The 72,089-nt window shown below is 45.4% G+C and overlaps 3 protein-coding genes across 3 annotated transcripts; 2 read left to right on the top strand and 1 right to left on the bottom strand.

Moving 5' to 3' along the window:
- The first annotated feature begins 16,198 nt into the window (after positions 1-16,198).
- ZRANB2 (zinc finger RANBP2-type containing 2) lies at positions 16,199-32,359 on the top strand. The gene is made up of 10 exons (XM_069981429.1): positions 16,199-16,493; positions 19,327-19,379; positions 19,473-19,581; positions 21,814-21,896; positions 22,334-22,410; positions 22,481-22,642; positions 22,987-23,138; positions 28,088-28,168; positions 29,624-29,785; positions 31,301-32,359. The coding sequence occupies exons 1-10, from the start codon at positions 16,438-16,440 to the stop codon at positions 31,365-31,367; spliced, it is 1,002 nt and encodes a 333-aa protein (XP_069837530.1). The 5' UTR covers positions 16,199-16,437; the 3' UTR covers positions 31,368-32,359.
- A 7,722-nt stretch (positions 32,360-40,081) lies between these two features.
- PTGER3 (prostaglandin E receptor 3) lies at positions 40,082-54,352 on the top strand. The gene is made up of 2 exons (XM_069979440.1): positions 40,082-41,158; positions 53,581-54,352. The coding sequence occupies exons 1-2, from the start codon at positions 40,298-40,300 to the stop codon at positions 53,866-53,868; spliced, it is 1,149 nt and encodes a 382-aa protein (XP_069835541.1). The 5' UTR covers positions 40,082-40,297; the 3' UTR covers positions 53,869-54,352.
- A 5,453-nt stretch (positions 54,353-59,805) lies between these two features.
- Positions 59,806-62,714, bottom strand: LOC138798828 (protein kinase C delta type-like). Its single transcript, XM_069979438.1, has 2 exons — positions 60,743-62,714; positions 59,806-60,195 (listed from the first exon to the last, which is right to left on the bottom strand). The coding sequence occupies exon 1, from the start codon at positions 61,961-61,963 to the stop codon at positions 60,866-60,868; it is 1,098 nt and encodes a 365-aa protein (XP_069835539.1). The 5' UTR covers positions 61,964-62,714; the 3' UTR covers positions 59,806-60,195; positions 60,743-60,865.
- Between the last annotated feature and the right edge of the window lie 9,375 nt (positions 62,715-72,089).

Raw genomic sequence — 72,089 nt, 5'->3', positions numbered from 1 at the left:
TTCATGGCCTTTATCTCCTTACCCTGAGCACTGCTGAATAACAAGTGCGGGTAAATACATGCTACTTCCATACATTATATTCCATGTATCACAGCTATAGTGATTGATCAGAGGGCACAACTTAAACTGTAACTATAATTTAAAATATGGTTCAGGGAAGAAAAAGAGCGCTGCACCTCACACCTATGGCTGATACTAGTGCCCCTAGGCTAAATAAATAACACATCAGAATTTTGTGTATGAATTGATCAAGCCACACTGCCCCATGTACCTCGTGCCGGTATCTGATACACATGGGTCCCTACACTAAGTCCACACCGTGCCAGTCAGTGGCCACCAACCCCGCAGGCATGCACAGTCAGGGAACGGGGGCCATGGGACGACCCTGCGACCCCCATGCCACAGGACCAGACCCAAAAACACCACACCAGAACCCGGCCAGCACCGCCGGCGGAGAAGGTCGCCCCCAAACAGCACAAGTCTGGATGAGGTATTGCGCTCACCATAGCTGCTGCAGACAGAATGGGAAAAGACAGGAGGGATTAAAACCATGTGCACTCAGGTGTCTCCTGCTAATTGCAGTCATGTGGGTCTCACCAGGAGGAGTGCAAAACACGGAGAAAAGAGAGAAACAAAATGCGGTTCAGGGAAGAAAAAGAGTGCTGCACCTCACACCTATGGCTGATACTAGTGCCCCTAGGCTAAATAAATAACACATCAGAATTTTGTGTATGAATTGATCAAGCCTGTGGCAGGGGTGTCCCATGGCCCCCGTTCCCTGACTGTGCACACCTGCGGGGTTGGTGGCCACTGACTGGCACGGTGTGGACTTAGTGTAGGGACCCATGTGTATCAGATACCGGCACGAGGTACATGGGGCAGTATGGCTTGATCAATTCATACACAAAATTCTGATGTGTTTTTTATTTAGCCAAGCGGCACTAGTATCAGCCATAGGTGTGAGGTGCAGCACTCTGTTTCTTCCCTGAACCGCATTTTGTTTCTCTCTTTTCTCCGTGTATTGCACTCCTCCTGGTGAGACCCACATGACCGCAATTAGCAGGAGACACCTGAGTGCACATGGTTTTAATCCCTCCTGTTTTTTCCCATTCTGTCTGCAGCAGCTATGGTGAGTGCAATACCTCATCCAGACTTGTGCTGCTTGGGGGCGACCTTCTCCGCCGGCGATGCTGGCCGGGTTCTGGTGTGGTGTTTTTGGGTCTGGTCCTGTGGCATGGGGGTCGCAGGGCCGTCCCATGGCCCCCGTTCCCTGACTGTGCACGCCTGCGGGGTTGGTGGCCACTGACTGGCACGGTGTGGACTTAGTGTAGGGACCCATGTGTATCAGATACCTGCACGAGGTACATGGGGCAGTATGGGTTGATCAATTCATACACAAAATTCTGATGTGTTTTTTATTTAGCCTAGCGGCACTAGTATCAGCCATAGGTGTGAGGTGCAGCGCTTTTTCTTCCCTGAACCACATAATTTAAAATATGTTTGCTCAAAAAGCTGTTTTGCAGCCACATCCCCCTCACGTCTTATCTGTGCATCATCAGTCAACATGCAACATGAACACAGGTTTGGTGTGTCCATTATAACCTATGGAGGGGGGACGGGCCAAGGGGGGATAAATGAGCTGGAAGAGGAGACAAGCAGCTGTACAGTTTGGAGACTGGGCACATAAAACACTGAATTCAATGGTCAGAAATCTCACTGCTTATCTGGAAACTTGATGAGAGAAGATTGCAGCATGATGCGCTGTGCAGGGATGCCTTTTCTCCTGTCCAAGCTCCCTCATCCCCCTCCCCCCCCCCCCCAGTCCCTTTCACCATCCATAGAGCATTATGGTGACAAAAATCCTGGTTGGAGGGGAGGCTGCAAAACTGTTTTTTGAGTTCAGAAGTAAACTCTTTTGCTTAATAAAATTAATTACAGAGTTTCTTATAAACGCTTGTACTATTGATACTTATTGATTCCTGAAAAGTGACATTGAAAGAGTCACTGTCATGTTTGTTTGTTTGCTTTTTTGTAAAAAAAAAAAAAAAAAAAAACAATAGTTCAGGTGATTTTAAGAAACTTTTCAATTGGGTTTATTAGGCAAATATTCCATTATCTGCATTCAAAAAGACTTTCCCCAGGTCCCTCCCCCCCCCCTCTCTCCTCTCTCTCATTCACTGCTCATTATCAGGAAATCATGTCTTGTTTACATTAGTAACCCTGTGTAACCTATGGAGAGGGGAGGGGAAAGGAGGGAGGAGGAAGATTAGTCACCAGCAGAGAGCAGAGAACAAGGGATTACACAGTGGGACCTGTGTGAAAGCCAGTATTCAGAGGTCAGAGAGGTCAGTGCCGACTTCAGAGGAGATAGCCCGGTGATGTCGCTGTTGTCCTGTTTTGGTGCCTGTACTATTGATTTCTGCAAAAAAACAACAACAACAACACAACAGTGACACTTTAAATGACCATTACGCTTTAATACCCGGGGCCCTGATCACGCTCTACCACATCATTGTCATCCTAACAACCAGACAATTCTATATCCCAGCCCATCGACTTTATTTCAATGTCCGTCCAATACTCATAGTCAGTCGCCACTTTAAGGGAGCCCCAGTGCATGCTGGGAAACATAAATCTATCTTCTCCTCTCCTGCAGAGCATTACCTTGCCCTCCTACCGAGCTCTGCGCTCCACTGTATAAGCATCTATAGGTATATTAAGCATGCCCACTGTGCTTAGAATAATGAGTCTTGTAATCTGAATATTGCCTTCTCTTTTTTATTTTTACAATCCCCCCCCCCTCTAAAAAAATAAAAATAAACTAGAAATAAGTCATTGTCTTCAGCGTGTGCTTGTGGCCTCTAGCTGTAGATGGGTCTCCTGCAATGCACGCTGACAGCTTGATTTATATCCTATAAAAACAAAAATCCAATCCGTCTTAACTGTATAAAGCTGCAAACTGATTTCCTACAGAAATCGGCATCACATTGGGGAAAGCTGAGGACGCGGCTCACCGAAAGCTTCATTTTCTCTCCTACTGTAAGGAAGCGACTTCACAACCACTAAAGATGGTCATGCATAAGTGCCAGGATTGGTTTTAATGTACAATAAACAGCTGATTTTTCATGGGGGGAAAGGAGGGGGGGGGGGGGTTAGTCAGACACCTAGGCCGCTTTAAAGGATGCATTTTGCGACAAAACCTCTAAATCCAGCTGTTTATGCTTTATCTCTTTTTTTTTATGTGCTTAAAATCATTTTGCTTTCAAAGTCTATAAATCTTGTGTTCGTGTAACTCAAAGGTAGCCCAGTCTGACAGAGATCAAAATCTCCCACTATAAAAGAAGCCTGGGCTGCTGCGTTACAACAGCGCCATCTAGTGTCTGAATTTGGTTACTGCGCCTCAACCCTGACGCTTTCAACTCTCAATTACCCCGAGCCATCAGCGACAAACGCCGTTTATTTTGAGTTCCATTTTCAGCTTTTTTTTCTCTCTCTCTTTTTTTTTTTCCTCCCTAAAATGATTTTCTAGAAAATTATTTTGTCAAGCATTGTGACACTTTGAGTTGATTTCTGTTCTTTTAGCGCTTGAAATACAATGTTCCCACTTAGCTGCGTTGGATTTTCGTAATTAACAGCTCCACTGGTTTGACTTGTTTCTGACTTTGCAGACAATTAGGCCATTAAATATTTCATTTGGCGCCATAATGACTGCACCGCGCCGGTTTAGGCTGTAAACAGAGAACATCGGCTTTCGGATATTTAACTTATTAGGATATTAGAGTAATTGCTGGGTGATTATCAAACTAGATTTCTGCAAAGAGTTTTTTAAAAAAAAATCTCCTTTCATCTTCTGTGTTACTATCAGGGTAGATAGGTAAGCGGTGAATATTATATGTATTGGTTATTATAATCTTCAATTCTCTGCTGCACTTAAAGGATATTGTGAGATTGATTTAATGGGATTTCCATGACTTAAAGGGGCTATCCAGTGCAACAAAAACATGGCCACTTTCTTCCAGAGGCAGAACCACTCATGTCTCCAGTTCAGGTGTGGTTTGCAATGAAGCTCTGTTCACTTCAATAAAATTAGGCCATGTTCACACAACGTAAGTTCTGCAGTAATCAGGGCCGTTGCTGCAACGACCATGATTAGTACAGAACCTATTTTGTGCTGCAGGCTAAGGGAATCCCAGCCAGAGTGTATACACATAGGAGGAGATTTATAAAACATGGTGTAAAGTGAAACTGGCCCAGTTGCCCCTAGCAACCAATCAGATTCCACCTTTCATTTTACAAAAAGCCTATGAGGAATTAAAGGTGGAATCTGATTGGTTGCTAGGGGCAACTGAGCCAGTTTCACTTTACACCATGTTTGATAAATGAGCCCCATATTATACACTCCGGCCGAGGTCCCTAGCGGCGCTGCGACAAACCTGAACTGTCAGTTTTCTGCAGCCGCCAGGGGCGGGCTGGGCCGGGGGGCAGGGTGGCATATGCCCCCCGGGCCGGTCCCCCCCAGGACACTTAAGGGCCGCAGAGGCCGGATATTAATTTGGCCGCTCTGCCTCTTTAAGGCTCCCGGAAGTAGCGGCCGCTGCACTGTGACGCTGTCTCTCTCTCTCTCACACTTCTCTTCACTTCATTGGTGGTGCAGGCAGCCTGCTGCATGAGGGAGTGCAGAGAAGGGCACTGCCCATGAAGGAGGGAGAGGAGGACACCGGCCCGGAGAGGAGCCGCCCACTGTGCTGACAGGTATCTGGGGAGGGGGTCTGGGGGGGTTACTGTATAGTACTGGGGTCTGTAAGCTGTAAGACACCAATACAATACAGTAGCCTAGGGCTGGCTGAAGCAGAGGACACTCACCTTCCTGTCCGGTCAGCCAGCTGATTCTGCAGTGTGATTAGCCGGGCCTGCTCCTCTCTGCTCTGGTCAGACCTGATTAGAAGAGGCCAGAACAGAAGAGAAGCATGGACCTGCTAGTGAGTATATTGGGGAGGTAGGGGGGCATTGTGCTTTGTTCTGTAACATGTGACTCTCCAGTTCTTGCATGACTACAACTCCCATTATACCCTGGTGACAGGACATGATGAGAGTTGTAGTTTGGTAACAGCTGAGGAGCCACTTGTTAGGAAGCAATCATTTAGGGGTACAGTTTATTTAGTAGTGTTCTCCAACATGTGACTCCTCAGTGCAAAACTATAACTCCCATCATGCCCTGGTGGCAGGAGATAATAGGGATGGTAGTTTAGGAACAGCAGGAGGGTCACATGTTGGAGAACACTTCACTAAATAAACTGTACCCCTAAATAATTGCTTCCTAACAGTAGCTCCTCAGCTGTTACCAAACTACAACTCCCACCATGCCCTGCTGGCCAGATATAATGGGGGTTCTAGTTTAGGAACAACAGGAGAGTCACATATTGGAAAACACCACACTAAATAAACAGTACCCATAAATCATTGCTTCCCAACCAGTGGCTCCTCAGCTGTTACTAAACTACAACTCTCATCATGCCTTGCCACCAGGGTACAATGGGAGGTGTAGTTTTGCCACTGGTAGGGAAACAATAATTTAGCGAGGGGGGGGGGGGGGGCAGTTTAATTAGTATAGTGTTCTCCAACATGTGACCCTCCAGCCGCTACAAGAATAGAACTCCCATCATGTCCTGCTGACATAATGGAGGTTGTAGTTTAGGAACAGCTGAGGGGCCACTGGTTGGAAAACAATGATTTAGGGGGGACAGTGGTACAGTACATTAGAGGGGACAATGGTACAGTACATTAGAGGGGACATTGGTACAGTACATTAGAGGGGGCAGTGGTACAGTACATTAGAGAGGACAGTGGTACAGTACATTAGAGGACAGTGGTACAGTACATTAGAGGGGACATTGGTACAGTACATTAGAGAGGATAGTGGTACAGTACATTAGAGAGGACATTGGTACAGTACATTAGAGAGGACAGTGGTACAGTACATTAGAGGACAGTGGTACAGTACATTAGAGGACAGTGGTACAGTACATTAGAGAGGACAGTGGTACAGTACATTAGAGGAGGCAGTGGTACAGTACATTAGAGGGGACAGTGGTACAGTACATTAGAGGGGACAGTGGTACAGTACATTAGAGAGGACATTGGTACAGTACATTAGAGAGCACATTGGTACAGTACATTAGAGGGGGCAGTGGCACAGTACATTAGAGAGGACAGTGGTACAGTACATTAGAGAGGACAGTGGTACAGTACATTAGAGGGGACAGTGGTACAGTACATTAGAGGGGTCAGTGGTACAGTACATTAGAGAGGACAGTGGTACAGTACATTAGAGGGGGCATTGGTACAGTACATTAGAGAGGATAGTGGTACAGTACATTAGAGAGGATAGTGGTACAGTACATTAGAGAGGACAGTGGTACAGTACATTAGAGAGGACAGTGGCACAGTACATTAGAGAGGACATTGGTACAGTACATTAGAGAGGATAGTGGTACAGTACATTAGAGAGGATAGTGGTACAGTACATTAGAGAGGACAGTGGTACGGTACATTAGAGAGAACAGTGGTACGGTACATTAGAGGGGACATTGGTACGGTACATTAGAGGGGGCAGTGGTACAGTACATTAGAGAGGACATTGGTACAGTACATTAGAGAGGACAGTGGTACAGTACATTAGAGGAGGCAGTGGTACAGTACATTAGAGGAGGCAGTGGTACAGTACATTAGAGGAGGCAGTGGTACAGTACATTAGAGGGGACAGTGGTACAGTACATTAGAGGGGACAGTGGTACAGTACATTAGAGAGGACATTGGTACAGTACATTAGAGAGCACATTGGTACAGTACATTAGAGGGGACAGTGGTACAGTACATTAGAGAGGATAGTGGTACAGTACATTAGAAAGGACAGTGGTACAGTACATTAGAGGGGACATTGGTACAGTACATTAGAGGGGGCAGTGGTACAGTACATTAGAGAGGACAGTGGTACAGTATATTAGAGAGGACAGTGGTATAGTACATTAGAGGGGACAGTGGTACAGTACATTAGAGAGGACATTGGTACAGTACATTAGAGGACATTGGTGCAGTACATTAGAGGACAGTGGTACAGTACATTAGGGAGGACAGTGGTACAGTACATTAGAGGGGACAGTGGTACAGTACATTAGAGAGGATAGTGGTACAGTACATTAGAGAGGACAGTGGTACAGTACATTAGAGGGGACAGTGGTACAGTACATTAGGGGGACAGTGGTACAGTACATTAGAGGACAGTGGTACAGTACATTAGAGGACAGTGGTACAGTACATTAGATAGGACAGTGGTACAGTACATTAGAGAGGGCAGTGGTACAGTGCATTAGAGAGGGCAGAGGCACAGTACATTAGAGGGGACAGTGGTACAGTACATTAGAGAGGACAGTGGTACAGTACATTAGAGAGGACATCGGTACAGTACATTAGAGAGGACAGCGGTACAGTACATTAGAGAGGACAGTGGTACAGTACATTAGAGAGGACAGTGGCACAGTACATTAGAGGGGACAGTGGAACAGTACATTGGAGGGCATAGGTTATATAGTTTATTAAGTAAGCAGTGGCAAACTACATTGTGGGCACAGTATAACACGGGGACAGTGGCACTATTTAATATAAACACAGTTAATAAGAGGCACAGTTTATCCAAGGGGGCGGTGGTACAGTTCATTAGGACAAAGGGGTACCATTTATTTAGCACAAAGGGGGGGCTAACTGCAGATGGAAGCACAAAGTGAGGGCAAAGAGAGGGAGCACAACTACAGATGGGGCACAAAGAGGGGGTCTCATTACAGATGAGGGCACAAAGAAGGGGTCTTACTACAGATGAGGACACAATGATGGATCCTAACTACAGATACAGGCATAAAGAAGGGATCTAAGTATAGAAAGAAGCACAGAAAAGGGAAACGACTACAGATTGGTCTTCAAAGAAGTCTCTTCTACTGTTTAAGGGCACTATGATAGAGAGTTTGTATAGAGGTGGTTAAAGGTGCTGTAAAAGTAAGGTCCTGAAGATGTTTGTCTGGCAGATGATGCTGTGATGATTTGTGGTTGGAAGAAGTCTTCATGATGGAAAAGAAAAGGAAACCTGACCGACTCTGATCAGAGAAGACGTCACCTGTGAGTCACTGGATGTGTCTGCACTGTACTTACACCTCTATTTGTTTGGGGGAATATTGGCCCCTGTGTGGTGAAGTGTAGTACCAGTATAGTAGTAATGCTTGTGGAGTGACGGTATTATTAAGGAACCATTTATAATGTAGTTACTGTGTGATTATAGTATGTGGTCATGGTGTGGGGGTATTATTGGTCCCTTTTATAGTAGTATTATTGGTTATATTAGTATACAGGGTTTGGTCAGTAATAGTATGATGTCCATGTCCATACCAGGTACAATCCAATCCAGAGCAGATTGAACTCTGGCCTTATATAAAAATCCTGGGCCAGGGGAACATAAAAAAGAATCTATACTTACTCAACCCCGTGCCCCTGCAGCACAGGGTCACCAGCTCTCTCACAGCTGCTGTTATCCTGTTCCTCACGTTCCTGCATTGTCATGTTCCGGCGGAAAGTACCCACTTGCCCCAGTGCGTGACATTGCAGAACCAGGAGCTGCAGGAGGCCGGTCTGTGAGCAGAGACGCTGTACTGCGGGGGCACAGGGACAGGTAAATATGGATTCTTTATTATGTTCCCCTCACCCCCTGCCTGCTTGGGATGTTTAGGTTCAGCAACAGTTCTCCTTTAAGTATATGTGCCCTGACGATTGTCCGCTACTCATGGGCCACTGCTGTGTGCTTGCCCCCCAGGCCAAAGTTTGCCAGCCAGCCCCTGGCAGCCGCTATTCAATGAATAGCAGCCGCAGAAAACCCTGTCAGTGCACACTATGGAGCGAGCGGCTCCGGCCGCTCCCTCCATTGTGTGCAGTGGAGAGTACAGATGCGCCCTCAGCGGTGCAAAAGATAAGGATGATCTTTTCTGAGATTTCACGGAGCGGCCGGTCTCATAAAATGTCTGAACATACCCAAACTGGAGACAAGAGCGGTGCTGTCTCTGGAAGAAAGTGGTCATGTTTTTGTAGCACTGTATACTCCGAAACAGCTGTCTGTGGATGGATACCTTGCTGAGGTGGTTTCCTTGACTGGAGACCACCCTTGGCTTGGTGGTTCCTTCCTTAGAGAAGGTCTGGATAGCTCACTGACGATGAAAAAACACGTGATGGTGTCTCCGCTGTGTTTTGGTTGATCTCCCTAAGGTCAACCATCATTCTCTTGAATGCACTTACTAGGCTTTGCTCCCACTAGCCAGAATCCTACTCCACACTGATGAGGGGCAAATACCCTGAAACAGCTGTCTGTGGTTAGATACCTTGCTTGGGTGGTTTCCTTTACTGGAGAACACATTGGCTTGGTTGTTCCTTCCCAGAGGAAGGTCTGGCTAGCTCACTGACGTTGAGGCAGTTAAGCAGTACTTTTGCATATTTGTAGCACTGGATAACCACTTTAACAAAGGAGGTCTCTGCTTTGGACAATTCCTACTACTTAGTAAGCAGACTCCAAACGTTTCCCATGCAATCTGATTAGTGCTTGTGGGATAACCTAGTATTAAGTGTTCAGTTTCCCTGCAGTGCCACCACAGGTGAAAAGAAGCATTACACAGTGTCCATGTAATGTCTTGTGATCACGTACACACAGATGGTGGCGTTGGCTCTATGGACCCTCCAGCAGCTGTTGATGGCTCCAGATACCTGTGACACCTACCAGGACTTTACAGAATCATCCCCAGGCCGTCTAGCTGCTGTCCGTGCTGCACACAATGGTGACTCGATATTAGTTGGTGGTCACAATAATGCTATGTGATTATCAGTAATAAATGTATGGATAATAGTATCACATATCAGAGAACAGACACAGTACACCAACATTTATTATTCCCCCAAAAAGCTGCTATGACTACTATAGATATGCCCATGCCTAGGAGACTCGCCATCTTTTATGGGACACAGGCTGAGTGGGCCTTATACATCACGTCCCCAAACGTGGAAGTGGCCGTACAAAGTTAACCATAGCAGCATAGTCCTGGTTGCAGTGCAGGAGCCAGAAAGGTAAGTACTACAGATGAGTGAACCTGGTGAAATTTCAGGTTCACACAAACCCGAACAATCAGCATTGGGCACAATGGATACAACCATCAGCTGTATCCATATTTTGTAGGCAGTCCTCGGGCTGCATCCATCTTCTCCAGGCAGCGGGATTCACCAATCTTTTGTTTAAGCAAAACCAAACTTTTGGCTGGCTTGCTCATCTCTAGTAAGTAGGTGTTATTTTTCAAGGTTCCAGTTCTCAAGATCCTGGTTGGGGCCCCAAAGGTTGAATCCCCTATGCTGTTATCCTGGGGATACTGTGAATAGTTGGATTCAGCCCTAAGGCTGCCTAAAAAACATGGATAACAGCCTATGGCATATAGGACTTCAACTTCTTTAGTTACCAGTAACAAATGGCACACACTCAGTCTCGGACGAATACAAGCATGCCTGAGATCTCTAGCTCCTGTACATCGTCAAAAAAAAAAACTTCTGCATTCCATACATTTGCAGACATTTTTCTATTGCTCCAATACATCTAAAAATAATATATTTTTTTAACATTTTCTGCTACTAATATGTGTAAACAGCTCCTATTCAGACTTATGTGTCTCCATGGTTACAGACTACAAGCTAACCCTGTGTGTAGTCTGATCTTCCAATTCTCGTCTTCTTTCCAGAAGAAAGAGAGTAACATGTTATCAAGGAGACACATAGGTCTTCTGCATAGAAGCTGAAACATGAAACAGATAAATTTTAAGGGATGCTTCACACGTACCGGATCTGCAGCGGATTTTATGCTGCGAGTTTTTCATTCCACTACGGATATGTGACCCGGCCCATTTAACCCCCCCGCAGCCCGCCGCCCACAGCCCGCAGTCCCTGTCCCAGAGCATACATTACCTGCTCGGCACTGCGGCTGTGTGAGGCTCCCATGGTCCCCATCAGCCAATCAGTGCACAGCACTGAAGGGAGGCGGGAGTTTCACACAGCTGCGGTGCCCAGCAGGTAATGTATGCTGCGGATGGTGGGATGTGGAGGGTTAAAGGGGCCGGGTATGTGACCCCATAGACCTTCACTATACCAGGATCCGCAGTGGATTTCACTGCAAACTCGCAGCTTGAAATCCGCTGTGGATCCTGTACATGTGAAGGCACCATTAAAGGGGTTTATCAGGATTACAAAACCATGGCTGCTTTCTACCAGATGGGTTATATCTGATATAGCAGCTCAGCTTCATTGACGTAAATGGATCTAAACTGCAAAACCACACATGACCTGTGAAGAGGGGTGGCGCTGTTCTTGGGGGGAAAAGAAACAATTTTTTTAAAACGTGAACAAACCCTTTAAGTCTGGCATTTATTTTGTATCACTTTCAGTAACAAATTTGCACAATAAGACAAGAAGCCCTCCTGCCTAGCGCCAGTGCAGCAACCACTAACAATATGAACGAGGAGGTGGCAGATTTTATCCCAATGGTCTCCTTGTATTACGCTGAAGAGGTGAATCCAAACAGCAAGACGCCCGAGCGATCAGTCTTTCCATATCACAATTCTCCTCGCCTCTCGGGATAAACAGAGACCAATATGTAAATTGAACGTCTTAAAGGGAGCATGGCCATTCAGTCACATCGTTTTCCAGTGAATACATTAAACTTTTTTTTTTTTAAGAAATCTGAGAAAATTTAACAATTCCGGAGAGACCCCAACTGTAAGTAAAGTTTTAGCGAAACCGCTAATTAAATGGAGAATAATTGGCGCTCAGGTTGTGAAAATTCTAATGAGATTTCACACAATGCATATTACTGTGAAGAGAGTCTAAAAATGAGAGCAGATTGGCTCAGCTGGTCATTGTAACGGCTCAGGATGCGCTCGCTGATACTGTAAGGTATTCTGCACCCCCCACCCCCACCCCGCCATAACAAACGGATCTGCTGTGTCTGCCCAGCCGCCTCTTATGCGGATTACAGGGACAACCTGGGATTAAATGTAGCAGGGGAACACAGGAGTCTGCAAATACAGCAATACAAAGACTGGATACCTGCGAAACATTGCATGCACTCATATAGAGGCAGATGGGAAGGGTGAACAAGGAGGAAGGAGTATACAGTATATATATGGGGCATGCAAAAGAGGATGTATACACTAAAGGGTCATATATGCATCTGAAGGGTGGTCACAATTATAGGACATTTTAGGTTGCATGTAAGGTCACATTTGCCAGGTTCATTATATCGGAGGACTATTATTCTTCATTATACATACACAATTTCTATTAATAATAATTCCCTTGATCAGCAAAGTAATGCCTGATCACTGAGCCCCGGCCATTTACATCTCAACATATGCAGAAATGCAGAGAGAGACTATTCTGAGAATATACAGTCTGCTGGTCTAAGATGAGGATTAATGAAGGTAAAGTCTGAACTGTATTCTCCTATACACATTTAAATCTGAAGAACAGTATATAGAAAATATGTGTATGTAAGAGTAACCTGAAATAAGCATGTATCATATACAAGAATATAACTACTATAATACTGCCCCTATATACAAGAATATAACTACTATAATACTGCTCCTATATACAAGAATATAACTACTATAATACTGCTCCTATATACAAGAATATAACTACTATAATACTGCTCCTATATACAAGAATATAACTACTATAATACTGCTCCCTATATACAAGAATATACCTACTATAATACCACTCCTATATACAAGAATATAACTACTATAATACTGCTCCTATATACAAGAATATAACTACTATAATACTGCTCCTATATACAAGAATATAACTACTATAATACTGCTCCTATATACAAGAATATTACTACTATAATACTGCTCCTATATACAAGAATATAACTACTATAATACTGCTCCTATTGGGACAAGGTGGGACTAGTGGGACAAGGCATTAGTAGTGAGGCAAGGTGCGAGTAGTGGGACAAGGTGTTAGTAGTGGGACAAGGTGGGAGTAGTGAGGCAAGGTGCGAGTAGTGGGACAAGGTGTTAGTGATAAGGTGAATTCTACCTTTTCATCCACCTTATTCCCAAGTGACTATCCCTGTCCAAATTGAATAAAGCTGAGTGCTAGCGACGAGGAGAAAACACCAGACACAAATAGTCGGTATTGCCTTCTCTCTCAGCGGAGATAGAAGTATACTACCCTCTATTTAGTTTCACATTGATTATATGTTTCTTCATTATAGGCGGAGTTTCAAGTCACAAAGAGCATACATATAATACTGTGATTGGTTATTCCATAAATGGTTAGCTATTTCCTGTTCGGCGCAGTGAGCTGGGTAGTGGTTAAGTGTTATCAGTTATTAGACATCATCTTCTTCTTTTGTGAGTTCAGGGTGGGATCCTCTCGGGGGGGGGGGGGGGGGGGGGGGGGGGGGGGCTGCCAACATTCCTTGTAGACCAGCTAGAAGCGGTTCCAAAGCTGGAGACACTTGAAAAATTACACTGTTTTTCCAAAAGTATTAGCCCTTCATGGTCACCTTCACATTAGTAGTGGGCCAAGGTAGGAGTAGTGGGACAAGGTGTTAGTAGTGGGACAAGGTGGGACTTGTGGGACAAGGTGTGAGTAGTGGGACAAGGTGGAAGAAGTGGGACAAGGTGGGAGTATTGGAAGGTGGGACAAGTGGGACAAGGAGTGAGAATTGGGACAAGGAGTGAGAATTGGGACAAGGAGTGAGAATTGGGACAAGGAGTGAGAATTGGGACAAGGTGGGAGTAGCGGGACACATGATTGATGGTAACTTGTAAAGGCACTGCAAGCGAGCACCAATATCGCCGATCAGCACTCGTTGGCTTCCCTATACGTCCACAGATTGGGTTGTGTAAAATGGCCCTAAGAACCATCTGTAATTTTGGAGGAATAGGTTCCACTCTTAAACTCAACTCCTAGAATTAGATATTAAATACAGTCTGCAAAATGGTTGTAAGGCCAAGCAGCCCCCCCCCCCCCCCCCACCCAGTTGGGTCCCATCAGGCCATGACTGGAAGATGCCTTATACTATCACATAACAGTGTGTCTCAGTTCTCTCTCCCAGGAACCCGTGGAAACTGTATACACTCTTTGGTTGGAAGTATATAGTAGTAGTGGGTTGTTGGCGATTACTAGCACTTTGTGGTGTTTTGGACCTATGTAAGCCCTAGTAATATTGGGCTGGGTAAGCTATAGTTTGTGGAGATAGCAGCAGCTTAATATGTATGAACCTGCTGTTAGTTTCCCTTTCCAGGGAACCTGTCATCTCTATATGATGCTCATGAACATGGGCAGATAGTGAATATGGGGATAAAACAAAGAATTCCTGTCTCTAGGCTGGTGGCTGTTTGCAAATTTGCAAAGTGTCATAGAGGTGGGGCTAAGCTGCAGCAATCACACCTCATCTCTCCCCCACCCCTCCCTGCCATGACTGATTTATATTCAGAGCTCAGTGCTGAACTCCAAGCAGAGAGGGGAGGGATGAGGCGTGCAGTTCAGCCCCGGCTCTATGACACTTAAGGGAAAACATTGATAAATTTGCAAACAGCCGTCAGCTCAGGCCTTACACGTCCCGTAAAATTGTCTGTTGTCACAGATCCGCGACCATGGGCATATTTAGGGCTCGTTAAATCCTATGTGTGCATTCATGCCATCCATGCCGTGATCCTTGCCGCCAAAAAATTGGACAGGTCATAGCGCGATGACGGCACAGATGCCTCTCCCTGCCATTGTCATTCACTCCCGTCTCTCCCACTCCTGTCTCAGCTCCCACCTCACCCCCGCTCCCACCTTTTACTTAGTCCCGTCTCCCCAGCTCTAGTCACCCGCTCCAGTCTCACCCCCCCCCCCCCGTCTCCCCCGCTCCCGTCACCCGCTCCAGTCTCACCCCAGCTCCTGTCACCCTTCCCGTCTCCCCAGCTCTAGTCACCCGCTCCAGTCTCACCGCTGCTCCGGTCACCCCTCCCATCTCCCCAGCTCTAGTCACCCGCTCCAGTCTCACCGCTGCTCCGGTCAACCCTCCCGTCTCCCCCGCTCCTGTCACCCGCCCCAGTCTCACCCCCGCTCCTGTCACCCCTCCCGTCTCCCCAGCTCTAGTCACCCGCTCCACTTCCCCCCCCCCGGCTCCAGTCTCACGCCCCCCCGTCTCCCCCGCTCCAGTCTCACCCCCGCTCCTGTCACCCCTCCCATCTCCCCAGCTATAGTCACCTGCTGCTGTCACCCCTCCCGTCTCTCCAGCTCCTGTCACCACACCTCTCTCCTCAGCTCCTGCCACTGCTCCCCAGACCCCCAACCCAGCACATCCACTTGGATGCAATCAATAGACTGTTTTTCATGGAGCGGACAAAATCACAGGACCCTAAACAAGCAGCAGAATGAAGGGGCCATGACGACCCCCTAACCCCAATTAAAGAGGTTTTTCAGCAAAAATCTTTTTCTTTCAAATCAACTGGTGTCGGAAAGTTATATAGATTTGTAATTTACTTCTGTTAAAAAATCTGTCTCAGTCTTCAATGAATCCCCATAGAAAACTTCTCCTGCTCTGGACAGTTCCTGTCTCGGCCAGAGATGTCAGCAGAGAGCGCTGTGTCAGAAGTAATAGAGGTAAATTACAAATCTATATAACGTTCTGACACCAGTTGAAAGAAAAAGATTTTCACTGGAAACCCCCTTTAACAAGCGCCACATAGCAGATGACTCCAGTGCTCCCCAATCTATGGGTTGTAGTTGTAGTTTAGCAATAGATGAAGATCCACAGGCTGGGAACAGCAGGAGAGTCAAAAGTTGGTGAATGCTGCATTAGATCATACAGCATGCTATCAGGGAATGATGGGAGTTGTAGTTTTGCAACATTATATTGCCTTGGTAACTGTATAGGTAGGATAACGTATTGCACATAACAGACTGATGGCAGCAGCGCCCATTTCTGAAAATGACCAGTATTGTAACGTTTAATAAAGCTGTTAAAAAAAAAAAAGCAATAAAGTACGCATGCGCATTCCCTAAAACCGCGCCTCGTTTTATGCGTTCCACACCTCATTTTAAGCTATCCACGTCATTGGGGCTTTGCGGCTATTATAGCTGTCCTCCGTGGCGCCTGTTCACACTCTATTATTATTATATTACCCCCAATACGAACATTTATGAATATCTATTATAGCTCAGAATCATAGAGACGCAGCTTGTGAGGTAGAGCGGAGCTCTCTGCTGGAGGCTAGCTTGTCTACGTAACACTACAGGCGCGGTGTGGTCGCGCTCGGCTGAGGGGCCTTCCGCACAGAGCAGACCGCGGTTGCCAAGATGTCGACCAAGAATTTTCGCGTTAGTGACGGAGACTGGATATGTCCGGATAAGAAGTGAGTCGGGGCGTCTCGGGAGTGCAGCAGGGAGACGGATGGGGGGCGGCATGGAGGAGGGAAAGCCTGGAAGGGATGGGGGAGGGGAGAGGCCTGTGTGTGGGGGGAGAAGCCTGGGGTGGAGGTGACCTCTCCTCATGGACTCCATCATACCCCTGGCTGCCCTATGGCTCTCCAGCAGCTGCACAACTACAACCCCCACCATTGTCTGAGGGGCCACATGTTTGGGGACACTTCTCATTGATTGGAGGGAGCTGCAGTACTCTATGTGGCCTGTGGACAAGTGGGGCGCTGTATAGGAGGAAATAAGCACAAAGCTCCATCCTGTCTACCCTTCCAGATGGGTCTTCTCCATTAGGGACTATAGTTACTACAGTTAGGGTCCTATTACCCCAACCAGTAAATGAGATCGGCCCTCGTTTACTGGACCTATTAGATGGCCCGATAATCAGGCAGTAAGGGCTGCATGGACATCGTTAGTGATGTCCATGCTGTCTTTGTCCAAACACCTGATACCTTACCTCTCCCTGCTCCCAGTCTTAGGGCCCTATTCCACCGGGCGATTATGGTTCAGATTATCGTTAAATCGTTCGAATCTAAACGATTATTGTTCGGTTGAAATGCAGTTAACGATTAAGGACCAAACGAGAAATCGTTGATCGCTTTATAAGAACTGAACCTATTTTTATCGTTGCTCGTTCGCAAATCGTTCGCATTGAATAAGACGTCGTTCGCAGTAGATACGAACGCAATAGCGAATAAAAAACTATCGCAATTACGATCATAAGTAACGATTATCGTTCCATGGAAATGAGTGAACGTTTTCAGGTCTTTCGCAATAGTGGTCGTTTGAGATCGTTAACGATTATGCAAACGATAATTGTCCGGTGGAATAGGGGCCTATTCCACGGAGCGATAATCGGGGCGATTATCGCTCCGTGGAATAGAGACAACGATCAGCCGATGATAGTGTCATCAGCGGATCGTTTATTTAGGTTCAAATACCTAAAATCATCGGGCACCGACCGCGCATCGCTACGTGGAATAGCGATGCGCTGTGGGCGACCGACGATTTCATAAGCACCATACGTTAGGGCCCTATTCCACCGGACGATTATCGTTCGCATGATCGTTAACAATTAACAATCTCAAACGACCGCTATTGCGAAAGACCTGAAAACGTTCACTCATTTCCATGGAACGATAATCGTTACTTATGATCGTAATAATTGCGATTGTTTTTTCTTCGCTGTTCGCTATTGCGTTCATATTTATTGTGAACGACCGAACGATGTCTTATTCAATGCAAACGATTTGAGAACGTTTTGCAAATGAGCAACGATAAAAATAGGTCCAGGTCTTATAAAGCGATCAACGATTTCTCGTTCGGTCGTTAATCGTTAACTGCATTTCAACTGAACGATTATCGTTTAGATTTTAATGGTTTAACGATAATCTGAACGATAATCGTCCAGTGGAATAGGGCCCTTACCTAAGTATGTTGCAGGGCTTCTCCAGCGCTCCTTCTTCCTCCATTGGCCAGGACTGCCACGGCCAGTGATTGGCTGAGCGGTCTGTCAGCTGAGACAGGCCGCACCAAAGCTGCTGCTGAGCGGGACCGGAGGGAGAAGAAGCGCAGGAGAAGACCTGCAACATGTGTAGGTAATGTATGGTGTTTAAACAAGGGCTGCAAGGACATCGGTAACGATGTCCCTGCAGCCCTCGCTAAACGATTATCAGGCTGTGTTATAGGCCCAGTAAACGAGCGCCGATCTAGCAGATGGGCGCTTGTTTACATTATTGATCGGGCCCCCATCGGCCCGTGGAATAGGACCCTTATCTCCTGTGCGGAGGAGCACAGGAGAGAAGAGCGGGTAGAGGTAAGGTATCAGGTGTTTGGGCAATCGTCAGTCGCACATGAATAAGGACCTGGCGATTTTAGGTCCAATCCTAAACTAACGTTCAACTGATGATCGTTTCATCGGCTGATCGTTGTGTCTATTACATGGAACAATAAACGGCCGGTTCGGCCAATTATCGCTACATTTAATAGGGCCCTAACTGTATCTAAAGCTGAGTGAAAGGCTGTTCAGGCCATGCCCCTCCCCCGCTCTGCCTCCAACCCAGTACAGGGAGCTCTTAAACCAAAGCAATGCTCTTAAACCAAGTCACAATTTTGAAAAACCGTGAGCTCCTAAACCAAGTTACCACTGTGTGTGTGTGTGTGTGTGTATATATATATATATATATATATATATATATATAATATATATACACACACACCCCAACAACATGGCGCATCATTGCCAGAGGCCCAGTGTACAGAGGCGACTGTCTGAGCAGTTTCCCTATGATGATGGCGGCCTAGCACTCTATGGTCATTGGGGTCTGACCAAAATGAAAGGGCCACGTTGCTAATTTTACTTTGCAGCCCTGCCCAAGTGAATAGGACCAGCTGTAGAGACAGGTGTCCGGGCTCCACTATATAGGGAACCAGTGAAGTTGCCACAGTGCTAAATCGTCGCCGTGACCCTTTCTTTATTAGGATCAGAGGTCGTCCTAGAGGTCAGACACCATTTGTTTGAGCATCATTTTGAGGTGTAAACATTATTTTTATTATGGGACAAACCTGGTGTTCTGGTCTTTTCACACTTTGTTGTTTTGTTGGTGAGGCCGCTGGAGTGTTCAGGCACAAATCTCAGAGATTACGCAGTCCTAGTACCTAGTATTATGGGCTAGAACTGATGGTTTATCTGCTGTTCTATATATAAAGTTTACACTCAGCACATATGTTACTCTAGAGATTCTTATCGGCTTTCTTTCCTATTTTTAGATGTGGGAATGTAAACTTTGCCAGAAGGACGAGCTGCAACCGCTGTGGGCGAGGTGAGATTGTATACTCATGTCACATGATAATATTCTGTAAATATCTCGTTACTTGAACATTTTTTTAATTGCATTTCATTTTAATAATTTAAGAAAAAACAACAGACGCTAAAATGATGAAGGCCGGAGGGACGGAGATTGGGAAAACTTTGGCAGAGAAGAGCCGAGGATTGTTCAGTGCCAATGACTGGCAATGCAAAACGTAAGTAGCCTTCACCTTAGTATTAGTATTTGGGCGGACCGCTTCTTTAAAGGAGAAGTCTGGTGAAAATTTTTATGAAAGTATTGTATTGCCCCCTAAAAGTTATACAAATTGCCAATATGCACTTGGTAAATTGGAAATGCTTATAAAGTGCTTTTTTTTCTGCACTTACTACTGCATCAAGGCTTTACTTCCTGGATAACATGGTGATGTCACTTCCTGGATAAAACGATGATGTCACGACCCGACTCCCAGAGCTGTGCGGGCTGTGGCTGCTGGAGAGGATGATGGCAGGGGGACACTGAGGGAAACAGGGCACTGGAGGGACACTGAGCATTCCTCTGCCATCATCCTCTCCAGCAGCCACAGTCCGCACAGCTCTGGGAGTCGGGTTGTGACATCACCATGTTATCCAGGAAGTGACATCACCATTTTATCCAGAAAGTGAAGCCTTGATGCAGTAGAAGGTGCAGGGAAAAAAAACAATTTATAAGCATTTCCTGTAATAAGTGTATATTGGTGATTTGTATAACTTGGGGGCAGGGCTCCAGACTAAAAAATTTACCTGGGAGCCATTGGCTCCTAACCTGAAAAATTTAGGCGCCAAATAGAATATTTGGTCGCCAACATTTTAAACCATGTAAAATTAATGTTATGTTAAATGGGACTTACTGTGTGCAGAGGCCACGGCAGCATCCTCCTCCTTTAGATCCTTTCTTTTCTTAGTTTTCAACATGGAAACTTACAACTTGACAACCATATACAGTCTGACAACCATATACAGCCTTTTAATGAGGCTTACTCTTCTGAACTTGAACTTAAAGGGAACCTGTCGACCCCCGTGTCGGGGTGACAGGCTCCCAACCCCCCGTTAGAGCCCCCTATACTCACCTCATCGCGCCGGGTCCCGCTTCTGAAGATGGTCGGGTCATGGAGATCTCCGCCGCTGTAGCCCGGCGTGCGCTGAGAGATGAGTCCAACGCTCATAGAGAATGACGGGGGAGTCCAGCGCTCCGTCATTCTCTATGAGGGTTGGACTCATCTCTCAGTGTGCGCGCCGGGCTGCAGCGGCTGATATCTCCGTGACCCGACCATCTTCAGAAGCGGGACCCAGCGCGATGAGGTGAGTATAGAGGGTTCTAACGGGGGTTGGGAGCCTGTCACCCCGTCTCCGGGGGTGACAGGTTCCCTTTAAAAGCTTGCAACAGTCTATACATACTGAGCTAGACTTATGACTGCAGCCATAGTGACCCCCCACAAGATGTGTATATAGATAGATATATCTCTCACCTAGTGACTAATGCAAGTGACCCCCTACAATACAGACACCTGAGGGGCCCTGATAATAATAATTGTGCATATATCTATCTCCCAGTGTCTGCAGCCAGTTTGCCCTACACTTATAGATGGCCCCCTCCCCTTTTAGATGACCCCCTCTACCCTAATTATAGATGCCCCCTCCTCCCCCCATTATAGATGCCCCCTCCTCCCCCCCATTATAGATGCCCCCTCCTCCCCCCCATTATAGATGCCCCCTCCTCCCCCCCATTATAGATGCCCCCTCCTCCCCCCCATTATAGATGCCCCCTCCTCCCCCCCATTATAGATGCCCCCTCCTCCCCCCCATTATAGATGCCCCCTCTCCCCCACCCATTATAGATGTCCCCTCTTCTCCCCCCCTTATAGATACCCCCTCCCCTTATAGATGGCCCCCTCTCCCCCCATTATAGATGCCCCCCCTTCTCTTCCCCCCATTATAGATGCCCCCCCCTTTCCTCTATGGTAAGCAGTATTTAAAAAAAACAAACACACAAACTCACCTGACAACCCGCTCCCCCGGCGATCCTCTTCTTCTTCTTCAGGCGCTGTCCCCGGCTGATGCGCGGCTGCCGGGGGTGTCCCGTCCTATTCCCAGCAGCGCGGCGCGTCAATGAGCTCCCTGTACGCCGGGGCTGTGACTTCTGACACAGGAAGCGTCTCTGACGTGCGCTTCCTGTGCCGGAAGTCAGGGCCCTAGGCAGCTCACTGATGCGCCGCGCTGCCGGGGATAGGACAGAGACAGCGTGCCTTTTGCAAAATGTCAGTCGCATTGGCGACCATTTTGGTCGCCATCTGGAGCCCTGCTTGGGGGCAATACAATACTTTAATAAAAATTTTCACCGGACTTCTCTGTGGTTACCATGTCTTCCATTGCGGGTTTCTGACCTTGTACTTTTTGGTTCTCTTTTATAGTTGTGGAAATGTGAACTGGGCAAGAAGATCAGAGTGTAACATGTGCAATACACCGAAGTATGCCAAACTTGAGGAGAGAACAGGTGCGTCTCTTCTTGTTTCTCTCTCTCCCCCCCCCCCGCCCTTTTTTTTTAAATTAGTAAAGAATTAAAGAATAGAGTTGAGTGAACTTTGTGCACGCTCAGGTTCGTCTGGACTCAAGCGTACAGCACGCTCAACTCTAGTAAAGAACCTTTAGCTTTTCGTGTACACGCACACTGAGTAAATATGTCGCCGCTCGCCCCTCTGCGCTACCACTTTGCTCTCTGTCCTAACCATAGACTTAATTCTATGGTCAGGCTGATTCCGCCATCTGGCCAAAAAACTGACATGTCAATTTTTTGGGTGGACGGCGGAATCCGCCTGGCCGTAGAATGTAGTCTATGGGATGGGCGGAGAGCTGTAATATATATATTATATTATACTTCTTCAGTATTTGTATTCCCGGTATGACTTTGCCTTGTCCTACATCTGTATACAGGTTATGGTGGAGGATTTAATGAACGTGAAAATGTCGAATACATAGAGCGGGAGGAATCTGATGGAGAGTATGATGAGGTAAATGAAACCACTGTCTGTTTATATTCGCTTGTGGACAGACTGTTATAGCTTATTTTTTATTTAATAGTTTGGACGCAAGAAGAAGCAATACCGCGGTAAGCCGCCCAAAGCACAACCCATAGCAAAAGTGGAAGAAAAGGTCTCCGGAGGTGAGGAAGAGGAGGAGGAAGAAGGCGATGAAGAGGAGGATGAAGAGGATGCAGATCTGTCAAAATATAAGTTGGATGATGTAAGTTTCAATGTCAGCATATGTTGGTAAGAACATAATAGGACTCAGATGACTTAACGTGTTCCTGTCATAATAAAAAAAACTTTTGACATGTCCTAGGGCAGGGTAAGCCAAACAGCGGCATGATGGCAATTGTAGTTTTGCAACAGTTGTAGGGGAAAGGTTTACCATCCCGGCCCTAGGTTTCTATCAGTCGTGTTTGGTGTTTATAGACCCTGAGCAATTGTTAGAATGAGCCGGGAGACAAGCGAACAGCCACTTTTTTCCCCATAATAAACAGTAAATCTTTATTTTATTTGAATATATATATATTTTTTTAACCATTGTTTTTACTTATGTTTCAGGATGATGAAGAGGATGATGATGGTGACCTTTCAAAATATAATCTCGCCAGCGATGATGAAGAATCTAGTAAAAATAAGAAATCCGCACGCAGCAGATCTAAATCCCAATCTTCCCACTCCTCCTCCCATACAAGCTCAAGGTCTAGGTCCAGGTAAACGGGTACAGGTCAAGGGTAAAGCCGGGCAAAATGTCAGTATCTATTTTAACTTTTTTTCCTTTTTTACATATATTACTTAAATGTTCTAGATCTGACTTGAGTTACCTTGTACGTTGAAATGTCTTAGATATTTCTTATTGTCATGTTAGACTGTAAGCTGTTTGTACACTTTCAAAGGCAACTAGTTGAGTTCATTCACACTGTCTATGTATGATCCATATATATATATATATATATATATATATATATATATATATATATATATATATATATATATATATATTTGCTACAGACCGGACTTCGGAAACACCCCTGGAATTATCATTCATAATGATGCTGGGAGCTCTGAAACAGTTTAAATCTGTGCTCTACTGTACTAACATGGCACCATCCCTGAGCAGATAGGAATATTAACCCTTTCACAACCTGGGGTCATTGATTCCTCAATGCACAGGTCATTTTTGGCCATCAGCTTAGGGCATCATAATGGTCCTATAAGCTGATGTCCTTATGTCTGCCCCCTCTCCTCTGTCCCCTGCTGCTGTCACAATTTTGTGACAGCAGGGGAGAGAGAGGAGGGGGCAGAGCTTACAGCCACGCCCTCCCTTCCCCCCGCCGGCCTCCGTAGCCAGGAAACCAGATGCCTGAGGCTTCCGGTTTCCATGGATACCAATGGACACCGGACAGAAAAGTCTCCCTCTGTAGAGGGAGAATTCTCTGTCAGGAGCCCTATAGAAGCTGCGGTTGTGCTGACCGCAGTATCTATAGGGTTAACTCTCAGCACCACAGCACGGCTCCAGTGCTGAGAGTTGCGGCGGGTCCCCAGCTATCACTGATAGCTGGGACCCGCCGTGGATGACACAGGCGCAGCTTCTGCAGCTGCAGCGACTGTAATTTACTGTGCAGTGGCGGGAGGGGGTTAAACTAGAATAAGGTTATAATGATATATGCAATTGAGAACTATGTATTTTTCTTAGAGGATAGTTCACCGAAACTGCTTGTTACCCCTATCTATTGTATAGCGCTCCGGAATTAAGGGCGCTTTATAAATAAATAATACAATTTTTTTTTTCAAATCAACTGTTGCCATAAAGTGCCAGAGATTTGTAATTCTATTTATTTATTTATTTTTTTTTTTTTAAATCTCGTCTTCCAGTACTTATCATATGCTGTATGTCCTGCAGGAAGTGGTGTATTCTCTCCAGTCTGACACAGTGTTCTCTGCTGCCACCTCTGTCCATGTCAGGAACTGTCCAGAGCAGCAGCAAATCCCCATAAAAAACATCTCCTGGTCTCCAGACTGCAAAAAATACACTACTTTTTTGCAGGACATACAGCAGCTGATATGTATTGGAAGACTTCAGATTTAGAATAGAAGTAAATTACAAATTTCTGGCACCAGTTGATTTGGAAGAAAACATTTTATGGTGAACAACTCCCTAATATTTAGCTATTTACAGCAACCATACAGAATCAAGTATAAAGAGTCCATAGTCATATCCACTGAGATCAGTATAAGCAGATTTGACCTTATGCCTATGTATATTCTGTGCTTGCTGCATGTGTAAAGCTTCCAGCAGGAAAGTGTTCAGATGTGTTCACATGAACAGCAAGGGGTGGTTTTTGATGTAGACACGTGCTGATTTCTGTGTCAGAAACCATGGGGTATCACTACAGTATATTAAAGCGCTCCAATTGACTTCAGTGCAGACAGGGAACCTTGCGAAAGAGGAGTTTCGTGTTACTACTATCTGTGTGGTTTCACTCTGAAGCTGGCATTAAAATCAGAGCGCTTTAGGACCTGTCCCCCGGGCGGATTGTGGATCCGGGAAAGCGACAGCACAGTGTGAACATACCCTTAGGGTACTATTACACGGAACCTGAATCGGCCCTATCCGGCCGTTTATCGTTTTGTGTAATAAACTCAACGATCATTGGCTGATGGTTGATATAGGTTTGGACCTATAATTGTCGGACACATAGCGATGCGCGGCAGGCGACCGACGATTCCACAAGCACCATACTTTACCTAACCATGTTGCAGGTCCTCTCCTGCGCTCCTTCTTCCTCCCGGTCCTGCGTGCAGCAGCAGCATCGGAGCGCCTGTCTAAGCTGACAGATGGCTCAGCCAATCACTGGCAAGGACCGCTGCGGGCAGTGATTGGCTGAGCTCAGACAGGCCGCTCCGAAGCTGCTGCTGCGCGCGGGACTGAGAGAAAGAAGGAGCCCAGGAGAAGACCTGCAACATGGTTATGTGAAGTATGGTGTTTAAACAAGGTAACAATGTCCCTGCAGCCCTCGATAAACGATTATCGGGCCGTGTAATAGGCCCAGTAAACGAGCACTGATCTAGCAGATCGGCGCTCGTTTACATTATTGATCGGGCCCCCATTGGCCCATGTAATAGGACCCTTACACTGTTGTATTGTCTGTACAGTTCATGACCAAATTAACCCATAGCTGCACCAGGACGTTACTGAACGTCCTCGTGCCGCTATGGGAGTTTAGAGGGGGGTCGTGCGGCGACCCCCCTCTGAACTGCCGCGATCCCGGGTGCCGCATGTAGCCCGGGATCGCAAAGTTGACAGCTGCTTCTAAATACTTGCTAATCTCCATACCTGGTGGTCTAGTGGGGGGATCGCCCCCCTGCGGCGCGATTGCGGGGGGGCGATCCCCGCATCCATCCCGGGCCGGGGTCTGCGCCGTAATGGTGCTGATCCCGGCTCGGCATTCTATTGCTTTTGGCTGCAGCAGCCAAAAGCAATAGAACACCGATCTCATGGATTCATGCAGTATAACTATACTGCATGGATCTCTATGAGAGATCAGAGTGCATATACTAGAAGTCCCCCAGGGGGAATAACCCTAACCCCAGGGGGGCTTCTAGTATATGTGTAAAGTAAAAGAAAAATGTATTTTTAATAACACAAAATCCCCTCAATAAAAGTCTGAATCACCCCCCTTTCCCCATTTTATAAATAAATAAATTAATAAACAAACATGTTTGCTATCGCCACGTGCGTAATCGCCCGAACTATTAATTAATCACATTCCTGATCTCACACGGTAAACGACGTCAGCGCAAAAAAATCCCAAAGTGCAAAATTGCGCATTTTTGGTTGCATCAAATCCAGAATAATTGTAATAAAAAGCGATCAAAAAGTCATATATGCGCAATCAAGGTACCGATAGAAAGATCACATCATGGCGCAAAAAATGACACCTCACACAGACCCATAGACCAAAGGATAAAAGCGCTATAAGCCTGGGAATGGAGCGATTTTAAGGAACATATATTTTCTTTAAAAGGTTTTAATTTTTTACAAGCCATCAAATCAAATAAAAGTTATACATGTTACATATCGTTGTAATCGTAACAACTTAAGGAACATATATAACGAGTCAGTTTTACCCCAGGGCGAACGGAGTAAAAACAACCGCCCCCCCCCCCCCCCCCCCCCCCAAATAAAAAAAAAAAAAATTTTTTTTTTCAATTTCACCACACATATAATTTTTTTCTGGTTTCCCGGCACATTTTAGGCAAAAATTACATCTGCCATAGCAAAGTACAATTAGTTGCGCAAAAAATAAGGGCTCATTTGGGTCTCTAGGTGGAAAAATGCAGGCGCTATGGCCTTATATACACGAGGAGGGAAAAGCGAAAACGCAAAAATGAAAACTGGCTGTGTCCCCTAAGGGTTAACAGGTGATAAAAGTAAAATAGATGGGTGTCTGACCTCCCATCTATTACATGTGTGCAGGCATGCTCTATAGAGATGTTACTCCATCTTACTGTACATTACTATGGAGACTTTCAGGTTAGAATTAGAGATGAGCCGACTTTTCGGATTTCTGGTTCGTGAGAACCAGAAAGATCGGCGTCTGATTCCCCCTGTCTGCTCGCTCCCAAATGCCTGGAAAATTGGGATACAGCCAATGCCAATGGCTGTATCCTAGTTTTCCAGACGTTCCTTATGAGGTATCCACCCGCTGCACTGAGCGAGCAGACAGCGGGAATCCGACGCCGATCTTTCTGGTTCTCACGAACCAGAAATCCGAAAAGTTGGCTCATCTCTAGTTAGAACCCCACCTTTGACAGGTCATAAAAGGGATGCATTTTAAAGGGGTTATCCAGCCTTCAAAAAACATGGACACCTACTTCAAGAAACAGCACTACACTCGTCCTCAGTTTGGTGATTTTTAAGAAACTTTTGTTATTGTGTTTATATGCATTTTTATCATGAAAAAGCAGTTTGAAGCTCTCCCCCCTGTCTTCATGGTTGTCTATGGAGAGGGGAGGGTGGAAGGAGATGAGGCAACAAAACAGGACAACAAAGAGGTAATTTATAGCTACATCACCAGGCTATCTCCTCTGAAGTCAGCACTGACCTCTCTGACCACTGATTACCGGCTTTCACACAGGTCCTTACTGTGTAATCCTTTGTTCTCTCCTCTCTACCGCCGACTAATCTCCCCCTTATGAGCAGTAAATGAGAGAGGGAGGGGGGACCTGGACCTGAAAGTCTTTGTGAATGCAGACAATGGCATATTTGCCTAATAAACCCAATTACAAAGTTTCTTAAAATCACCTGGACTATTGATTTCTAAAAAAAAAAAACTAAAAAACACGACAGTGACTCTTTAAAGTGAATGTAGCTGGATTATAATAACACACAAAACCTGAGGACAGAGGTGATGCTGTTTTTGCAAGAAAGTAGCTCTGCTTCTTCTAATCCTGAATAACCCCTTTTAAGATTTGTCGTAGATACCTATACATACTACTGCTGTTAAATTGTTAGGTCTTCTATGCTTGTTGTTTTTTGTCTCGTTTATCCGTAGTGTGATTCTATGCACTGAATGTTTGTTTGTTTTATTTCCTCTCATGCAGTCATTTTGCGCATTGATAATAAGAACTGGATTAAATATGCACCATATTGTTTCAGATCCCGTTCAAGAAGCTCTTCCAGTTCCAGATCAAGATCTCGCTCCAGCTCAAGAGACCGTTCTCGGGGTTCAAAATCAAGGTGAATAGGGGGTACCATGCTGTGTGGCACAGCAGGAGTTAAGTGGTTCATGCTGAATTGTTCACCCCAGATATAAAGTAATATCCTGTCTTAGCTTGTGTAATATTTTTATCACCTTAGGATGCATATACACCTAAAAAAAAGCAAGCATTACTCTTCTACAGCTTCAATTTACCTCTAATTGTATAATTGAAAATGGGGCCTGACCTCTTGGTATCCCACTGTTCATAGGGGAGAAGCAATCACAGTGCTGCGTTAGTACTACATCCCCCTCACTATTTTTCCATACACAGTGGCGGCTCAAACAGCAGCTGTGTGGGGAGCTACAGTATAGACCTATACAAGTGCTAGAGCCAATTTACAGCACAACCGAAGTAATGCCGGCTCCATTTAAAGTCCGTGCTGCTTCCCTTTAAGTGCCTGGAAAAGCTGGATCCAGTCCTGGGAAACCTCTCCCAGGACTGAATCCAGCTTTTCCAGGCACCCGGAGAGGAGCGGGACAGACTCTAAATGCAGCCGGCTGATTAGGGCTGTACTTTTTGCTGTAAATTCGCTCATCTCTAGTGCTAAGTCCAACTGCAGCTTCCTATACGGCTAGGAGCACCACTGTGCAGGACCAGATTTGAGATGCAGCTGTAGCCCTCTCATTGTAACGAATAGTGGGGATCCTAAAGACAACCCCTTTAAGGGCCCTATTACACAGACTTTTTATCGTGCGAAAAATTGTTATATTCGAATTTAAACGATAATCGTTCTGTGTAATTGCAGGCAACGATCGAAAAATCGTTAGTATGTCCTTGATCGATTTAGATCTGAACCTATAATTATCGTTAATCGTTTGCTGTAATTCCACATCCGTTCGCTGTAGTTCCGCATTTGTTTACTAATCTTTCAGTGTAATTGCACATTGTTCATTGTTTGCTGGGATCAAAAGGAATAAACGATTACAGTAACAATCTCAATAACGATCATAACTAACGACAATTGTTCTGTGTAATATGGTGAACAATTTCAGGTGAACGATAAACAATCTTGTTTACAATCGTTTATTGTTAATCGTTAAAAATCTCTCCGTGTAATAGGACCCTAAGGGGTTATCCAAATTTAAAGGGAAAAAAGCTGCCTTTCTTCCAAAAATAGCACCACACTTCGCTCTTTGTGTGATATTGCACATCACTTCCATTGAACAGAATGCAGCTGAGTTGTGATACAGATATGATATGAATACAGATATGGTGCTTTTTTTTTTTTTTTTTTTTTTTTTAAAGGCAGCTATTTTTTTCCCTGTATTAATTTAAAGATTCATTTATGAAATTATTTTGAAAAGGGTAAGTCGTGTTGGTTGTTGGAGTCTGCAGCCATTGTTTCAACATTCTGGAAATTTTCTTTTGTATTTAGGTGTGTTTTTTTTTTGCATTCTGGCATTAAATTCTTTCCCATTTTTAATCAATAAAGATCCAGCTCCAGGTCCCATCGTGGTTCTTCTTCCCCCAGAAAAAGATCTTACGCAAGTTCCCATTCATCATCCTCTTCAGAAAGGGGAAAGAAAAGAAGCCGCTCCAGATCTTCATCTGGTGACCGCAAAAAAAGACGATCAAGATCACGGTCAACAGAAAGGTTTGGGTTACTGTAGAACTAGAGGGGAAATTACTATGAAAGAAAAAAGGGGAAATGGAAAGAATGCTTGTGATATTTTATGTAAAAAGTGACTTATTTGTTTGTTTTTTGTGTTTTGTATAACGAAATATTCACTGACAGCAACTGTGGATGTGTAATGGGTAATCTCAGTCAACATTTGTATAGTAGACATTATATAGTCATTGCTTCCCTTACTGCCTCTCACTGGGTAAAATGTTATATGTACAATTGGGCACAGTGGAGGAGATGTATCAAAACCTGTCTAAAAGGACAAAGGAAGTGGTTCCCAACAATAACTATCCAACGCAGCCAAATGTTATTGTTTACACTAATTACTATAATACTGCTCCTGTATAAAAGAATATAACTACTATAATACTGCTCCTTTATACAAGAATATAACTACTATAATACTGCTCCTATATACAAGAATATAACTACTATAATGCTGCTCCTATGTACAGGAATATAACTGCTATAATACTGCTCCTTTATACAAGAATATAACTACTATAATACAGCTCCTATATACAAGAATATAACTACTATAATGCTGCTCCTATGTACAGGAATATAACTGCTATAATACTGCTCCTATATACAAGAATATAACTACTATATTACTGCCCCCTATATACAAGAATATAACTACTATAATACTGCTCCCTATATACAGGAATATAACTACTATAATACTGCTCCTATATACTGGAATATAACTACTATAATACTGCTCCTGTATAAAAGAATATAACTGCTATAATACTGCCCCTATATACAGGAATATAACTACTATATTACTGCTCCTATATACAAGAATATAACTACTATATTACTGCCCCCTATATACAAGAATATAACTACTATAATACTGCTGCTATATACAAGAATATAACTACTATAATACTGCTCCCTATATACAGGAATATAACTACTATAATACTGCTCCTTTATACAAGAATATAACTACTATAATACTGCTCCTGTATAAAAGAATATAACTACTATAATACTGCTCCTTTATACAAGAATATAACTACTATAATACTGCTCCTGTATAAAAGAATATAACTGCTATAATACTGCCCCTATATACAGGAATATAACTACTATATTACTGCTCCTATATACAAGAATATAACTACTATATTACTGCTCCTATATGCAAGAATATAACTACTATATTACTGCCCCCTATATACAAGAATATAACTACTATAATACTGCTGCTATATACAAGAATATAACTACTATAATACTGCCTCTATATACAAGAATATAACTACTATAATACTGCTCCTATATACAGGAATATAACTACTATAATATAAGATACATGAAACTGAAATTATTTAACACTTGACTGGAATTTTTCTTTCACATGCCACATAATAACTCGTATGTGTTTATTTTTTTTTTTGTAGTCTGTTTATAAACTTTACAGAACACGCCGCATGCATTAACAAGAAACTACTTTTAATTTCTGTGTTGCAGGCGCAGACACTCACCCGCCGGCTCGTCTCATTCTGGCTCCCGATCGTCGAGTTCCAAAAAGAAATAGATGATTTAGCAATAACCCTCATGAGGCGAAAAGCAAAAAAAAAAAAAAAAACCCACAAAAAGGAGCAAATGAGAGGCCTCATGAACCACACTGAGCTGAGCATCCGTAGTAGAGGCGCATGCTCCTGTGCTTTCGCTACAGCCTCACACAACCTGATCCAACTGTAGCATTTTAAGCCATAAGTTCAGAACCGTGTTCCCTCTACCTCTCTCAATAGGAAGCGGGACACCCTAGATGGCAATAATATGGCTTAGACTTTGTTTTCATACATTGTGGCGCTTCCTCTGATTGGATTTATTTTTTTCGTTGTGCGTGTTCATGTACTTACATCCTCCCCCACATCAGGATAATGTGAAGTTCTTTACTCCATTTCAACCCTTATGGCTTAAAATGCAAAAAGTGCAAAACAGAATCTGAATGACAGCCTATAGCTAAAACCCTAATATTTCAGTGGTGTTACAAGGTAAGTATTTGTATTACTCAATCTTGGCGTGACGCTGGACACCAGAGCTTTTACTCTTCTAATACACAGGTCACCCCTAGGGGTTGCGACATTCATTAAATCGCACATCCCCCAAATACCTCTACTCTGTCCCATCTACCCCCAAGACCCCTTTAAGAGTCAGTGTCCCTGTTTCTTGATGCCTGGCAGGCAAATCGTATTACTTTGTGTTCCATCTACTCTTGAATGTAACTTGTCACTCAGAGTATAGCTGTATCTTTGTGCCTATCGCTGCCTATGAGGCTACTATTATGTACAAAAACCTCTCTGAGGTAATAAATGTCCATCCATGTACTAAAAGGGTGAGAGGATCGTGCCATTCTATACGAGACGCCTCAACAAAAATTTAAATGAGATTATGAATATTGTCAGATTTGGCTATATAAAGTGTAGTTCTTTTTAGGATGGTGAAATTTTTTTCCCCCCCCATTTTTTTTCTTTTTTTTTTTTTTTTTTTTTTTTCTGTAGACATGTGACAATAAATTACTGACTCCTGCACTTTGTTCCTGTTTGTGTTTTATTGAAAGATTGTAGAATTACCCGGCTTAACGTGGGTCTATTTTATTTAACTGCTCTTTGTGTGGTTGAAAACTTTTTTTGCTACTAGTGATGAGTGGATTTGCCAAACAGTTGGGGTTCAACGTACTACAAACACTTAACGCTTGATGTGTGACTCGCCGCATCTGGAAAAGTTGGATGCTTCCATAGGGATTCCTGGAAAACATGGGTGTTTTCCTGGGGGCATCAAACTTCTCCATATGGGGGAAGTCAAATACAAGGCGTGGGGGAGTTTGGGTTGCTGGTCTTCCTGCTGGGTCAGCTGGTATTGTGGTGAGGTAGCTATTTGGGTCTAGGGTCACTTGGGCACTTATCCCTGTAGCCTGGAGTGATATAGGACCTACCACGGACGGTTTGACGCCTCACCAACACCTAAAAGAATTTAACCCAGGTGTGTGGGGGTGCACAAAGAATAGGCCATCGTCCAAGGCTTTAGCAGAATAGAACAGAATGTAGTGCAATACAAGGAAGAACTTTGGTAGAAACACAGTCCAGTGATATACAAGAGAAAATACAGTCTTGCAAGGTGCTTGTAGTTGAGGTAAAGGTAAGGTGCTTTGGAGAAAAAAAAGAGCTTTGCAGTAGAAAGAGGAGAGGGGTTGCCTGAGGGGCCTTGTCCAATGTAGTAATGTACTCTGCCTGGAACAGTTGCAGGTGTGTAGAAGAAATACATATAGAGAACACTCGTGTATAGGCTCTAGTCTGACAACCTTTTGGCCCCTAGTTGCGGTCTTCCCGTCCTAGGTGGGTAGTACGAGCCCCAAGCCTTGTTATCTGGGCTAAGCAGACTTCCAAAACTTCCCAATTGTGCGCAGTGGGATATGTAGACATTCCGTACCTTTGTTCTAATGGGGTCAGTTCCTATGACTCCTGAGGTAACTGCCCTGCACTTTGTAGAGAGTTTCCTGGCGTGGACAAGCAGTTCCCTATGTAGCTTCTCTCTCTCTCTGTAGAGTTTTAGCACTGCATAGTGGTTCTGTTGCTCATAAGGAAAGGAACTTTAGTTGTGTGTGAAAGACAACATGTGACACACAATAGTTAACCATTGGAAGACTTCAGCTGTGCATAGAATGAGCTACATACAAACACAATAGTGACACCTAGTGGGGGAAAAACAGTGCAGCGGATACCTGAGCCCACTTGTGTGAACGTGAGGGAGTTACCTTACTCAGGCGCAAAAAAGACCTAGGGGCCAGCATCGGGTCACTACACACTTGACACTATTTGCTACTAATATGAAAAGAACATATCCAAGTAAGCTGAGGAGTCTTCGCTGCTCATGTGTCTTGCTGAGGTGGCAGTCACGCGTCATATGCTGGGGAGGTTTGGAATCTCGCTGTTAGCTGTGTAGTATTAGGGCAGCCTGAAAATGGACAGGGATCTATTGAGAAGACTTGGCAGCCAGAGTACAGCTTCCATCTTTGGAGACATGACTGATCTGAAAGGGTTTCAATCTCTAAGTCTGGGTTAACATTGCATTTTTGCAGTCCCTTTAATGGATCCGTTTTTAAACCGTTAATTTTAATGTACAGAAAAACGTGGACAACCATGCTTTTGTGTATGCTTAAAAAGTAAATGGAAAAATAGTTTCAAATAGATGGCATACAACTGTTTCCCCCTGCCCCCAAAACGGATATGTTATACGGACTTTAGTCGACAATGAGAACCCAGCCTAAGCATGCTCAAATACAATACAGAAAAATATCCGTGATTATGTGCAGAAATGTGATGTCTCTGAAGACAGTTTAATCTATAGTGTTTGCAGGGAAATATCTTGAACTGTAGGTCATAGAGAGCTGAAATCTCCTCTTACACCTTCCGACCCACCTGATATACCTAAGTGCCAAATTGATCTGGTTGTTGGGCTGTGCATAAAGAACAAACCAAAGCTAAGTCCATATAGAAACATTTAAAAAATCTATTGGTTGGCATGTGGATATAAGAGAGGTCATAGAAGCTGGGGTCATCAAGTGACTATTCATAGAGGTGATATATGCAGACATTAGTCTGGATTTACTAGCCTTGTGTTTGCAGTTTGGATTAGCTATTCTGGTTTCTAGCAGATTTTCTTCTTGCCACCAGGGGGCATCTGTGTAGAAAGAATGCGGACGATATGCACTACATTCAGTCTGTGATGATTACAACATAATGAAATTTCTGCTGCTATCCCATTCAACAGGATGGAAGTTTGCAGGAAAGAGTGTTACAGATCAATGGTACTGATATATTGTGTGAACATACGCTAAAGGGGTACCCCAGTAATAAGGGGGTGGTGAAGCATGTGCACCTCTGCCCCTCAGACAAGCAACCTCTGTATTCATCATTGGGTTCAACCTCCATTGATCAAATATACTTATCACCTATTCTGCCTCTCCTGGGATATTTAATCATAGGATTTGTAAAGACTAGGTTATAAGCCTGCAGTACAGGCACTCCGAAGAGTTACATGACCTGGTTATATATAGGTAGGTAGAAGTTCAGGAGGCTCCACCGTAATGCGGTCAGCTGGGTGTGAAAGAGAATGGCCACTTGTTAGAGACCCCCAGCTAGGGATGAATCCTCTCTTTTGGCCTTTAAAATGCAACAATTCATCGCGGCAGACATCCAAATAGGTGATGAAATTGTTCTGCAGGAATATCGGCCAAGGCAGTCAGGATCTCTTTTTGAAGGGGTATTCCACACAAACATAACTTTTTTTCATATGCTGCTGCCCATGGTGAGACTAACAATTCCTTCCATACTAATTATTATCTTTACAGTCTCCTTCCCCCACTTCTGAGCTGCTGCTTTCTGCTGAAGACAGAAATATCTGTGTGTGAGCTTTTCTCACAGTGAGCTCTCCATATGAGGGAAGTCAAATACAAGGCACTGGTGTATTTGTGTTGAGGCGCGGGGGAGGATTTATCACAGTGAGTTCATTAGCATTACAATGTTGTAGATACAGCCTGCCAGGGACTGGTTTATGTCAACTGTCTCAGAAGAGAGGTGGAAACAGAGAGAACAGCTCAAAAACAGTTTTATGTGTTTTCAGCAGAAAGCAGCAGCTCAGAACTAGGAGAAGGAGCCTGAATACATAACAGGTATGGAAGGAATTGTTAGTCTTACCATGGGCAGCAACTAGAAATGAGTGAATTTACATTTGAAGCGAAATGCTTCATTTGTTCAGCAGGCGGCTTATATGCCAGCTGCCTTTGATCTCCGTGCCGCTCCATCCCGGGGTGCCTGGAACAGCTTGGTCCGGTTCTGAGAAACTGAGAAGTTTTCCAGAACTGAATTCAGCTTTTCCAGGCAATTTTTTTTTAAACGTTAGTTCACCACCCCTGGGCTCTTACCCAAATTTGAAGCTTATACTGCTCAGCACTGCTCTGTAATGTCCTCCATGCTGCTTCTGAGCATATACTATAGAGATAGGGGGCATGACATCACCTTTGTGTGTAGTGTATAGGAGACTTACTGAAAATTAAAGACCAAACCTGCATAGGGGAAAACTGATGAAAAATGTCATATACATTTTGCGGCTGTAATACATTCAGCTGACTTTAGCAAAAGACTCAAGTGATGTAATGTAAAGGTTTTAAGGACACTTGTCTAGGCCTCAGCCCCTTATGTCAGCCTAATGCTGATACTATAACACATCATCCACCTCCCCTGTATCTCCCAGGCCATCTGCACCACAGACACTTGCTTCCCCTCTCACTGTGCTTATCTTCCGTCCCCTCCGCTGGTGATCCCTCCCTGGTACCGGGGTGATTCTGAGAAACGGGAGGGAGACGTGTGACAGGTCATTCATGTAAACAATGAGTCTTCTTGAGGTCATAGTATTTGTAACATAACTAAAGCTTTGGCTGTTCATGCATGATGGGAATTGTAGTTCTGCTAGAGGAGGAGTGGGGAACCTTCGGCCCTCCAGCTGTTACAAAACTACAACTCCCATCATGCCTGGACAGTCAAAGCTAAAGCTTTGGCTATCCAGGCATGATGGGAGTTGTAGTTTTGTAACAGCTGGAGAGCCGAGGTTCCCTTACCCCTGAGCTAAAGGGCCGTGAGACCACTCTTCCCCAACCTGAAGCTGTTGCCGGCCATGATAGGAAGTGTTGTTTTTTGCAAAAGATGATGCAGAACACCGGCCTAGACAATATATGGAAGAGATGTATTAGGGATGAGTGAACCTCGAGCATGCTTGGGGCCATCCGAACCCGAGCGTGCAGCATTTGATTACCGGTGGCTAAAGAAGTTAGATGGTGTCCTGGAAAACATGGACACAACCTATAGCCTATGGCTGCATCCATGTGTTCCAGGCGGCCTTAGGGATGCATCCAACTTCTTCAGCCACCGGTTGCCAAATGCTGCACGCTCTGGTTTGGGTAGGCCCAAGCATGCTCGAGGTCCATTCATCTCTAATAAGCATCTGATGGAGTTTTTTTCCCCCCAGCCTGTCAGACCCCTGCTTCCCCTTACCATAATAGTAGATTGTAATATAATGTCTATGGCCAGTGTCGGCTCTGAGCAGGCGGCCTACTCAACTCTATGGTCCCACATACTCAACAAATACATTGCAAAATGATTCCATTATCCTTATTATACAGATACACATATCGTTACAATGTCCAGTGACATCATAATTTACTTCTATATGAAAATCTCAAGTCTTCATATACTTATCAGCTGCTGTATGTCCTGCAGGAAGTGGTGTATTCTTTCCAGTATGACACAGTGCTCTCTGCTGCCACCTCTGTCCATGTCAGGAACTGTCCAGAGAACCCATAGAAAACCTCTCCTACTATTTCTCATTCCATTTGTGAAAACAGTTTTTTCTGTAGTACTTTCGATGTACTCTTGTTGTACTTTTGTTTGCAAAAATTTATTGACAAAAATTCAATAAAATATATTGAAACAGAAAACCTCTCCTGCTCTGGACAGTTCCTGACATGGACAGAGGTGGCAGCAGAGAGCACTATATCAGACTGGAAAGAATACACCACTTCCTGCAGGACAGACAGCAGCTGATAAGTATAGGAAGATTTGAGATTTTTAAATGGAAGTATCTATATAACTTTCTGAAACCAGTTGATTTAAATGAAAAAGATTTTTACTGTATAACCCCTTTAATCCCACCTATATGTCGCTGCTCAGACATCTGATTGACATCACATGACCTCAGGAGGCTCCAGCAGACAACAGATATCACAAGCGCTGTAGATATAATTGTGCTCTATGCTCTTTGTCATCTGCCTGTGTATGGAGCGTGTAATAGAATATAATAACATACATTATACTGAGCCTCTATCCTATCTTGTCGTTTCGGCTGGTTGCTCAGCATCGTGTGACCCTGTCATCTCCATTACACAGAATGTGACATAATGTGCATCATACAGATAAGTTGCTGTTCACACCTGCAGACTTTTAATTAAAGGGGTTATCCGGAGAAAATCTCTTTCTTTCAGATCAACTGATATCAGATAGTTATTTAGGTTTGTAATTTACTTCTATTTACAAATCTCCAGCCTTCTAGTACTTATCAGCTGCTGTAGGTCCTGCAGGAAGTGGTGTATTCTCTCCAGTCTGACACAGTGCTCTCTGCTGACATCTCTGTCCATGTCAGAAACTGTTCAGAGCAGCAGCAAAGTAGCACTTCATCTCAAGGGCATCTGGGCTGCCTACAGCGGTGGTCAAGGTGGTGCCTGGCGCAGAGTCGGACCTGGTAAATAAATCAGCAGCTGAATCGGCCGAGAAGTGTTTGCACTCAGCACTTGGAACAGAAGGAGATTATTTTCGCCTCTCGCCTTTTATTTACTGTCAGCGGCGATTGCAATAGGTAAAATAAACATAGGCTGGATGCCATGACATGCTGTGAACATTAGGTGGCGCTGTCTGTCAGTCTAAGTGCAGATATAAGAATTCTGTACAACAGAACATTAGTAAACCTGTGTTCTCTGTCCACGGTTACTGGTTTCTACCCGCATAAGATAAAATAATACAACCAGTGCGGGTAAGAAAGAGAGTGGAATAGGAACACATTTACAGAAGAGCAAAACTACAGTAAGTTCTGGTTTGCGAATTCCCGAGCACTCAGCATATAACTCCCCAGCTGGTGAAGAGTCAGCCATATCCATGTTTTCCAGGTAGCCCTAGGGCTGCATTCATCCTCTCCAGCCAATGGGAGTCAAATGTGGAGCGTTCAGGGTTTTGTAAATACTGCAGAAGCAGACTACAAAGAGGGTTTGTTTGTAGTCTGTAACCATAGAGATACATAGGTCTGCATAGAAACACTATGGAGAGAACAGGAGATTTTTAATCCAGACTTCTTGTGAAATTACCTGAACAGGGTCCGCTGCAGATATCAATGTAACTAAATGACTGAACACGGCATCAAATCTGCTGCAGATCCTGTACGTGTGAACACACCCTTAAGGGGTATTCCAGAGAATTTTTTAAGCCAGCTGTTCTCAGGGTATGGTTTAATAGGGAAAAAATATATATACCTACCCTCCTTCCTTCCCCACTGCCATCATTGTATTGGTGTTGTTCCCCACTTAGCCTATCAGTGGCCATATTGGTGTCCTGTCTCCTTCAGTGATTGGCTGAGCAGGCAGGTCCCTTACCTCTCCTCTCAGGAACAGGCGGAGTTTCTGGGAACTGGAGGTCAGTTTTTTTATTTATTTTTTTTATTTTCTCTACAACACCAGAATTGTATGACGTTTAGGGGTACACTGGGATACCCCTTTAGGGCTGAAATCACATACTAATAAAAATGTCATATTAAAAACAAAATGCATGTGCGCAGCTATGATTTTTTTTCTTGGTATATTTACCCTTCACATTCTTCAATAGAAAAGTACTAAAAACACAAGTTTAATAAAATCACCACATTAAAAAAAAAAACACAATATACACTTTATAAGAGGTCATGCACACTGAGCAAAAGACGAGGAATTGAAGAGGAAAGATTTTTGCTTGAAATTCCTCTTCAATTCTGCTCTGGCTGAATAGGAACAGAATGCAAGCGGAATTGAATCAGAATTTTAAGCAGAATTCAAGCCCCATTGACAATGTGAACAGGGCCTTTGGCCGAAAAGCAGATCCGCAACGGAAATTTACAGACAGAAATTCCGCTGTGTGGAAAGCACAGCGCAAAGCCCATCGAAAACAAAGGAAAAGTGCTTTGCTCAATTTAAACGAGCGGATTTCCGAGGGGAATCCGCTTGAAAATCCGCCTCTTTTGCTCAGTGTGCATGAGCAAAACTTTATAAAAACAGTTGATTTGAAAGAAGAAAAAAAAAAAAATCGCTGGATTACCCCTTTAACCTTACCAATAGTGTTCCATCAGCAGGTCCAGGGACACATGTATGCAGATGTATAAGTCGGGCTAAGATAACAAACAACACCTCATATCTCAGCTTCAGATTTTGAATCTTGATCCTTTTAGAAATAGAAAATGAAAAGAAGCACATGCTATGTCCGGCCACTAGGTGTCGCCATTGCTATTGGATGCAACATTTGTATCAGATTGTGTAAATATTGTTCCTTTAAGATTCTGGGAACTTTGTTACAATGGAAGCAATGCAGATCCTATAGGGTGATACACAGAGCAGTCACTGCCATGGGCTGAGGGTGTGATGATGGACAGGCAGGAAGGCTGCATACATGGACCAGCTCCCTCCTTTCCTGATGTTCTAGCATGCTGGCACACACATTGTGCCATGCTCCCTGCTCCCTGGCTGGGCTTACCCCCTCTGGTGTGACGTGTTAGCAGCAGGAGACGCCCCCTGGTGGTTATATAGCAGAGTGCTGCTGGAGCTTGTGGCACAGGGTGTCCCTCCTGCTGGAGACATGAGGAGTGCTGCTCGCCTGGAGGATCCCTGGAGACAGCATGGAGCTGAGGACAGACCCTTGTGACAGCTTCAACGACACCTCAGAGAGGATGTGGGACCCCAACATGTCCAATGTCCTGAGGGAGAGGAGCTGGAGTAACCTGAGCAGCAGGCTGGAGAACTGTGGGGGCTCAGTGTCTGTGGCTTTCCCCCTGTCTATGATGATCACTGGGCTGGTGGGGAATGCACTGGCCATGCTGCTGATCTACAAGTCCTACAAGAAGAAGGAGAGTAAGAGGAAGCATTCCTTCCTGCTGTGCATAGGATCCCTGGCACTCACTGACTTCACAGGACAGCTCCTCACCAGCCCCATTGTCATCTCAGTGTACCTGGCCAAGAGGCAATGGAGCAGGGTGGACCCCTCTGGGCACCTGTGCGCCTTCTTTGGCTTCAGCATGACAATGTTTGGCCTGTGCCCCCTGTTTATTGCCAGTGCCATGGCTATTGAAAGGACTCTGGCCATTAGGTCCCCTCATTGGTACTCCAGCAACATGAGGACCAAAGCCACTATAACAGTGCTACTGTGTATCTGGGGGGCAGTGCTGGGCTTTGCCCTCATGCCCATCATTGGGTTGGGACAGTACACATTACAGTGGCCAGGGACCTGGTGTTTTATCAGCACTGACCACAGGACTCCAGGGAACATAGTTTTTGCTGCCACTTTTGCCTCTCTTGGTCTCCTGTCCCTTGGCACTACCTTCACCTGCAACCTGGCGACCATTAAAGCTCTGGTGACCCGATGCAAAAGCAGGAGCTCAGCCTCCCAGACCAACAAGCAATGGGAGCGGATTACAATGGAGACTATGATCCAGCTGATGGGAATCATGTGTGTATTGTTTGCCTGCTGGTCGCCCCTTCTGGTAGGCATCTCTCACTATTACATCCAACAACCTGTGGCATGCTGGGACTTATAGTACTAGCTGGGAGGCAGAGGCTGCTTATATTACTTTTACTACTGCAAAAAGTTTGTGAAACAAAGTCAGCAAGGCAGGTCAGCTCCAAAGATGTTCTGCAGCAGCTGGGCTCTGATATGTACATGTAATAGCTCCCGCCACATGGGGAAGGTTCCCTATATATTGTCCCCCATGTTACATCTTAATAGTATTTGACTCATGTCAGCAATTAGGTGATAATAAGGTCTACTTTCAAGATGTTCTGCAGCAGCTGGTAATAATGTTGAGCTCTAATCTTTAATCCCATGATCTTCCACCACACGTGACGATTACACTGTATACTGTTCCTTCATTATATACTTAGTATAGTTCTGTTGTAAATTGATTTACTGTTAAGTCTGCCGCCAAAGATGTTCTGCAGCAGCTGCTAGTTACACTGAGCTGTAATCTTTAGTTGTAAGACCCCCATTACACATGGTACATACTTCCTATAGATGTTCTGCACCATGGAAGTTATTTTCCCCTTATCCTGTCCCTTCCGGCTATATGCCTGCTGTATAATTCCATTCCAGAAATCAAATGATTGACAAGTCCACTTTTAAAGAAATTCTGCAGCAGCTGCTACTACCGCGGGGCTATGATATTTTATTGTCCCCATCATTTTCTAATATTATAAAATGTGAACTATCCCCACCTGCTATCTCATATCAGTAATTAGAAGATTGATAGGTTTGATCGTAAAGATGTTCTGCAGCAGCTGCTGTCATTGCTAAACTCTAATTTTTAATTGTAAGACCACCCCTCATCCTACTCATCATCCCATTATGTTATATTTCTGAAACAATATAATCCAGTTTTATCAATGAAGGGATTGACAGGATAGTGTTTAAAGATGTTCTGCAGCAGCTGCTAAACTCTCATTTTTATTTGTAAGACCACCCCTCCCCCTCATCATACTAGGCAGGTGTTTTTCCCATTATGTTATATTTCTGTAACAATATAATGCGGTTTTATCAATGAAGGAATTGACAGAACAGTGTCTAAAGATGTTCTGCAGCAGCCTCCATTAATACTGGGCTCTTGTTGTTAAACTCCAGGAACATTTGTAATGTAATTACGGTAATTCGGTAATTGACAGCTCTGCTTACAAAGATGTTCTGCCGCAGCTTATTTTCAATTCTGTTATTCCTTGGACGATGTTTTATCTATGCTTGGTCTATTAATATAACTAGGCAGCTATTTAACCCCTTTCCAGCAGTTAAGCGATTGACACTTCTGTACCAAAGATGTTCTGCAGCAGCTGATATAATTTCTGGCTCTGCTTTCCAAAGCTATCAGTCCTTATTACACTTAGATGTTTTCCCTGTGTATGGTCTACACATGGCGTACTTCTGCAGCAGTATAATCCCATTAGGTGACTGACAGATCTGTGACAAAGATGTTCTGCAGCAGCTGCTCTTAATGCTGGGCTCTTATCTATAATAGTAGATGTCCACATGGTACATAGAAGACAGTTTAGTGTGTTTCCTCAAATGCTGAAGTTCTGGAATCTCTTTTCAGCAATAATACGAGTCCTCCATCAAAGCTGTTCTGCAGCAGCCAGGTTAGAAACATAGAAGATTGTCGGCAGAAAAAGACCACCGGGTCCATCTAGTTTGCCCTTTTAGTATTTCCATACTTATCGTCTTAGGATAGATATATGTTTATCCCAGGCAGGTTTAAATTCTGTTGTTGTAGATTTACCAACCACATCTGCTGAAAGTTTGTTCCAAGTATCTACTACTCATTCAGTTACATGTCAGACTCAGATCTCCTGCTGTTACCTGTAAGTCCTGGAAACATTGAGCTAATTGAGCTATTACCAGTCCCTTCTCCAGCCTGTCCTGCTCTCCCCTTATCTTTCAAGCCATTAGCTGTAATCCTGGTGATGTCTGCCCCCGCCGCTCCAGGAGGGAACCCATCAGGGATTGTAGTTGTCACCGCACAAAGTCATCACGAGACTCCTGCCCATCGCACATCAGGGCATATGACAGCCACCATTTCCTTCCTTTCTATAAAACTCATTGACTGATTAGATCTGCATTAACATCTGCTGTGCAATATTCTAAGTGTGGATAGAACAGAGAAACTACAACTCCCAGCATGCCCTGACAGCATTCATCCACTGGGTTATAACATAGGGGTACAGGACAGATCGGTGGATATGGAGTCAGTAAGGCAGCACATGGTCTCTACAATTCTGCATTACATAGCCATGGGCGCTGTGCGTGCCGCCATATGGTTCCTCCCCAAGGTATCGTACACATTGCATGATAATACGGCACGCAGTGGAGCATGGCACTATTACTTTTTCTGCATGATTTACACCAGTGATTTCCAACCTGAGACTCTTCAGCTGTTGCAAAACTTCAATTACATGTAAGCTTGGGGTTGCAAGATACTTATAATACTGCCATGTAAGAGACTTATAATTCTGCCATATAAGAGACTTATAATACTGCCATATAAGATACTTATAATACTGCCATGTAAGAGACTTATAATTCTGCCATATAAGAGATTTATAATACTGCCATATAAGAGATTAAAAATACTGCCATATAAGAGACTTATAATACTGCCATGTAACTGTTTTTAGAATAGAGAACAGCTGTGTTTTATTAATCCTGAAGAATTGTTGTAGGGTTCATGCATATGGCGGTATTATATAGAAAAACCCTTATGGCCCCAGTGTTACTACTCACTATTGTCCATGCAGTTTTATAGGAAAATAGGTTGCAGGTTATAATGGGTAAATAAATGCATGCACAAAAAAATCATTGTATGGTTGGTATGGTATGTTGTATTGCAGCTCAGTTCCATTGAAGTGAATGGAGCTTAGCTGTAATACCACACACAACCTGAGGATAGGGGTGGCACTGTTTTTTTTTTTTTTTAATAAATCAGTTATGTTAATTCTAGGCCTGGATAACCCCTGTAAATTACCTTATACCCTACCTCCTATCCAACAGCTCCAACAGATTCACTTAAACGCATCTAAATAAAAGTAACTTGGTGACAACTCTTAAAGTGAATGTACCATCAGGTGCATTGCTTTAAGATTTGTACACCAATATATTGATGCCGGTGCCGCAGACCTTTTTATGAACCACGGACCGGTTCCCGCACACAACACTGGTCTATTCCTGGTCACCAGCCTGCCCTGAAGCACTGGAGGTGGGCCTGGCCGCCCCCAGTGTGACGAAACCCCCTCCCCTCTGTGATGCGTCTCCATTACAATCAATGGAGCCAGGTCACAGAGGGGAGGGGTCCCGTCACAGTGGGGGGCAGGCGTAATTCCTGGACCGGGCCGCGGTTCAAAAGAAGCACAATGGCGCCAGCACCCGTCTATTCATGTAAAAATCACTTTAAAGTGTCACTGTTGTTTACATTTTTTTGCAGAAATCAATAGTACAGGCGATTTTAAGAAACTTTGTAATTGGGTTTATTAGCCGAAAAATGGATTTTTATCATGAAAAAGCAGTTTGAAACTCTCCCCCCCGTCTTCATGATTTTTTATGGAGAGGGGAGGGGCGGAGGAAGATGAGGCACCAAAACAGGACAACAAAGAGTTAATTTACAGCTGCATCACCGGTCTATCTCCTCTGAAGTCAGCACTGACCTCTCTGACCTCTGAATACTGGCTTTCATACAGGTCCCACTGTGTAATCCTTTGTACTCCGCTCTCTGCTAGTGACTAATCTCCCTCCTCCCCCCCCCCTCCCCTCTCTATAGGTTACACAGGGCTCGACTGATGTAAAAGAGTCGAGATTTCCTTAAAATAAGCAGTGAGAGAGAGAGGGGGGGGGGGGCTGGGAAAAGTCTTTTTGAATGCAGATAATGGCATATTTGCCTAATAAACCCAATTACAAAGTTTCTTATAATCGCCAGGACTATTGATTTCTGCAAAAAAATAAATAAATAAAATATTAATAATAATAATAATAATAATAATAATAATAATAATAATAATAATAATAATAATAATAATAATAATAATAATACAACAGTGACACTTTAAATAAAAAAAAAAAAAATCTCCCACCGTTTTGTGTATGCAGCTTCAGTGCAGTCTGGTGAGCACAGGCCAGAACTCTCAGCTGATTGACAAGGAAAATAGTGAAGCCTAGTTATCAAATTACTCCTATATTTCCCGGAGGAATAACAGAGGAACAAAGATCTGACTTCAGGATAGTTATTATATGGGGATTACAAGTTAGGGGGGAGGGGGATGCTCTATAAAGCAGGATATAGCTTAGAATCCAGTCTTCCTCTGGGTCCCTCTCCTGAATGAATGGTGAATGATTCATCGGCTGTTATTATAACCCCTCCTGAGGTGCCGTGCGCGCCCGTAATAGCAGCTATTAACATCCTATAATAACTTTACCTCCTTGAAGGAAACTATTATCGGAGGGGTTTTATGACAGCTCCATATACAAGTGATATAAACACTTGATTCCTATCAGAGATCCATTATACAGTCTGGTCCAGCGGAGACGCCGCGCTCTCCGGGAGTAATAATCATCATTACTATAATGCCTCGTGTCTCAATTCAAGGAACGGGTCAGGATCTCCCATCGAAGAAATAGCTTCCCATCTAATGAATCTTAAAGGGGTAGTCTTATTGTAGAAAAGACCCCTATAACTGGTTCAGCTGTGGATGAGGTAGACTGAAGGTGTCCAGCGAAAATCTTTTTCTTTCAAATCAACCGGTGTCAGAAAGTTATACAGATTTGTAATTTACTTCTATTAAAAAATCTCAAGTCTTCCCATACTTATCAGCTGCTGTATGTCCTGCAGGAAATGTTTTATTTTCAGTCTGACACAGTGCTCTCTGCTGACAGAGACAGGAACTCTGTTTCGGTTTTCTATGAATCCCCATAGAAAACCTCTCCTGCCCTGGACAGTTCCTGTCTCGACCAGAGATGTCAGCAGAGAGCACTGTGTCAGACTGAAAATAAAACATTATTTCCTGCAGGACATACAGCAGCTGATAAGTATTGGAAGATTTGAGATTTTTTTTTAATAGAAGTAAATTACAAATCTATATAACTTTCTGATATCAGTTGATTTGAAAGAAAAAGATTTTCGCTGGACAATCCCTTTAAATGCATGCAAAAGAGGGGCAGCTCAAGCCAACTAGAATGGGGGCCACTGCTGGGTAGCGACCCTATGCTCTGACTCAAAGATGGGGGTCCCAAGTGGAAGAATGTCCTGGATAACCCCTTTAGCAAAATCTTCTTACTCACCAGTCCAGATGGTCAGGTACGGAGGGAGATTGCAGAAGCCGTTGCCGGTGCGTCCTTGTGCAGGATGGTCGGAGTTTCAGGCGCTGCGTGCGGCCTTGGCTCAGGTACTGGCCGCTAGATGTCAGCAGCTTTTGCAGAGAAGTTCGGGTGTAACAGTCTCAGTTTCGAGCCTCGTATTGGAAAAATGTGGGGCCCAATGTCAATCAGATTGTAATACTCTTTACACTTCAGTATAGGATTATAGGTTAGTGGTCAAACGCATTTCAAGGTCTTAATAATTGGTGAAAATAGAGATGTCAATGGAGACATGGGACCTAAGTGTGAGGGGCGGCTGAGTGTGAATGAAAACATTCTAGTTCCATCCAGACTCTAAGAACATCTTTAACACTTACAATATACAGAGCTGAAACACAAAGACAGGTGCATATGCCTGCATTCACTGACAGCAAGCAGAGATAGAACTATAACTTTTCATATTACAGAAACCTAGGCTCAGGGACACATGTAAGTCTATGGAAGCAGCACAGGTGCATGGAGATGATGCAGATAATGTTAAGGGGGCTGTCACTTACATACTTGCAGCGGAATGTCAACCCTGCTGCCAGTATGTAATCTCATTGAAAATGACCGGCAAGGGATCTGCATCGTATTTTGCTGCAAATTCGCAGGGAGAAATCCGCTGCGGATCCGGTGTGTGTGAATCCGGCCTTAAAGGAAATGTTGGATACTGGAAATGTAATAAGATGAATAGATGGATACAGTCTGCTAGATGGGTACAACTGGCTCGGGAAGTTTTCCCAATTTTAGGGTTGATGGTTGATTCAATACCTAATGTAAGTGATGGGTGAGAAACAAGGACTGTCCTGTATGCAAATGAGCTGGTGTGGTGCACTGGGGGCGGAGCTACCACCCTCAGTACACCAATCCACCCCACATTCATGTCTGTGATATGGGCCCTAACTCACAACATAGCAGGTACTTTTACTGGTATACAGGCAGTATACAGGCAGTATACAGGCAGTATACAGGAGACTGCTCTGTGCCTTCTAATAAGAGTCTGATAAAGCAGCGTTCTCTTCTCAGCACTGTTGTTAGATCCCTTCCAGATCCTTCTCTTTTATCTCGGTGCTGGTATGAGCCGTGAAGGATTCCAGCCCAGTGCGCGCCGGCTCCGCTCTGATGTCACTGGAATGTCAGGACATATTTGCCGTCAATTCTGTAGCCAATTCCTGTGTCTAAGTAACCTATAATAAAATAATCCTTAAAGGGGACCTGTCAGAATCAAATCTCTAAATATAGCAATATTTCAGAATCGCTCAGTACTGAAGCCTCAGGCGATCAGTACTCAGCCTAAGTGATCAGTACTCAGCCTCAGGCAATCAGTATTCAGCCTCAGGCGATCAGTACTCAGCCTCAGGCGATCAGTACTCAGCCTAAGTGATCAGTACTCAGCCTAAGTGATTGGTACTCAGCCTCAGGCGATCAGTACTCAGCCTAAGTGATCAGTACTCAGCCTCAGGCGATCAGTACTCATCATGGGCCAATTACACCGACAGATTATCTGACAGATTTTTTCAGCCAAAGCCAGGAATGGATTCGAAAAGAGGAGAAATCCAGTCTTTCCTTTATCACCTGTTCTCTGTTTATAGTCTATTCCTGACTTTGGCTTAAAAAATATCTCTGACATCGGTTGGTGTAATCGGGTTCTCAGTACTCAGCCTCAAGTGATCAGTACTCACTGCAAAGCAATATATGGCACCAAGTACTACTGATATATATATACAGTATATGACACTATATGGCACCAATTACTACTGATATATACATATATGACATTGTTTGGCGCTAACTTGTAGCCATTGTATGGCGCTGGTAATTTATGTAAAGTCTGTAAAGCACTGTTGTATGAACACAGTATGGCACTAGTATAAAGCCACTATGGTACTAGTATATATGTACTGTATGTCACTGACAAAGACACTATATGAAACTAGTTTGGAAGCACTGTAGCGTTAAGCGAAAGGTACTATACAAAACTATTAAATGGGAACTGTATGGCACTAGTATGTAGGCCCCACATGTCACTAGTGTGTGCACATTATATGGTAGTAGTATGTAGGTACTCTATGGCAATAAGATAAAGACATGTATATAGACAATGTATAATGCTATACAAAACTACTATGCTATGTGGGCACTGTCGTGTAATAATGATATAGCACTAATATGGAGGTACTGTATGCCACTAAGAGAAAGACACTGTATGGGACTAGTATTTAGGAACTGTGTGGCAGTAAAATGAAGGCACTATACAGAACTAGTATACAGGCACCATATGGCAGTAGTATATAGTCACTGTGGCATCGATATGTAGGTACTGTATGTCACTAATATAAAGACACTATATAGAACTTGTATGTGGGCACTGCATGGCACCAATATAAAGACACTATATGGATTTAGGCTATGTTCACACAACATATTTTTTTAAAGTAATCACAGCCGTTGTTGCAATTTTCAACAACGGCCATGATTCATTCAAAAAATACTTTCAATTGCAAATGAATGGGATTCGGGCTGGAGTGTATACACATAGTATATAGTATACACTCCGGCCGGGATCGCTAGCGGCGCCAGTAAAAACTGACATGTCAGTTTATTAAATAGCGGCCACACAAGCCTGACAGGTCCGACCGCACTCTCCATTGTGTGCAATGGTGAATTGGGATGCGGGTGCACACGGATGCGTCCGCATTCCAATTCAATAGAATTAAAGTTTATCCTGGTCAGTACTGCAGTACCAGCCTGGATGGTCTTCACTGACACCGGTATTTTTGAATTAATCACGGCCGTTGTTGCAAATTGCAACAATGGCTATAATTAATTAAAAAAAATACATTGTGTGAACATAGCCAACACGTTACCAATATCCCACACCTTACACCGCAAGCACTAAACATACGTCCCCAGCTATAAATGATTGTTGCCATTGAGTAAAATTATAAAATTAAAAAAAAAAAAAAAAGAGAGAGAGCGCACGTTACTCCTTCAAATGTATTAGGAGAGGAAGAAATCTCAAAAGCAACATTGTACCCCACTTATTACACTGTACCCCACACAATACACCGTATCCCACACGTTACAACGTACTCCACACGTTACACTGTACTCCACACGATACACCGTATCCCACATGTTACACCGTACCCCACATGTTACACCGTACCCCACATGTTACACCGTATCTCAAACGTTACACCATACCCCAACACGTTACCCATATCCCACACCCATTACACTGTATCCCACACATTACACCGTATCCATACCTTCATGCCCCCTCTCATACATGTCCCCCTTACAGATGCCCCTAATACATGTTCCCCTTAAACATGTCCCCCATATAGATGGACCCCTAATACATGTTCCCCAGACAAAAAAAAACACAACTCACCTAACACCTCGCTCCCCTGTCGGCCTGGCCCCCGACTGATACGCGCTCTCTAGGGATGTCCCGGGGATTCCCCAGCAGAGCGCGCACCAGTGACCTCTCAGTGTGCGCTGGGGCCGGTACTTCTGGTACAGGGAGCTCTCAGCTCTTGTAAGAGCTCCCTCTACCGAAAGTACATGCGGCGCACACTGAGAGGTCACTGGTGCGTGCTCTGCTGGGGAATCCCCAGGACATCCCTAGAGAGCGCGTATCAGTTGGGGGCCAGGCCGACACTGTCCCCAGCCCTACAGATGTACTGAAATCTAAGGACAGGATGCCTATGGGGCGGGAGGCAGTGCGGTGGGGTGCGGGACAAAAGGGGGCCGTCCTGGGACAGCGGGACATTATCCCCCAAATCGGGACTGTCCCACCGGATCCGGGATGGTTGGGAGGTCTGCGTATCCCACACATTAAACCGTACCTCACACATTACACTGTATCCCACACATTACACCGTATCCCACACATTACACCATACCCCACACAAATTACACCGTACCCCACACACATTACACCATATCCCACACATTACCCGTATCCTACACGTTACACTGTATCCCACACATTACACCATACCCCACACAAATTACACCGTACCCCACACACATTACACCGTATCCCACACACATTACACCATATCCCACACATTACACCGTATCCCACACATTACACCGTATCCCACACATTACACCATATCCCACACATTACACCATACCCCACACACATTACACCGTATCCCACACATTACACCATACCCCACACAAATTACACCATATCCCACGCACATTACACCATATCCCACACATTACACCGTATCCCCACAAATTACACCGTATCCCACGCACATTACACCGTATCCCACACATTACACCGTATCCCCACACATTACACCGTATCCCACACATTACACCGTATCCCACACATTACACCGTACCCCACACACATTACACCATACCCCACACACTGTATCCCATACATGACACCGTATCCCAGACATTAACACCGTATCGGATGGGAAGTAATGCAGCTTAGTGTGGACATGCTTTTCCCATGTCTGCTTACAGCGAGCCCCCTCTGTAGAGCCATATATCACTTTTATGGGTCGCTGCTTGTATTACCGAGTGTAACAATACGGAGACATCACTACCTGTTCTATGCTGTAATCCTGAAGTATATTTAGCTCATATGTCACCATGACTGATGGTGTTCATACTGCACTGCGGTGATTTATGACTAGAATCCATTGGATTTCTAGTAATATGCTAATTCCAGCAAGTCCGCGGATAATTAATCACTGTGATTTAGGCCTCGTTCACAGTCGCTAGAATAATAGTGGAGCTGAACAGGTACAAACTACGGAAGGTAATTGTATACAAGATGTAATTGGCCCCACACTCCCCTTCATTTAGCCTCCTCCACCAGATTCCCAATGTTTCTGTAAAATCAACTGGTGCCAAAAAGTGCCAGAGATTTGTAATTTACTTCTATTATAAAATCTCAAGTCTTCCAGTACTTATCAGCTGCTGTATGTCCTGGGGGAAGTAGTGTATTCTTTCCAGTCTGGAGAGCAGGAGTTTCTGTGGGGATTTGCGCCTGCTCTGGGCAGTTCACGACATGGACAGTGGTGGCAACAGAGAGCACTGTGTCAGACTGGAAAGAATACACCACTTTCTGCAGGACATACAGCAGCTGATAAGTACTGGAAGTCTGGAGATTTTTTAATACAAGTAAATTGCAAATCTTTGGCACTTTCTGGCACCAGTTCATTTGAAAGAAGTTTTTTTTTGTAAGCTATCCCTTTAAGCAAGACTGGCAGTATTATAAGGGGCTTGTTATTAGGTTTCTGTATGACACTGCTATATGGTCACTATTATGTAGATATGGTATATCACTAATATGAAGGCACTCTACACTATTAACTTGAAGACATTGTAAGGCACTAGTATACAGGAATGTAAGGCTAATATGTAAGTACAGCATGTTATAACTATGTAGGCACTGTATGGAATCTATTATGTAGGGGGCAGTGATATAGTTATCTCAGTTGCATCCAGGCCCCTCCTCATTACACTGATGCTGACACTACCTTCAATGCTCTGCCCAATCATAGAGGGAACACCTTAGCATAGAAAGAACTGTATAGTCATACATTTACAGCTGCACAGTACTCTCTATCCCCTCCCTGCACTTATTTCTATGATCACAGAGAGAAAACTGTGTGGCCATACAGTTACAGCTGTACAGTCCTCTCTATCCTTATCTGCACTCTTCTCTATGATCATAGAGAGAACTATGTGGTCACATAGTTACAGCTGCACAGTCCTCTCTATCCTTTCCCTGCACTTATCCCTATGATCATAAAGAGAACTGTGTGGTCATACAGTTACAGCTGCACAGTCCTCTCTATCCCCTCCCTGCACTTATCCCTATGATCATAAAGAGAACTGTGTGGCCATACAGTTACAGCTGCACAGTCCTCTCTATCCCCTCCCTGCACTCTTCTCTATGATCATAGAGAGAACTGTGTGGCCATACAGTTACAGCTGCACAGTCCTCTCTATCCTTCCCTGCACTCTTCTCTATGATCATAGAGAGAACTGTGTGGCCATACAGTTACAGCTGCACAGTCCTCTCTATTCCCTCCCTGCACTTATTTCTATGATCATAGAGAGAACTGTGTGGCCATACAGTTACAGCTGTACAGTCCTCTCTATCCCCTCCCTGCACTCTTCTCTATGATCATAGAGAGAACTGTGTGGTCATACATTTACAGCTGCACAGTCCTCTCTATCCTGTCTCTGCACTTATCCCTATGATCATAAAGAGAACTGTGTGGTTATACAGTTTCAGCTGCACAGTGTTCTCAATCCCATCTCTGCACTTATTTCTATGATCATAGAGAGAACTGTGTGGCCATATAGTTACATCTTCACAGTCATCTCTACCCCCTCCCTGCACTTATTTCTTTGATCATAAACAGAACTGTGTGATGACAGCTACACAGTCTTCTCTATCCCCTCCCTGCACTTATTTCTATGATCATAGAGAGAACTGTGTGACCATATAGTTACAGCTGTACAGTTATCTCTACCCCCTCCCTGCACTCTTCTCTATGATCATAAACAGAACTTTGCGACCATATAGTTACAGCTGCACAGTCTTCTCTATCCCCTCCCTGCACTCATCTCTATGATCATAGAGAGAACTGTGTGGTGATACAGTTACAGCTGCACACTCATCTCTACCCTGTCCCTGCACTTATTTTCAGCCCACCGCGCGTTGATTGCAAACACATCCCCCCCCCCCCCCCCCCCCCGCGGCTCCACACCACTGCGCAATCTTACTCCCCCCCCTGTCACTACACACTGCACCACTACGCACCCCCCCCCCCGGAACTTACCGGAGCGCAGTGCAACACTCCTGGTACCTTTGTCACCATATAGTTACAGCTGCACAGTCCTCTCTATCCCCTCCCTGCACTCATCTCTATGAACGGAGACAGAGCTTCTAACTCATTGCTTTATTGTATAATAGTGCTTCCATCCTTTACTGTGTTCACACTACGTATGACATCCGTCTAACCTACATCCCTCTTCTCTTCTCCCGAACAGATCATTATGCTAAAGATGATCTTCAACCATACCTCAGTGGAGCGCTGCGACCCGACCTCGACCACGCAAAGTGTGGAGCTTCAGAAAGACTGCAACTTCTTCTTGACGGCCATTCGCCTGGCCTCGCTCAACCAAATACTGGATCCCTGGGTTTACCTCTTACTCAGACAGATCCTCCTCAGAAAGTTCTGCCAAGTAGCCAACGCCGTGTCAAACTGCTCCAACGACGGACACAACAAGGAACAGCCCATGATCTTAAGCACGGACGTCCGAAAACCATTGGGCTGAGGGAGAAGCTGGAGAGAAGACGCATGCTAAAAAAAAAAAACCTAAAAACTGAAAAAAGTTTAAATGTGAAATGGTCCATCCGGGCCTCCATTCCAGAGATGGAATATTCAGCTGCTACATGGACTACACTTAATTTATCCTATGTGCCAAATGTCTAAATTGGTGGTCAGCGAGCTGGGGCTGTCACCAGCCGTTGTAATACTACATGTAAGGGCATGCTGGGAGTTGTAGTATCTCAGTCGTCGGAGAGAGCACAGGTTGCCAGCTTCCAGTCTGAATTGTATATATGTATAATAGATGTGCAGAGTCAATGGAGGTTTATCCTATGCGATGCCTGTCGTCGAGGCGTCTGGGATGATGATGAGGATGCATGATGGCGTCTTATATGTATGACAACCAAAGAGCATTGTTTCCAGCAGCATCTGCTAAGTGCATGACAAAGTCTATACCATGAGGCTATGCCGGGAAATAAAGCAGATTGTCAGAGCGGCCTGCGCTGTATTTATTGTACAGGAAAGGGATATATATATATATCTGTGGTTATAGATGGAGGAGGGCGGGATAAGAGCAGGAAAAATCATCCGAAAATTACTATACTTTAATCTCGACTTTAATCTCTTGTTAGGGCAGGGGTAGGGAAACTTGGTTCTCCAGCTGTTTCAAAACTACAACTCCCATCATGCTTGTCCAGGCATGATGGGAGTTGTAGTTTTTCTGGAGAGCCAAGATTCCCTATCCTGTGTTAGGGTCTAGCGGACTCACATTAATGGGGGTAAACACACTGGGGGAGATTTATCAAACATGGTGTAAAGTGAGACAGGCTCAGTTGCCCCTAGCAACCAATCAGATTCCACCTTTCATTTTCCAAAGCGTCTGTGAGAAATGAAAAGTGGAATCTGATTGGTTGCTAGGGGCGACTGAGCCAGTTTCACTTTACACCATGTTTGATAAATCTCCCCCACTGTCTGCTTGTCTAGCCAAGTCGGCATAGACAGGTCCTCTGTATCCTCGTCACCAATGCTGGGAAAAGCTGGATCTAGTCCTGGAAAACTTCTTTCAGTTTCTCAGGACTGGATCCAGCTTTTCCCAGCATCCGGGGAAGAGCGTCAGTCAGTTAGAAGGCAGCCGACTGATGAGCGGATTGCAGAGATAACAATGTGATTCACTTCCTTAAGGCTATGTTCACACAATGTATATTTTCGTAAAAACACAGCGGTAGTTGCCATCAGCAACGACGGCCATACTTTGTACAAAAACATAAGTTGCCTTGCCTTCTATGGAATCCCGAACGGAGCGTATACACATAGTATACGCTCTGGCCGGGATCTCTCGCAGGCCGTACAAAAATGACATGTCAGGTTTCTGCGGCCCCTATTCATTGAATAGCGGCCGCAGAAAACCATGTCAGTGCACAATATGGAGTAAGCGGCTCCATCGTGTGCTGTGGGGAGTTCTGATGCGGGCGTGCACGGATGCGCCTGCATCAGAACTCTGCGGCTGCAAAGATCATCCGGGATGTCTTTTCAGAGACCGGACTGGTCACGGAACAGCCGGTCTCTTACGTAATGTGAACATAGCCTAATACTGTAAATTTGCTCATCTCCTAAGGCCCTATTACACGAAGCAATTATCGGCTGTATTTGGCTGATTATCGGCCATTACAGCCAGTAATCGCTTTGTGTAATAAAAGGCAACGATCAGCCGACATGCACGATGTTGGCTGATCGTTGTCCTTTAACGTGTTGAAAGACGAAAGACAACGATCTGCCGCTGTCGCTCTGTGTACTAGGAACAGTGGCAGAAGACTGACGCTCCTATGGGCTCCCTGGACAATCTAAAGATAACAGCTCCCCCTCCCCCCCCACGACTCTTACCTCCTCGTTGCCCACTCACTGCCAGCACTGTGGAGTGATGTCAGCAGATCGTTGCTATCGTTGTCTTTTGTCAAAGACATCGATTAGGCCAACATCCTGCATGTCGGCTGATCATTGCCTTTTATTACACAAAGCGATTATTGGCCGTAATAATAATCCGTCAAATACTGCTAATAAATGCTCCATGTAATAGGGCTTTAAAGGGGTTATCCAGCGCTACAAAAACAAGGCCACTTTCCCCCCTACTGTTGTCTCCAGATTGGGTGGGGATTTGAAACTCAGTTCAATTGAAGTAAATGGAGATTAATTGCAAACCGCACCTGAACTGGAGACAACAGTAGGGGGAAAAGTGGCCATGTTTTTGTAATGCTGGATAACCCCTTTAAGGGCAAACAGAATACAAATCCAGATTTAGCCCCCTGTCTATCCGACGCAGTAAGAACAATGTCGCGGAATTACATTGGAAATAACAGAATGCAGATGCAGGTGGATTCAGGCAGATTACCATGTGTCATGTGAATGGGGCTTAAAGGGGATCTGTCAGTCCCAGGTAACAGATCGTTTTTCTGCTACCGAAACAAGAAAGAAGCAACTTCATGGCACTGAGCAGAACTGATATATTTTCAGCTAAATAAAGAACTTCAACAGCCAATATGATATCCACTAATAGATATGGCCACCCAGCTATTCCAGACTCCTGAACAGTAAATTTGCTCACAATATATACTGCAGCTGCCTCCCCATCCTCCTTTCTACTATGTACACGTTTACACTAGGTGGGCTCTGTGGTGACTGAGGTGGCTTCTAAACAGAACTCTAGGTGAGTACGATGCCACTTTCTTACAATAAGATATATTACAAAGTATATATTTTTCTGCTTGCAGGCAGGGACACCTTGGTTTGGGATGAGCAATCTGAGGTTTAAGGTACAATCCTTGAATGAGTGTACTGCAGCAAAAAAAATAAATAAAAATCTTTCAAATCCACGGGTGCCAGAAGGTACCAGAGATTTGTAATTTGTTTCTCTTAAAAACTCTCAACTCTTCCAGTACTTATCAGCTGCTGTATATCCTGCAGGAAGTGGTATATTCTTTCCAGTCTGAAGAGCAGGAGAAGTTTTCTATGGGCATTGCTTACTGCTCTGGACAGTTCCTGACATGGACAGAGGTGGCAGCAGAGAGCACTGTGTCAGACTGGAAAGAATACACTACTTCCTGCAGGACATAGAGCAGCTGATAAGTACTGGAAGACTGGAGAAGAATGCAAGGGTTGGGGTATAATTGTGTCTTTTCTCCTGCACCCCTCCATGTAAGACACCTCACTTGTCAGGTCAGGATCTCCTCTGCGCTGTAACCCTTCATTCTTCCAAGCAGGAGACTTGCCGCCATGACTTCCATATAGACAGCCCCTTTAAATGCAGCCTGACTGGCATTTATTGTCTTATACAAAATGAAGGAATAATATTTGTCCTTATCACAGTTTGCAGCAACTTCAGACCTTAGTTGGAGGCGTCTCATATGCAGGAGATGTATTCATAGGATAATCTATAAAACATTATCAAACTCAGGGCATTGTTTTAATGAAAAGTCTGTGCAGCTCATAAAACTCTGCTGACTGTATCCGAAATCAATGTGCCGAGCGCCCGGGAGACTACCCCCCCAACCCCCCCCCCCCCCTCGCCTGTCCCACATTCTACTTTTCTTTACTTTAATCAATAGAATTTCACTACAACCTTAGAAAACTTTACAGAACTTTGCATAGAATGAGACAATAAGGATTCATCATGAACATCTATTACTCCCCATAGTATCTGTAGCTGACCTCTCCTCTCCTTATTTATTACAATAGATGGAAATAACGCTGAGATTTTTATTGCATAGATCCGCAGTATCTATGTGTTATACCTCCTATGGGGAACGTGGTATCTTCCATACCTTCCAGCAGCTTCTAAGTTCTTTGCCCTGCCTGCCTCTTTAAGGTGCCTTCCCAAGCACCCGATCCGCAGTGTATCCATTGCCAGTTATTTTCTATGAGAATACATAATTGACATCCCGCTGCGAGTATGTAAGTACTGTACCTGCTCCACACTCCAACTGGACGTCCCTCTCAGCCAATCATTGCGCTTCCTCCGCCGCAGTCACTGATTGGCTGATCGGGACGTGCAGTGCGCCTGGCTCACTCCGTGAGAACAATCCTTCAGCAGCAACATTTTCCTCACCCCCGAGGTCGCTGAAAACCTTGATGCTGCAGCAGAGGGGGACATATCGCATGTGCAGTCGTTTTAGCTGCACAGGGGCCCAAGAGGGAGAGGGGGGTCGTCCGCTTAGACAGCCATGGTGTCAGGCAGCCAGTGAGGATTTGCCTGCACAGGACAGATTCTTGGGTCCCTGAGGGTCCCTGTTATTTTAGCTAAGTGGAGCCCCCCTGCAGGCTACATAACCTTTTGAAAACGAAACAGTGACAATGACTGTCTCTCTGTAGAGGACTGTCTCCCGCTCTGTAGAGGACTGTCTCCCGCTCTGTAGAGGACTGTCTCCCGCTCTGAAGTGGCAAGATTAAGGGTTATTTGACCACTTGCATCTGATCTCCTGCAGGCACAGCACCAGGCACCCCTGCCTCCTCAGGCCCCCTCTACATGTGGGCATAACCTGTGGCATACCTGGCTGTATGGGGGCATAACCTGTTGCATACCTGGCTGTATGGGGGCATAACCTGTTGCATACCTGGCTGTATGGGGGCATAACTTGTGGCATACCTGGCTACATGGGGGCATAACCTGTGGCATACCTGGCTACATGGGGGCATAACCTGTGGCATACCTGGCTACATGGGGGCATAACCTGTGGCATACTTGGCTGTATGGGGGCATAACCTGTGGCATACCTGGCTGTATGGAGGCATAACCTGTGGCATACCTGGCTGTATGGGGGCATAAACTGTGGCATACTTGGCTGTATGGGGGCATAACCTGTGGCATGCCTGGCTACATGGGGGCATAACCTGTGGCATGCCTGGCTGTATGGGGGCATGACCAGTGGCATACCTGGCTACATGGGGGCATAACCTGTGGCACGCCTGGCTGTATGGTGGCATAACCTGTGGCATAGCTGGCTACATGGGGGGATAACCTGGCTACAAAGGGGCATAACCTGTGCCATACCTAGCTACATGAGGGGGTTAACTTGGCTACATGGGGGGATAATCTGTGGCAAACCTGGCTACATGGGGGTATAATATGTGGCAAATTTTAAATGTTGGCAACTATGCCCCTATAGTAGCTAGTCCTTATTTGGTCAGCTGTACCTGACCCTCACAGCTGTATAAGGTGTATGGGGCTCTCCTGAATGACCACCAAAATCATCTCATAGGGGCCGGGTGTTATGGAAAATCCTCAACCAACCTCTTTGTTCTTGGAGAGATAAGCCACAGCTAGAGCTCTCTCACTGCAGCTTACCTATCTACTCCCCATAGAGAACACAGGACTCAGGAGTGCTTGAACGTTCCTGTCATTGGGTAGAATGGACAGGAGACATAACCTGCTGAACAATGATTTGGCTGTCAGATATTGAGGCTATGCTCAATATCTGATCCGGATCATCGCCGCCAGTATTTAAGTACCGGCCGGATGATCTGTCCGGCCGCAGAGCTCTGATGCGGGCGCATCAACGCGCCCCCGCATCAGAGCTTCCCACTGCACACTATGGAGCGAGCGTCCGGAGCCGCTCACTTCATAGTGTGAACTGACAGGGTTTCCTACGGCCGCAATTCATTGAATTGCGGCCGCAGAAAACTGACATGTCTGTTATTTGCGGGGCCGCACGGGATCCCGTCCGGAGCGTATACAATGTGTATACGCTCCGGCCGGGATCCCATGGAAACTAAGACATTGTTCCACCCCGCAAAAACTATGGCCGTTGTTGCTATCGGCAACACCGGCCGTAGTTTTACGTAGTGTGAACATAGCCTGAAGGTGTATGAGGACCTAACAAATGTATCTCCCAGGTGTCCAGGTGTTTGTGTAATGACTGACAGCACACAGTAAGGAAGACTCAGACACGATAAATGGGGTTAAGTAATTTTATTGTTTTTGATGGGAAATTTGTAATTCTCTCCATCCAGTTTAATTTATGGGACTGCAATCAAAGGTGTGACCCAGAGGAAGGCGAAACAACCCCCATGTAAGGGGGAAAAATTCCTTCCTGACCCCAAGAGCTGGCGGTCGGCTACTCCCTGGTGCACTGCAGTGATGACACTGGATGGAGCCCTACTGGGTGGAACTCCTCCATCTTCTCCTACCTCCTTTTCGTCCTTCTCCTCCCTCTTCCACTCTCTCCTTTATCTCCATCTTCTCCTCTTCCTCTTCCTCTTCCTCCTCCTCTCGGTGACTCCCACAGCACAAGCACCAGAGACATAGGGAGAAAAATAAAACACAGATGTGTAGAGCCCTTGTAGGCTACACAAGATTACACGTTTTATTTCACTCCCATGCATCTTCCTGGGAATACCCCTTTAAGGCTAAGATCTACCTCTACATCTGCTGCGTCCCACCGGCTTGGTCTATGACCTCACCCCCAGCAGCTTTCATCACCCGCCTCACACTTTGGGGTGATCAGGCAGGCATCAAGCTTGTGGCTGGGGCAGGGGTGCTGATGTGAAAGATCGGTGGGGGCGCATGGGTGTGCCCTGACCATAGCTAAAGGGTAACTCTGCACTAGGGTGAGTTTTACACCCAGGAATTAGATATAATTGCTGCCATCATCTACAGTGGAAATGGACCTGACCTGTGGGGGAGATTTTACTATCTGCAGCAGTTCATGTGTGTTGGGGATTTGCTGTGGGGTCACCCAATGATATTAATGGGGATTTGTCCCACTAGTGTCTGTTGTGCATTTATCCTAATAGAAGATGTAGAATAGAAGGGTAAATGCACAATAGACAGATAACATACATAAATGTGTATACATTTTATATATGAATAAAGGCCAGAGGCCGCTACTCACCCTGCACTGTGCAGAAACAGCGGGGACGCCAGGGTGGTCTGAGGTGGTCAGAAGGAGGATGTAACCAATACCAGTCCCAGGTATGGTAGAGGAGGAGGATTGATGTTTTGCTGGTGCAGATCTTCATAGAGGCCTTGATGGTTCTGCTTGGATGAATGGTGGTGGTATCTTCAGCTCCTCCAGTTCGGTCCAATCGATCTCCTTGAAGAAAGGATGAGATCTGATGCAGCCTTGATGTCCTAGTCTTCTCTTTGGGTCCTCGGACAGCAGCTCCTCCAAGATGTCTTCAGCGTCGCTCCCAAGATGGTATTGCGGCAGTGCGGAGATGATGCATCTTGAGCTGTGCTCTCCTGTCATCAGCTGGAAAAGGACGACTCCAAAGGAAAACCAATCCGCTGCAAGGTTGTATCGATGTCCACGAGCTACCTCCGGTGCTATGTAGCCTTGGGTCCCGGCACATCCTACGATTCCCTCGGTCTTCTTCAGGGCGAGGCCAAAGTCTGCAATCTTTATGTGGCCGGAGCTGGTGATCAGGATGTTTGCCGGCTTCAGATCTCTGTGGATGAATCCTTTCTCGTGGAGGAACTGGAGTCCTGATGTAATCTCGGCAGCGTAAAACGTGGCACTGGAGATGGGGAGACGTCCTTGCTTCTTCAGATGGTCGCTGAGATCTCCTCCAGAGGCAAACTCCATGGCGAAGAACCACCTGTTGTTCTTCTTCTTTGTTGGGAAGGAGAGCTGAGCCTGGATGAGAAAAGGATTCCCTGCAGCCAGGTGTAAGATCTCGTCCTCGATGGCAATCCTCCTCTGCGCTGATGGTGAGTCTTTAGCCACAATTTTCACGGCCAGGAGTATGTTCAGGACGTTGTCCTTCATCTTCACCACACTTCCAAAGCTGCCCTTGCCGATGATCTCTCCAAGGGTGAATCTCTTCAGGCTGATGGTGGATTCAGGGCGGCTCTCGCTGCTGGGTCCTGGCCTGGGCTCCTGGTCTTTCACTTCCTCAGCCTGTGGCCTGCTCTTCCTGATCTTCTTCTGGGGGCCATCCACGCTCTCCTCAGATCTCTGCCTCTTTCCTTCATACCTACCTCCACTGCTGCCATGCTGCACCTCCGGACATGGCCGCTTCTCTGGGGGGCCTGATGACCTTGACTCCTCTCTACTCCTCTTTTTTCCTCCTTTGGATTTGGGGGCTTCTTCAGGTGGTTTGGAAGAACCCATACTCGGAAAAAGAAACAAGAAATCAGCAAAAATTGCAAGAAAATAGCACAAAAATCGCTCTATAGCTTACCTGTACGTGTACACGCTTCGGTCGCCAAGGGAGCAATGAGCTGGTTGCCAGGGTCAGCTGGTTGCTAGGATCAGCTGGTTGCTAGGGTCAGCTGGTTGCCGGGGTCAGCAGGTTGGCAGGGTCAGGCATATGATAGACCACAGTGATGGCAGTTGGCTTGGCTGCTGGACCAATATGGCCATACTGATGGCAGTACATGTATGTTTAACCCTTTACAGGCTTTATGTCTGATAGTTTGACACTATAGGAACATGAGTTTGGCCTTACTGGATGATGGGGGTGATGTGAGGTGCAGTGTGGACACATATTCACCCCAAACAGTTTCCGCATGAGTAAGGAAATCATGGACATTATACTAATAAAATCAATGGATATTGGGTTGATGTGCAGCCCGGCCTCCTAGTGACGGTCACTATTACAGAACAGAAGAAAGTAATGGAGGATTATCGCACACCCATCGCAAGGATGGTAAATAAAGAATATAATGATTATCTGTGGTGCAATAACTGTATCAACCAAAATACAAAGCCGGCCTGTGTATTGGTTATATTACACCCTCCATGAAATCAGAGGATAACAGCAAGTCCCCAATACAAACATTAGGGAGATACTGACCAATATAGACAAAGTAGTGTGTTCAGTGACTGGAGACTGGGACCCCACCTCAGACCCCGACGTGCGCTTCGCCAGTGGCTTCCTCAGGAGGCACCTAAGCTGTAATATCTATTCTAAGGGCCAGTTCATACTGAGTAAAGACGGCGTATTTCTGCGGCGGACCTTTCTGCCGCGGAATCCCGCCATGCTCAGTGTGCTGCTGTAAGTGAATGGAGAGGGCGCACGCTCGTCCGCTGCCGCCTCTCTCCGCAATGAGCTAACATGTTCATTCTTTGAGCGGAGAGGAGAGGAAGCGGACGAGCGCGCTCTCTCCCATTCACTTACAGCAGCACACTGAGCACGGCGGGATTCCGCAGCGGAGAGCTCCGCCGCGGAATTGCGCTGTGTATGCTCAGTGTGAACTGGCCCTGAGGGTATGTGCACACTATGGAGTCCAGGCAGGAATATGTGTCCGGATTCTGTAGTTTGCACATACCCTAATGCTGATACTGTGCTGGGGCCTGGGCTTCTGAAGCAGTTCCTGATTCAGCCACTAGTGGCAGTAGAGGGGCAGTATCACAGCTTACTGCTGCCAGTCAATAAAAATATTTTTTGAAAAATCACATTTTCTCCAATAAAGTTATATAACATTGTAACAGAAATGTTAAAAGAAATCATTTTATTTCTCTGGAATACTCTTTTAAATCAAGGAAACATTTTCCTGCTCTTAAGTCACCTAAAATAATACAGCCTGGCCGCCAAGTGTGTCCGTAACCTTTTATTGGGTTAAGGAATAATGTAATATGCAGCTTAGCACAGATTTTTTTATTTTTTTTTTATATGCAGGGTCACATAGCATCTAGGCAAATAGGATTATAAGGTTAGTGCACTGAAGGATATCTTCATGGATCAGTGAAGGGTGGGTTCACGCTACGGAACCCGAGCAGAGAATTTCAGACGGATTCCGTAGCTCGTACATGTTCACGGCCGCACGCCTCTCTGCCGGCTCCATAGACACCATTCTATGGGCGGCCCGATTACGCTATCCGTCGAAAGAATTGACATGTGAATTCTTTCGGCGGAATGCGGAATCCGTCCATGCAGAGAATGGTGTCTATGGCACGGGCGGAGAGAGGCATGTGGCCGTGAACAGGTACGGGCTACAGAATCTGTCTGAAATTCTCTGCTCGGGTTCCGTAGTGTGAACCCACTCTTAGGCTATTTTCACACTACGTAAAAGTATGGCCGTTGTTGCCATCGACAACAACAGCCGTACTTTTTGCAGAGCGCAACATAACCTTATCTGGTATGGGATCCCGACCGGAGCCTTTACACATCGTATACGCTCCGGCCGGGATCCCATACGGGGCCGCAAATAACTGAAATGTCAGTTTTCTGCGTCCGGAATTCAGTGAATTCCGGCCGCAGAAAGACCTGTCAGTTCACACAGTGAAGCAAGCGGCTCTGGCACTATGAAAAGGTCTGATGCGGACGCACGCTGATGCGCCCGCATCAGAGCTCTGCGGCCAGACGGATCATCTGGCCGGTACCTAAGTACTGGACGCGATGATCCAGGCACAGACCATCCGTTCTGTGACCCGGCCGGGGTCACGGAACAGCCGGTCTGATACGTAGTGTGAACATAGCCTTAGAGTGAAGAATAGTTCTCTCCAGTCTGACACAGTGCTCTCTGCTGCCACCTCTGTCCATGTCAGGAACTGTCCAGAGCAGCACCAAATCCCCATAGAAAACCTCTCCTGCTCTGGACAGTTCCTGACATGGACAGAGCTGGCAGCAGAGAGCACTCTGTTAGACTGGAGAGACAACACCACTTCCTGCAGGACTTACAGCAGCTGATAATTACTGGACGACTGGAGATTTTAAAGGGAATTTGTCACTAGGTTTTTGCTGCCCTAAATGAGGGCAACATAAACTATTGCCCAATATGCTGTACACAACAATGTATTACTGTAGATCCTTCTGTTTAGCCATACTCCTAATATGTAGGACAATGATCTTTGTGCCGCAAGACCCCCTCCACCCTCAAGCTGCTGATTGACAGCTGCCTGCCTATATACAGTATACATAGTATAGGCAGACCTGGTGTATAGATGGGACCTGGGACGTGACATATCAGACTCCCTCAACTAGTCAGTAGCAGAGGCGGAACCTCTCTACAGATGCTGACTGGTTGACCGGGGCCAGAATGTCATGTCCCAGGACCTGTCTCTACACCAGAAAGCGGCTAGGGACTGAGGACCGCAGCGCTGGACTGCAGGCACTGCATATCCCTGCCCTGACTTCTCCTAAACTCTGCAATCCTGTCTGTGTCCTAGGTGTGTGAATATATATGTGTGTGTGTGTATATATTAGGGCTGGGCGGTATACCGCAAAAATACCGATACCGTCACTGGCGTCGGTTAACCGACCTCAACTTAGCCAGGACAGTATCTGCGGTAATTTTGTATTTCCCAGAGAGCTCCTGCACGCAAACTCTCGGCCCGGCGTGAGCGCTGCACGTTATGTGCAGGTACGCCGGAATCAGAGCGGAAGGTGGAGGAGTAGCAGGGCCCAGGTGAGAATGCCCAAGTGCACAGCCCCCCCCCCCCGCACCCGTCCAGTCTGAGCGCCTGCCCTCCCCCTGTCCCATCCAAGGCCCGTCCCGCAGTATTTGTCCCGTCCGGCGTCCCTGCACACACAGGACATTAACATGTGCAGCGCTCGCTGGCCGGCAAGCGGTGTGTGCAGGGACGCCGGTGTGCGCGGGAAGTGGAGGAGCAGCAGGGTCCAGGGGAGAATATTCCTGAGTGCACAGACCTCCCCCCGTCCCGTCCGAGGCCGGTCCGGCATCCCTGCACACACAGGACATTAACATGTGCAGCGATCGCCGGCCGGAGGAGAAGGGCGCTCGGACAGGACTGGTGCCGGTCCCCCAACCCCCCCCCCCCCCCCCGTCCCGGCGAGCGCTGCACATGTTAATGTCCCGTGTGTGCAGGGAGGCAGGTCATAGCTGCAGGTGGAGGAGCAGCACGTGGGGCGGCTGTCCTGTAGTCCCCTCAGTAACAGTGCAGGATTGTAACATAGGAGGAATAATTGGCTGCTGCAGCCCATCCATTCCTCCTATGTTACAGCCCTGTACTGTGACTGAGGAAACTACAGGTCCCAGCATGCAGCTCCCTGTATACTCATAGACCCCTACCCGCCCCCCCCATATACCTATACACCCCTGCCCACACCCCCGTATACCCATACACCCCTGCCCGCCTCCCCATATACCCATACACCCCTGCCTGCACCCCTGTATACCCATACACCCCTGCCCGCCTCCCCATATACCCATACACCCCTGCCTGCACCCCGTATACCCATACACCCCTGCCCGCCTCCCCGTATACCCATACACCCCTGGCTGCCTCCCCGTATACCCATATACCCCTGCCGCACCCCCGTATACCCATACTCACTACTCCTGTAGTGAGTACCTAGCTTGGGTTGCTGCTCATTGAGTTACTGTACTTTTTTAAACTTTATTGAAACAAACTATCCCCAGTTTGGCACGGCCGAGTGGGTGTGGTTTGTAAAAGGGGTGTGGCTTACAAAGGGGCATGTCATAGTTATCGTCCAATTATCGTTACCGCAGCTTCATATGCGATAAACCGCGATATTGATTTAGGCCAATATCGCCCAGCCCTAGTATATATGGTTATTGCTTATGATATTGTATTTGGAAGGCTGGGTTCACACTGCGTTTTTGCAATCCGTTTTTTTTTATTCGGTTTTTGCAAAAAACGGATTAAAAAACAGATGCATTTGTGTGCATCCGTTTTGATCCGTTTTTCCATTAACTTCCATTATAAAAAAAAAAAAAGGACCAAAAAGGATCCGTTTTTTTTTTTTTTAGGACATAAAAGTTGTGTCAGCACTACTTTTGTGTCCGTCAAAAAAAAACTGATCTGTTTTGATCCATTTTTTTTTTTTAAAGAAGTAAATGGAAAAACGAATCAAAACGGATGCACACAAATGCATCTGTTTTTTTAATCTGTTTTTTACAAAAAACAAATAATAAAAAATTGGATTGCAAAAACGCAGTGTGAACCCAGCCTATTGAGCACTATACATTTACACTGTATGTGCCTATGTATGTACAATATGGTGCCCAAACACCTTTAGCTGTCAGCTGATCATTCGATTGACCAACAGCTATCTCTGCCATTCATCCTATACAAATAAATGTTCAATGGTCATGTAAATGAGGAGGGAAGGGGGCGCTACTGCAAAACAGCTCTGGTGGCCGCTTCTAAAAAGTCAGTCTGGGAGAGTCAGGAGCAGGGCTGTGGAGTCAGTAAGCCGCAGATCCGACTCCAACTCCAACTCTGACTCCTGAATCTTATCAGGACTGACTCCGACTCCAACTCCGATTCCTGAATTTTATCAGGACCGACTCCGACTCCTGACTCCGACTCCCGACTCTTCTCCTGTGTGTGCAGTGGATGCAGCCAGTCTCCAGCCTCCATGTCCTGAACTACTCATGACTAGACTAGATGGAGCAGGTGGTCTTTTCCTGCTGACAGTTTTCTATGTTTCTAACTAAATATTCACCATACACAAAGAAACACTACTAACAACCTGATACCTGTGATACAGAGGGGTCATCCATAGTGATATAGAGGGGTCACACATAGTGATGTTGAGGAGCACTGTGGGGGCACGCAATAGTACACACACACAGCCTGCTACAGCCATAGCACACACACACAGCCTTCTACAGCCATAGCGCGCACACACACACACACACTCATACACACAGCCTGCTGCAGCCATAGCGCGCACACACACACACTCATACACACAGCCTGCTGCAGTCATAGCGCGCACACACACACACACACACTCATACACACAGCCTGCTGCAGCCATAGCATACACACACAACCTGCTGCAGCCATAGCACACACACACACACACACACACACACACAGCTGCAGCCATAGAACACTGAAGGAAAACACACAATCTTCTCCCAGAGAGAAAACACCACACTGAGGACAGAGGTTACAGCTACACTACTTATGTCTTCTCCTCCTCCTCTATATTACACAGGATATCTCCATATTACACTGCTGCTCATATACAGTCATCCATCATCCAGGAAGAGAACAGCACAGATCCCCCACACACAATGGACTCAGCTCAGAAACAATAGCTCAGTGACCTATTAGAATGTTGCTCATAAAATATATTGATGAGCAAAACTTATAAAATTTATATCAAAACTCAATTCTAAATTTTTTAAAGATTTTTTTTAAAGTCAGAGTTGGTACATTTTTTTTCCGACTCCAACTCCGACTCCAGCCAAAACTAGCTCTAACTCCAACTCCGACTCCGACTCCAGCCAAAACTAGCTCTAACTCCAACTCTGACTCCGACTCCAGCCAAAACTAGCTCTAACTCCAACTCCGACTCCGACTCCAGCCAAAACTAGCTCCGACTCCGACTCCACGACTCCGACTCCACAGCCCTGGTAAGGAGGCCATCATACACATTAGTGCAGAGAAGAAGAGGATCACCCCCTGATGAAGAGGTGATCCCTGAAACACGTTATCCTGTTTGTAATATTTGCACAATAAATTCGTCTTAATACTACAATTTACTTTGTATGTGGAGAATTTTGCAAGGTCAGTGCCAATCTCTGGTCAGTATTCTTTCTTCTTCTTTGTACTGTTTGCCATGGAGTCTGAAGGAAAGTAGGGCTCTTGCTAGAGGCCAGAAACTAATATGGCGGTCTGGTCTGTGGTTTGTATTGTATATGTGCACTATGACTAGGATGCATTTGGGAGTCTGGGTTGGGATCTGAATTAATTTAGGGGTCTCTAAGGTCTGTATGAATATTGGAATCTAGTCTGGGGTCTGAATCTATTCTTAATTTGGAGTCCACGCGGTTGGGTCATTCATTGTAGTGGTGCCTTAGGTAGATGATACGACTCCATAGTACGATCCCAGCACTCGCTCCTTCCCTTTCTTGGATTTATTAGCCATATACATACAGTTGGCTAGAACACGTTTCAACCCATCCTGAACCTTTCTGAACTGAGGAGTCCATCCTTCACCATGTGGTTAGGTGTTGTCCATGTTCCACTCATGTATCATTCTAAGTTATAAATGGCCAGAAGTTTCTTCTATCGGCCTCTGGCATCAGCCACCCTATCATCCATACTTGTCCTCACCGGGGCAGGAGAGTGAGAAGAAACTTTCTGATCTCCTTAAAGGAAAAATCCATTGAGCAGTAAGTAAGTCATTAGCCCCATCAGATTGCACAAGGCTTATATAATTGTATCTATAATTTATACTCAGCGTTTCATTAGCATTGAAGGAATGTCTTCATCACGTCTTCAAGTAGTTACCTGTCCCTTCAAGTCTGAATCACAGGATTTATTGCATCAGGCAGGTTGTGGTAATTACTTCTGTCAGGGAACAAGATTGCAAAGTTATTTGGAACAAAAGTTCTGACGTGAACTATTTGTCCTTGTTTTGGTGTATGGTCAGGACGGCTCCATTGGGTCCTATGGGGCAATCCCGGCCCTGTCTATAGTTATTGTTCCAGAACATGATGAAGGACACTTATCCCATTCTGGTGAGTCCTATATGTTCTTGGCTTCCAATATCAAGAATGTGAGCGGGAACCTTAGGGTCCTATTACATGGAGTGACTCAGCCCTTATGGCTCCGTGTAATAGAGACAACGATCATCGGCTTATAGTTGTTTTAGGTTTGGACCTAGAATTGTCGGGCGCCGACCTCTCATTGCTACGTGTAATAGCGATGCGCGGCTGACGCTGATGATTGCCCAAACACCTGATACCTTACCGCTCCTCGCTTCCGGTCCCAGGGGCAGCAGCGTCTGAATGTCCTGACAGCTGACGAGCTACTCAGTCAATCACGGTGCCGTCCTGTGATTGGCTGATCGACCTGTCAGCTGACACGCCGCTCAGATGCTGCTGCCCCTGGGACCGGGAAGCTGTGGCGCACAGGAGAGAAGACCGGGAGCGGGGAGCGGTAAGGTATCAGGCGTTTGAGCAAAAACTGCATGAACATCGCTAACGATGTCCATGCAGCCCCTGCTGCCCTATTATTGGACTGTTTAGTGCTGTGTTTAAACGGAATGATTATCATTCGAATTTTCTTAATAACGATAGCATTTGAGCGATAATCGTTCGGTGTAAACATAGCGAACGATCAAGCGTTGAGCAAGAAATTGTTCATTTTGATCTTTCAACATGTTCTCAATGACCAGGCTGTAGTCGGCCTGTGTAATAGGACCCTTAGGGCCCTATTCCACGGGCCGAGCAATGATGTAAACGAGCGCCGATCTGCTAGATCGGCGCTCGTTTACCGGGCCTATTCCACGGCCCCGATGATCGTGAAACAAGGGCTGCAAGGACATCGTTAACGCCCTTGTTTTATACATTACCTGTCCGGGCGCAGGTCTTCTTCTCCCGATCCCGTGCCGCAGCATCGGCTTCAGAGCGGGGCTGTCTGAGCTTACAGACCGCTCCGCCAATCACTGGCCTCTGTGTTTCTGGCCAGTGATTGGCTGAGCGGTCTGTAAGTTCAGACAGCCCCGCTCCGAAGCCGATGCTGTAGCGCGGGACCGGGAGGAAGAAGACCTGCGCCCGCATCGGCTGTTCGTTCTATCTATTCCACCGAGCGAGAATCGGCCGAATGGGGCCGATTCGGCCGATTATCTCTCTCCTGTGGAATAGGGCCCTTAGTCAGGTGAGGCAGAGGATGAGACAGGTGGAGCCAGGTAATAGTCGATAAACAGGCAAGGGTCAGGACAGGCGGCATATGGAAGATGTCATCAATATAACAAGCCAGGTCAGCAAGAAACATATCACCTTAGGGAACTGTATGGACTGTATGCTGAGTGATGGAGGAGGCCCCCCCAGGTCAGAAGGCCATAGGATGGGATCAGTGCCAGATAGCGTCACTGGCCCTTTAATAACCAGGATCATTACAGGCCAATTTGTTTTTTCGCATGGTCTTCGCAATTTTCCAACGGATCAAGTTCCCCTAAGGACCCATAATCTCTCTCAGATGCTGGGATGTGTATCTGCTTTAGGAATACTGCCTTATATCAGATGTTAGACTGCTTTAGATATTAGACAGATGCTCTGTGATCTTTATATTGTGGATTAATTGACTCTGATTCCTTACACAGCATGAGGTATCAGCTACATCTATTGCTAAATCCGTTCAAAGGGGGAGTTCACCAATTTTTTTTTCTTTCAAATCAACTGATGCCAGTAAGTGCCTGGAGATTTGTAATTTATTTCTATTACAAAATCTCAAGTCTTCCAGTACTTATCAGCTGCTGTATATCCTGCAGGAAGTGGTATTCTTTTCTGCCTGGAGTGCAGGAGAGGTTTTCTGTGAGGATTTGCTGCTGCTCTGGACAGCTCCGATCACAAAGAGAGTTGGCAGCAGAGAGCACTGAGTCAGACTGGAAAGAATATATCACTTCCTGTAGGACATACAGCAGCTGATAAGTACTGGAAGACTTGCAATTTTTTTTTTTTTTTTCATAGAAGTAATTTCTGGTAAGTAAGGTTCTGGTACCAGTTGATCTAAAAATTTTTTTTTGTACATTACCCCTTTAAGGCAGTCACTAACACCAACCTGAAATAGGATGGGCTGTCAGGGAGTAGAGGGCCAGCCGCAGGGCGGTTCTCTGCAGCAGGGGAGGGGGCAAGGTGCTGTCTCCTCTCTGCCAAGCAGCAAGTGTCATTTAAGGCCGTATTCCACGGAACGATTATCGTTCGTATTCGGCCGATATCGGCCGCTACGGACGATAATCGTCCGGTGGAATAGAGTGCAACGATCAGCCGACATCGTTCATGTCGGCTGATCATTGCAGTCGCTTGTTTTTCAACATGTTGAAAAACAAGCGACTGATATAGCAGCGATCTGCTGCCGTCGCTCCGTTGAATAGGAGCATCGGCAGCAGACGCTGCTATATCATATGGGGTGCCCGGACGATCAGCGATCCCCCCCGCAGCTCCCCGCCGCCCCCTCCCGCACTCACCCGCTCGCTGCAGCCGCGTTTAATAGCGGCTGCAGCGAGCGGGGAACGAGGAGCAAACGAGCGCTGAGAGCGCTCGTTTGCTCCTCTAAATGACCTGTGGAATAGGGGCATTACCTGTGACTACCTGTGAAGACCTTGGCTTCTCGTCCTGGTAACAACCCTTGTGGCTGCAGGCAGCATTATACAAGTGTCCATTCTCATTCTTTGTACTCCAGCACGTGAGTGATGTCACTAGTGCACCTGCAGAGTGAGGAGGAAGATAAGACTACAGTGGATTGGAAGTTGGGAACAAGAGTTGAGGGAAGTGAGTTTTTTTTATTTATAACATACAGTATATAATTAGTCTAATAACATATTATAGTAGTTGTAGTTCTTGAGTTT

The sequence above is a fragment of the Dendropsophus ebraccatus genome, chromosome 8 (genome assembly GCF_027789765.1).
Source record: "Dendropsophus ebraccatus isolate aDenEbr1 chromosome 8, aDenEbr1.pat, whole genome shotgun sequence".
NCBI lineage: Eukaryota > Metazoa > Chordata > Amphibia > Anura > Hylidae > Dendropsophus > Dendropsophus ebraccatus.
Note: the sequence above shows the minus strand (reverse complement) of the source record. Positions and strands in the feature narration are given on the sequence as shown.

Coding starts and splice junctions, on each gene's coding strand:
- LOC138798828 (XM_069979438.1), bottom strand. CDS start 61,963: ATGGGTTCTTCCAAACCACCTGAAGAAGCCCCCAAATCCAAAGGAGGA.
- PTGER3 (XM_069979440.1), top strand. CDS start 40,298: ATGGAGCTGAGGACAGACCCTTGTGACAGCTTCAACGACACCTCAGAG. Junction 41,159..53,580: donor CCTGCTGGTCGCCCCTTCTG/GTAGGCATCTCT, acceptor TCTCCCGAACAG/ATCATTATGCTAAAGATGAT.
- ZRANB2 (XM_069981429.1), top strand. CDS start 16,438: ATGTCGACCAAGAATTTTCGCGTTAGTGACGGAGACTGGATATGTCCG. Junction 21,897..22,333: donor CAAACTTGAGGAGAGAACAG/GTGCGTCTCTTC, acceptor ATCTGTATACAG/GTTATGGTGGAGGATTTAAT. Junction 23,139..28,087: donor AGCTCAAGGTCTAGGTCCAG/GTAAACGGGTAC, acceptor ATATTGTTTCAG/ATCCCGTTCAAGAAGCTCTT.